Below are 72089 nucleotides of genomic sequence, written 5' to 3'. Positions count from 1 at the left end.
TTATAAGAGCAATACTTATAATAGCTAAAAGGTAGAAACAACCCAAATATTTACCAACTGATGAATGGATAAAGTAAACTTGGTATGCTTAAGTACAATATATATTCATGGTACAATACTTATGGTGGTATGTTGATGGTACAATTGGATATGAATGCAGGCATGGAATATTATTCTTAGCCTTAAAAAAGGAGGAAATCCTGACTTTTGGGACAGCATGAATGAAACTATAGGATATTATGATAAATGAAATAAGCTAGGCACAGAAAGACAAATATTGTATGATCTTTTTTATATGTGGAATCTAAAATAGTCAAACTCATAGGAGCAAGTAGTAGAATGATGGTTGCCAGGGGTAGGGGAAAGGGGAAATGGGAGATATTGATCAAAAAACACAAAGTTATCCTTTGTATCCATTAAAATAAATAAATTCTAAATATCTAACGTACAACAGTGTGAATAAACCTAACTATACTGTTATTGTACAGCTGAATTTGCTGAAAGGGTAAATCTTAAATGTTCTTACCACATACACAAAGAAAATGGTAATCATGTGAGGTAATGGATATGTTAATTAGATTGATTGTGGGGATTGCTTTACCACGTGTATATATATATCAAAACATGAAGTCATACCCCTTAAATATTTACAATTTTTGTCAATCATACCTCAATAAAGATGTAAAAACATATTATGTAAAATACTTAAATCTGATACTGGAACACAGTACGGGCTCAATAAGCATTTGTTTTCTGCTAAAGACCAATTTGTGCAATCAGAAGTTTGCTACAGTAAACTTTTTTTGCCCATTTGCAAATAACAATGCAGGACAGGGCCACAGGACCTGGCTCAGAATGTTTTTAACTATGTAAAGTCAGATCAAAAAGGCTACATATTGTATGATTCCATTCGTGTGAAATATCCAGAATAAACAGATCCCTAGGACAGAAAGCAGATCAGTAGTTCCCAGGGGTTATACATGAAGGGTATTGGAGTAGCTGTGTGGTGGGTTTTCATGTGGAGTGGTGAAGAGGTTCTGGAACTAGGTAGTGGTAATGGGTGCACAATACTGTGAATATATTTAATGCCTCTGAACTGCACACTGAAAAATGATTTACAAGGTACATCTTATGTGTATTTTTCCACAATAAAAAAACTAAATTATTGGATTCTCATGGAAATTGATTTTACTGCAAGTTATGAGATCACTAAAACTAAGCCAAATTTTTGATATAAAAAAAGGAATGAATACAGATGCATGCAACAACTTGCATGAATCTTGAAAACATTATGGTAAGTGAAAGAAGCCAATCACAAATAACCACATATTATATGATTCCATGTTTATGAAATGTTTAGAATAGGCAAATCTACAGAAACAGAAAGTCAATTAGTAGTTGCCTAGGGCTGGGGGAATGAGGGTGTAGGTGCTGAGGGCCAAGTGATATGTTTTTCTTTTTGGAGTAATGAAAATGTTCTAAAATTGAATGTGGTGAATTGTTGTACAATTCTGTGGATATACTAATAATTGAATTGCACACCATAAATGGGTTAATTGCATGATATTTGAGTTATAACTCAATAAAGTTATTTAAATACAGGTTATGATACTGAATAGGTGATTGATGAAAGGACAAGTTTAGACCAATTGTCAGGCAGGGAGGAAATGATCTCCATCATTTTGATGCATCTGAAAGAATTCTGTAACAAGACATGTTCATAAGTCTCCTGGGTAGGTGGTAGATGCTCTAGCATGAAAAAATTGCAAAATGAAACTTTGTTCATATTCCTGTTAGTAATTTGCTTTATATGGAACTGCAGTGCTTCCATTTTTATCCCTTTGTCATGTCCCTTGCTGCCTTCTGTATGCATTTTCTTTCAACTTTTTAAAAAATTTTTGTGACTCATGACACAATCTAAAGCAAAAATGAAAGCTAAATATGAAAGAAAGAGTTGAAACACATTCAGGACAATGACAAAGTACACAGTGACAGAGGATGTCATGGACCGGATATGAGAGTGTGATGCCCCTCTCAGGACCAGAACAGTGGAGATATACATGTTTCCATTGTTGGTATTCAATTTGATTTTTTTTTAAGATTTTATCTATTTATTTGACACAGAGAGAGAGATCACAAGGAGGCAGAGAGGCAGACAGAGAGAGACAGGGAAGCAGGCTCCCTGCTGAGCAGAGAGCCTGATGTGGGGTTCGATCCCAGGACCCTGGAATCATGACCTGAGCCAAAGGCAGGGGCCTAACCCACTGAGCCACCCAGGAGCCCCTCAATTTGATTTTTAAAATGTCTACACATGAGTCTGACATTCTGCTGTGTTTTGGAATGTAACTGGAAACTTACCACATATTATTTTTCTTTTGAGGGCATAAATACAAATTTTTCTCATGTGAACTTTGGGTAAGACCTTTTAACCAAAAGATATGTTTGTTCCTTGAATTTTAGATATAAAAATAAACAGAGGTGTTTTACTGGGAAATCATTACTGGAAAAAAGTTCTGCAGGAGACTATATATATATATAATTCCCCAACTATATCCTAGTTTTCTTTGCCCCTTTTTTTGGTGACTATCATTTCTTTCCCTGTGTTACCATATTTTTTTTAAAGACTTCATTTATTTATTTGACAGAGAGAGAGATCACAAGTAGGCAGAGAGGCAGGCAGAGAGAAGGGGGGAAGAGAGCACAGAGAACAGAGAGCCCGATGTGAGGCTCGATCCCAGGATTCTGAGATCATGACCTGAGCCGAAGGCAGAGGCTTACCCTACTGAGCCACCCAGGTGCCCCACCATATCTTTTATACCTGGAAAATGTATTTCCATTTTCAAAACATATTTTAACTTTTGTTCATACCTGAGACACGATTCATAAAAATCCTAAATGTCTGTATAATCTGGGTTAGGTGTATATCCTATGTTCTCCTCCTGTTACCTGTCTTAGCCATGACAACATATTATTTAGTTGTCTATTGTTTTTATTTTATATACCTGAGGGGAAAAATATCTAGCTTATTTCTGAATCCCTATGTTAAGCAGAGCGCCTAGAACTTGGTGTCACTCAAAAACACTCAATGAGTAAAGGAAGGAAGGAATCCAAACTGAGCAATTATCTATAACAAGCCTGTGGCTCAGGAGAGAAGCTAGAGTTGCTGATACATATTTATAAATCTTCTATTTAGAATAGGTAGTTGAAGCTTTACGAGTGGATGAGATCCAGGAGAATGTAAATAACACTGGTTCTCAAATTTGGCTACACTTTAAAATTACCTAGGGAACTTTTAAATCAATAAAAATGCCCAGGATATACTCCAGAGATTTTGAAACAACATCTCTGTGGGTGGGACCAAAAGATTCAGTTTTGTAAAATCTCCCCAGGTGATTGTAATGAGAAGTCAGAGTTAAGAAATACTGGGAGGGTAAAAAAAAAAAAAGAAAAAGAAAGAAAGAAAAAAAATACATCTGCTGAAAGCAAATCCTGTAAAATAAAAAATATATAAAGATCAGGATAAGAAAGAGTATAGACAAACAGCAAAGATAAATGAATAAATTAAAAAAAAAAAAACAGCTGAGAGCAAAGACTCAGAAAAGTAGGAGAATCTGAAGTGATAGGTGTCACAGAAGCCAGGAGATCCCTGAGAAGGAAGAGATATATAGTAAAGTATAAAATGCCAGATTCCCTAGACATTAAAAACTAAGCTAGGAGCAGAGAGAGAAACAGATTTTTAGAAGTTATTGGCCACTTTTTATTAAAAGCTGTTTAGGTGGTGGGATACTAAGGGTCCAAATTATAGTGAGTTAAGGAATAAGTTAAATGTACAAAATACTGATCTCCCTATAAATCATAATATTTCTTATAAAGTGTTTTAAAGGAATTGGGTCCATGTTTATTTTATTTCTTTCTTTAGGATATCATCATTCTTTATCATTTCATAATATTACTGTATAAATTTTCACAATAAAATGCAATATGACATAATCCTAGAAATATAATGTAATCCCCCAAATAAAATGAATCACCTTCCATGTAATCATAAAGTAATCTCCTTTATATTGTATGTAGGTAAACAGTTATAAAGCTGTGGAAACAAAGAGAAGGAAACTAATCTATTTCTTATTATTGTACTAGATGAGACAAAAGCTTATTTGCATGTGTTTTCTTCAGATAAGGAATGTCTGTTACCTCACTTTGCCAGTTACCCCAATAGTAAGCACCAGGATTTTCCTGATCAAGTTATCTTGTTGTCATTAATAACTCCAAAACCAAGATAATGTAGATGAGAAAGTGTAGTAAATTCTTAACATCTCCCGATGAAAGTGCTATGTAAGTCAAAATAGGCTCTAAATTAATTTGTCTCCTGCAGTTATCAGAACCCAATGAAACTCTATCCAAGTAACTCTATCCATAGTAAAAAGCCTATGTTAAGCCACAATATACAAATTATTAATTGTTTAGGATTAATATATCTTTTATTTATGTACATTGTTTTGTACGAAATAGAAACTCAAAGAGTGTGGTTAGATGAATTTATAAATTAATTGGATCCCCAGCCATGGGAAAGATACGCATATTTTATGCCCTTAAGTTGTGATTCCCAACCTTTCCAATTGGAGAATATCTTTAGGTATTTAGGTATTCTCCAATTGGAGAATATCTTTAGGTATTTAGGTATTACTTATATCATACATTAAAGGTGCAATGTCTTCAGTTTTGGGTCTGCAAACAGTGGAATGTTTATACTAGATTTTGAGGGACTCCTTCAAAAGACTCACAGATTGAGAAATTCTACACCAGAAGCCAGTGGAATTTATTTCACCCTGAAAGAACATTTTTGCTTGACAAATACAAGAATAAAACTTTGAAATCTTTAAGACTTGTATTTAAATTAAAAGTATTTAACCAGGGGAACCTGGTGGTTCAGTCAGTTAGTTAAGCATCCTACTTTTGATTTCTGCTCAGGTCATGATCTCAGGATCAGGAGACTGAGCCCCACATCCAGCTCTGTGCTGAACATGGAACCCATTGGGATTCCTCTTTCCTCCCTCTGCTTTCCCTGTCTCTCTCTTTCTCTCTCTCTCTAAAAACGTTTAACCAGATATTGTGCATTTCTTAGTTTTCTAAGAAAGTAGAACTGCTGTAGATTTCCTATGATTTCTCAACAATATTAATCTTTATTTTATTTCAGCTGTTTGAAATGAAAATAAAGTTATGTATATTCTATGAAAATCAAAGCAAAATTAAATAGTCTCAACTCTACAAACTAGTGAGGTGCTAGACATTTCTACATGCCTTTTGGATTCTTCCTCTAGGGGAAACAAAACAAAACAAAAACCCTGCTCTTGACCTTAAATCCCTCTACAGATATTGTTCTTTTTCTTAATCTCCTTTACAGCATAGCTTCTCTGCTACTTCTTACTCATCTCTTCCATTTCCTTTGATCACCCTCTGGTAGGATTGCAGTCTCTATTCATCTAAAACAAAGCTCATCAGGGTCACTGGTGACAACATTGTGACTAAACCCAGTATTCTGTTAGTTCTCACCCTTTAGTGCAACTTGATGGTTCCATTCTCTTGACTCACTTTCTACAGTTGGCTTCTAAGACACTGCCCTGTCTGACTTCTCCCATTTTATGTATCACTCCTTCCCAGTCTCCTTTCTGATTTTTCATCCTCTTCCCAAATCTCTAAACCTATATCAAACTGTCTAACTTTTTCTTGGATGTTTAGCACCTTAAAAACATAACAGATTTTAAAATCAATTTCTTGATTCTTACTGCTAGTGACAAAAAATCTTTCACTTTCTTCAGGATCTCAAGACAAATATTTTGATATCTTGACTTACGTCTTTCTCTCATACTTCCCATGCAATTCAAAAACAAACTGTATTAATTGTGCCATCACAATACAGCTAATATTTGATAAACAACCATTTTTTCTTTTCTCCTTTATTGTATTATCCTCTTTATATTTATCTGCATTCACCCTTATTCCCTAAAGTATTTTTTAAATGTTTTCCATTTACTCATATCCCTTTAAAATCTTCTCTTCATGTCTATTATGTTTATAATCACCTATAATATGCTACATGATTTGGTCCCCCACTCACTATCAGGATTTATATCTTTGTAAACTTTTCCTTGTCCACTCTGCTTGGACCACATACTCTTTCTTCTGCTGGCATTTTCCCAGCAAACACACTTCCCTTTAGACAAGGGCAAGTAGGTCGTCACCTGGTTCTGAATGTTCATCATTTCTTTTATATTCTTAGTATATTTCTATCTTTCCCTACTCAGCTACTGGCATCTAAGTAATATGTTTAAACTGCCATTCAGACAAGTGAACACATCAATTTCTCATCTCACCTCTTAACTCTTACCAGCCCATTTGTTTAATTCTGCCTTGAAATATGAACATATAGAAATATCAATAATGCTATTGGCAGCCATTTTTGAGAGCTGGAAACAAGTTATTCTTCCCATAAAATGGGCTGGAATCTCAGAAACTGGTAGAGATAATCAATTAAGCAACTAAACTTAGAGCAATATTTTCTAGTAACTGGGTCAATAAAATAACCTCTTCTTATTTGAAAATTACAGATGCCATAATTAAAATTCTGTAGTGGAAATTGACATGTATAGTGAAAAAATAAATCCCACTCTTTCTGTGGTGGCCAGTCTCCACACTAGTTCCCAGTGATCCCTGCCTCCTGGTATTTATACACTAGGTAACCCTCTCCCAGACTGTACCATGCATGGCTGACCTATGTGGTCCATAAAATATGACAGAAATGGTGGTGTGTGACTTATGAGGTTAAATCATGATGAAAATTGTAACATCTGCCTCTCTTTCTCTCTTTCAGATCATTCAGCCTGGAGAAAATCAGCTGCTGTGTCATGAGAACACACAATAGTCCTGTGAAGAGGACTCTATTACAGGGAATTGATGTTTCCTTCCAACAGCTATTTGAGTGAGCTATCTTAGAAGCAGATCCCCTAATTCTTGCCAAACCAATGGATTCTTCAGCCCCTATCAGGTCTTGCATGAGAAGACATGAGATAAACCACTCAGCTACATTGTTCATGAATACTTAACTCATAGAAACGGTGAGATACTAAATATGTATTCTTTTAGTTATTCATATTTGGAATTAATTTGTCATACAGTAATAGGTAACTAATACATTTTTCAAAATTAATCTGTTAAATCCCAGTTTCATGTATATACAGTCTAACGATAAACAGATGACTGTCCAGCAGAGGAATCTAGTTGCTTGTCTCCCAATATAAAGGAACAACAGGTCAGACACTCATTTTTCCAGCACTTTCCAGCACCTAGCCTTGCAGCTTGAATACCTAAATGTGACATAAGCTAATCCAATGCCACTCGGGACTTTGAATCAAGAGTTAATTGCACAGTAATGGAAAACAAGTTCTAGTGATAGCTATAGAAATAGCCGTGAATTTAATATCCTGGTGTGTCAGTGGTAGCACAATCAACAGCAACATCCAGCGTCCAATGCCATCGCCAATCAAAGTTACAATTTCCAGTGCTTAGGTGTGGAAACAGAAGGGTCTTTACCAAAATGATTCAGTAGTGAGATTAAGCTGTGATTTTCACTTTTATTTTTCCATTATTGCTGCCAGTTTTCCAAGCCTGATCATCTAGAATTCCAGAAAATCTATGTATATATCAGTTAAGGGAACTCTGGCTACTTTAATAAATCACTCAAAACTTTAGTGGCTTAAAACACTGGAGTTCATTTCTTATCAACTCAACCTTCAAAGATTTTTTTTTTAAGATTTTATTTATTTATTTGGCAGAGAGAGAGAGAGAGAGATCACAAGTAGGCAGAAAGGCAGGCAGAGAGAGAGGGGGAAGCAGGCTCCCCGAAGAGCAGTGAGCCAGACACAGGGCTCAATCTCAGGACCCTGAGACAATGACCTGAGCCCAAGGCAGAGGCTTACTTAACCCATTGAGCCACCCAGGTGCCCCAAAGATGTTTGGTCTGTAGATAGTTCAGGCTATTTCCATCCTGATGTTCTACAACCCCCACTAAGACTTAGTCAGTATCTCCAGTTAGAGAAAGAGGAGAAAGACTGGAAACGGCACTGCAATTTAAAAGCTTTTGTTTACATGGAAGTGACACAAACCACTTGCAGGCTCACATTCCTTGATAAGACCTACACACCAGACCTACGTAGATTCACAGGTGAAAGAAGATAAAATCCATAGTTTGCAACAATTTCTCAGCAACAATTCTATTCAATAGAATAGGAAGTACAAAATCTGTTTATAGCTATTTATCTTTGTCACACTGAGCTATGAGTATGATATAATAAGTTTGTGTACATTGCTTAAATCAGCCAGAGTTTGTTTATATCTGGGAATCTGCCTCGTATAGTTGTTTTGTCACTTACTGCATCAAAATCAACCTATAATTTGGTCAGTCAGTACAATTAAGTTGAATTAACTTCTTTGCATTATTAAATTTCTTATTTTTTGAACAATTAATAGACCATATATCAACAAGTAGTTCAAGAAATCCTCTCTTGATTTGCCAGCCTCTGCTTACTCTGTATGAATTTAGAAACAAGAGCTCAAAGTTATAAACCATTTGTCAATTATGGCAACATTATATTGTAATAAAACCTAGAAGCATCTTATTTCTTCTACCTTCATTAATCAACAACACCAACCGCCAACAATACCACTAAGCACATATTTTTTTCAGAAATTATTTCAAATAACGGAAAACAATTTTCCCAGAAACAGTTGGGGATTCTTTAAGATTATATTAGTTATTAAATTTCCTTAGTCATCAAGATAATTATACTCATATAATGTTTTAGTGCTACAGAGAATCTCTACAAATTATAAATAAGCTTAAAAATGTTATATTGTTAGTTTTCAAATTTATTTCTTGAAAAAAAATCATTGGTAAGAGAACAAAGAGATAAGACAGACGGGGAGAAAATATTTGCAGACACATAGTTGATAATACTGGTATCCAAAATATATAAAGATCTCCTAGAACTCAAAAATAAGAAGAAAAACAACTCAATTAAGAAGTGGTCAAAAGTTTTGAACAGACATCTCATCAAAGAAGACAAATAGATGGAAAATAAACATATGTTAAGATATTCAACATCATATGACATGATGGAATTGCAAATTAAAATGACAATGAGATAACACTACCGATCTATTAGAATGGCTAAAATCCAAAACAATGACAACACCAAATGCTGGCCAGACTGTAGAACAACAGAAACTCTCATTCATTGCTGGTGGGCATGCAAGATGGTATAGCCATTTGGAAAACAGTTTAGCAGTTTCTTTCAAAACTAAATATACTTTTACTGTTTGATCCAGCAATTACAGTCTTTGGTATTTATCCAAAGGAGTTCAAAACATATGTCAACACAAAAACCTTCACACTATGTTTATAATAACTTTATTCATAACTGAATAAACTTGGAAGGAACCAAAGATGTCCTTTCGTAGGTAAGTGGATAAATAAACTGTGGCACATCCAGACAATGTAATATAATTCAGCATCAGAAAAAAAACGAGTTTTCAAGCCATGAACAGACATGAAGGAAACTTAAATGTCATATTTCTAAGTGAAAGTAGCCAATCTGAGAAGACTGTTCTGTGTGGTTCCAACTATATGCCATTCTAAAAATGACAAAACTATAGAGAAAGCAAAAACATCAGTGGTTCCTAGGGTTTTAGAGAAGAGGTAGAGAGGGATGGATAGAGGGAGAACAAGAGATTTTTTAGGGTATGAAACTCTTCCATATGATAGAGTAATAGTGAATACATGTCATTATGCATGTCAAAAGTCATAGAAGGTACAGCACAAAAAGTGAACACCTGGCATAAATAGAGAGCTTTAGTTAATAATAATGTATTCGTTATACTGGTACATCAATTGTAATAAATGTACCACACTAATGCAAGATGTTAATAATAGGGGAAATTGTGCATGTATGGATGAGACATTATATGTGAACTCTATTCTTTCCTTTTTTTCTGTAAAACTAAAGCAGCTCTAAAAATTAAATCTGTTAATTAAAAAATAAATTATTAAATTTAAGTAACAGGATGACAAATTCTGGGAAAATCATTATGTTTTGTTTCTATGCAATTCATTTATCTAAAAAAAGAAAGCAAAGAAAGGTATTATGTTCACTCTAAATGCAACTAGATTAAATAGGCTTGAAAGCTTAATCCTTAAGCAGTTCCAATGTGATTTCTGTCCACCACCAATTCACGAATGATCTTTCTGACCTCCTATCCATGACGTCGTAATTCATGTGTTCTTATTTTTTACAACAGCTTTGCTCCCTGGATTATGTTTGGCTCATTTTCTCCCTACATCCTTCTGTAGTTTGGTTTTGCTAACATTGACCAACAACCAGCATGATATTGAGGTGGTCCTAAATTACATGTTACATTGTTACATGTATCTTAGCTCTTTGTTTTGTCAGGGGAGGAGAATGGATCTTGACCTAAGGAGGAGTTTTATATTGCCCAGTCTCCTAAAAGGTACTGTGATTTCGCTGATTTATTGACACTGGAAAAAGTCAAATACATTTCAGTAAATGCATATTGAAGCAATAAGAGAAACAAATTAGTTTTATTTTCTGGTACTTCTGGCATTTTGTTTTCTGTGGCTTCTTCTATTACCCTAACACATCTCAGAGTCAGTGTCTATCACAAATCTCCCCATCCTTGTTTCCCTTATTAACCCCTTAGGTATCAAGCTTTTCTATAATAAAAATAACTGGAGAAACTTCTCCAGTCACCCTTAAGAAGTAGAGTACTTAATAATGCCAGATAGTTTGGGCTTTTACAACAGTCTTGGATGAAGTCACAAAATCAGGTATAGTTCATTATTAGTTTAGAGGTGATGGGAGGATTCATTGTATTTACTGAAGACAACTCAATCAGAATAAATATCAATTAAAAGATAAGGGGTAGACACATGTCAAACATAACAGTCATGTGTAGAAAAAAATAAAAATAAAATATTCCTTCTAATAATTTTTGAGTTTTTCATTGATTCCTAACCCCCCCCCTTTTTAGTAAAAATGGCCATCTCAAAAGGAGAACACTTCAATTTAAAATATGTGTATCTAGGAATTTCAGAAGTCATTCATTCATATATTTATTAAATAAATATTTTTCAGTCCCTGAGTATGTAAGAGGCCCTCTACTAGTCACTAGAAAGTTAATATAAAGATAAGCATAGTGCCTGCTAATAAAAACCAACAGCTTCTCCTTTCAATTTACCTGTTTTTAGGTATTTGGAAAGAATCAAACTTCAAGTAACAAAGCCCAAATACAGTGGCACAAACATATAGGGCTTATTTAGGAGACATACAAACATTCCAGATGTAGGCAATTATTGTCCTTTCTTCAGTAGCTCAATAAAAGTGGGCTTATAAGCTTGTTATTGTCTTAGCTTTCCCTTGTGAGCTCCTCCCATGATCATCAGATGCCTACTGCAATAGCTCATTATAAAGGGGTAATAATTTCGATGGAAAAATGAAGGAAAGAAATACAATAACATCTATACAAAAAGAACAAGAACTCTAGAGGAAGCCCACAGTATACTTCAATTTATATTTAATTGATCTAAACTTGGATTTTATTGCCACCATTGGCTGAAAGATGACCAAGAGGATTATTTTAGTTAAACAAAAGACCCTTTAATATTAAGACTAGACAATTACTAATTATTGTTTCCAGTGTGACCGACCAATAGAGAACTCCAAACCAGCCTGTAAAGAACAAACAAGATAATTCTCAATTCTGTTAAAAACAAAGCATTAAATAATACAGAATATACATAGAGTACTCAGCAAGGGTTAATGCTCATTTTTGTCTGGAAGTTGTTTTAAAGGTATAGTAGAGATATTACCCAACCCAATATATGTATTTATTAAACACATATGGACAAACAAGAATATATCATCCGTAGTATCAGATACCAGGAACATAAAAATAAGAGATGAACAGTTTCCTTAAGTATTTTACAGTTTAGTAGGGGAATTAAATATGTAAATAGGTAATTATTAGACAATGTGATCTGTATAATGTTGAATATTCTAGCAAAGTGTGTCATGTCTCGATAGAAAATATTAGAAAATCTTTGATTACGATGCCATTGGTGGTAGACCTTAAACTGGAAACTGGGCAAGATTGAAAGAAATCCCGTCAAATTGGAAAGGACGCTATTGTCATCTAGTGGCCAGACTCCTATCCTTGAAATGGTTGAGTTATCTTAGATATTATCTAAGAAATAATATTGGGTGGGAAAAATAGCAATTGAGCACAATTTCACAAGTTTTTTTTTTGTTTTTGTTTCCAGATCTTAATACATAAGGGATACAAATGCTCTAAATATAGTAGTAACACCTGCCTTTCAGAAACTTTTTTTTTTTTCAGTCTTTCATCACAGATAAAAATGACTTCAATTTGGGAAGCTGTCTCAGATTAAAGGAGGCTAAGTAGACATGCTAACTAAATGCAGTTTGTGATCTTGGATTGGACACTGGGGCAATTAGTGATATTTAAATAAGACTGGTAGATTATTTAATAGTATTGGAAGAGTATTAATTTCCTGATTTAGATAATCATACTGTGGTTATGTAAGACTTAAATATTTTGGGACACAATCAGGTGTCCAAGAATCCTATAACTATTATTGCAACTTTGTATAAGTCTGAATTTCTTTCAAAATGAAGAATTAAAGAAGCTAATTGATAAAAATGTAGTACGAATTATAAAACTGGTTTAATCTTGTATCTTCAGTTTCCCTAAGTGAATAATATGTCTTATAATTATATAAGTATTATAATTTGCCTACTCACATATTTCTCTCTAAATTCTACATTTAGGGTCAGTGTGAAAGAAAATTCAAGACAATCATTATAGTTTTTGATCTGCAGTTTCTGAAGGAAAAATACTATACCTCTAAGTCCAGCCACCCTGGCAGTGTTTTTATAGGAAACCACAATTAACTTACCATTTTCTTTGTGCTATTAACTCCAGTTAATTATGTGAGGTTCTCAGTCCAGCACTAATAGCTTCTGATGGTGCATTCCATTTGCTGTGATTTTTATACTAAGATTATATCCTTACATTTCAAAACCTCACAGAGCTGTTAACATGAAATCACTTTAGTGGATTCCTTAGGAACTTAAGGAAACAAACAAACAAAAAAGATGTCATTTAAGTCCATTGGACTGGACACAAAAGCACAGGCAATGACCTGGAACCATTGTAGCTTTTAATGACATGTGCTGATGATTGACATGCTGTTTTCAACTACCATTTGAGATGCACAATCAGTAAATCTCTGATTTTTGTCTTCTTCAGTGGACAAATGAAGTTAGGCAAGAATTAAAGTATAGGGACAAATGTAGTTCTACTTGTTTTAAATAAATCTGATAAAGCATATTACATTTTGAAAGATTTCTCACTAAAAATAATGTCTTAGCCACCTGAGTGTAATGTAACATTGCAAGATAGGAACTCCAGTTTGACCACTTACATTAATCTTTAATAGTTGAAAAGTCTAACTTCAAAGTAACAGCTAACTAGCCATTTATTGAATGTTTAAGATTTTGTTGAAAATCAGAGATGAATTTTTTTTAAATTAAAGACTACAATAAATTCCTTGCCACTCTTTCTATTCATTTTTTTTTTTTTTATTTCTCCTTGGGTGACCTTATTACTTTAACTAACAGAAGCTGGTGGAAGTGATGCTATGTAACTTCTGAAGCTATGCATAAAGGAATTTTTGGTTCCCACTTTACATACTTGTAATACTCCAATATGGAATCCAACTGTCATTCTGTGGAAAACCCAAGCTATAATCAGAAGTCCCTTTTACTAATAGGGATTGAGACACTACTATCTCTGAAGCTATAGGGAGAGGCCCCACAAATGAGAACTGCAGCACCTTGATTAATAGCCTCAACTGAGTTTCCAGCCAACAGCCATTACTAAACTATCAGACATTCAAATTAGCCATCTTGGATTTCTCAGATGAATGCAGCTTCTAGGCAATTTCCACCCTAATCATTACAACATGGAACGAAAGATCCACCCAAATGTGGTCAGGCAAACCACAAAACAATGACAAACTATAAATGGTTCTTGTTGGTTTGAATTTTGAGTGTTATCAGCAATAGATAACCAAAATCAAGAGTGTGCTATGTATTAGCCTCTTCATCAGGGTAAGCAATTTCTGTCATCACACTGGCTGCCCCTAATTTAGTAACCTCTATTATACTACAATGTCAGTTTTATTCCATCTCAGTCAAAGTATTTTTCATAAAGCTTTTGATAATAGTTTTTCTAATAAAATGAATTTTTCAAGATTCATTTATTTCAGTTCAAAAAATATTTTGAATTGAACTGAAGTTTTGTGCTTACCACTTGGTTTGGTGAAATAAGAAACAATTAAAACTACAAGACATAGCCCTATCATTAAGAATCTTGTTACTATTGGGCGCCTGGGTGGCTCAGTTGGTTAAGCAACTGCCTTCGGCTCAGATCATGATCCTGGAGTCCCAGGATCGAGTCCCACATCGGGCTCCCTGCTTGGCAGGGAGTCTGCTTCTCCCTCTGACCTCTCCCCTCTCATGCTGTCTCTCCCTCTCAAATAAATAAATAAATAATCGTTTAAAAAAAAAAAAAAGAATCTTGTTACTATTATAGAGACTTAAGATATGTATTTATTTAAAATAATTAAGAGTCAGTAAAAAGGTGACTGTCAGTAGGTACAAAAAGGGACTCAGAAATTTAAGTGGAACCAAAATATTTCTGGAAGTCTATTAGGAAGAGGAAAATAAGTGTTCAATATTCAAAATATAGAGAACTTGAAATGTAAAGAGAAGTGAAGTGAAGGTACCCCAAATTGTGAGAAAATCACAGATTGAAGAATGATCATGACATAGGAAAGTCAGTAGGGAAACAAAATTCCCTAAACCAGAGTATAATTATCAGAAAATAGTAGGAGAAAATAACCAAAATGCAACTTATCTGTATAAAAAATTTTTTTGCAATCTTACCTGTTTAAATATTACCTTTTATGTTCATAATTAAAAGTGTTTTTTGAACATCATTGAAGAGAAACATGGCTGTGGGCCTCAACCACAAATTTCCTCATATGCAAATGAGCATGCCATATTTTGCACTTAAAATTCAGGAAGCAAAATTTCATCATTTCACACAAGTCTGAGTCTGTAATGCCATAGATTCATGATGGCAAATATAGAGATTGCTAGTTAGAAATACATAGAAAATGAAACACATAAATGATGATGAAATGCAAATTTGCTGAAATTGTATTAAAAAGTTTTCTCTTTCCTTTTAAACATCATTTTATATATCCTTGACTTAAAACTATTTATTTCCCATCTGGAAAACTCATCCTCTGGTATTGTGTGGTAAAGCAAAAGAAACACTCATGAACACTGAGCTGAGACATAGGCACTGATTAGCCAACCAGAGTACCATCCGACAATCAGAAATACCACAACAAAAGGTGTCTCAGTTAAATCCTGGCAAAAAATATTCTAGCTATTTCAGTAAAATACAATTAGTTTCAGAATAAGTGAATTATTGGGGTGCCTTGGTGGCTCAGTCATTAAGCATCTGCCTTTGGCTTAGGTCATGATCCCAGGGTTGTGGGATAGAGCCCTGCATTGGGCACCCTGCTTGGTACGGAGCCTGCTTCTCCCTCTTCCTCTGCCTGCTGCTCCCACTACTTGTGTTCACTCACTCTTTGTCAAATAAATAAATAAATAAGATCTTAAAAAAAAAAAAAAAAGAATAAGTGCCTTCTTTTTCTTTCATCATGTGTAACTGACTGTGCCAAGAGTGAGGGGAGAGCAGACTCATTTATCATATAATCAGACATTTGATTTAAAAAAGTCAATGGGATACATGCTCTATATTTGCTATTTAATACTATTTTTAAAAGATTTATTTATTTATTTTAGAGAGAGAGGGAGAGTGCACCCAATTGGGGTGAGGGGCGGAGGGAGAGGGAGAGAGAATCCTCAAGCAGACTCCTCACTGAACATGGACACCAATGCTAGCTAGGCTCAATTCCATGACCCTAAGATCATGACCTTAGTGGAAATTAAGAGTTGGCCACTTAACCAATTGAGCCACCCAGGCATCCTCTATCTAATACTCTTTTAGCAATTTCAAAATATATTGACTCCATATTATCTCAGTCAAAGCTGCAAGTGTTCTTATTTTCTCAGTAATAAATGAACACATTAATCATCTTTTTATCCATTATTCATTTACATTCATTGCCACTGTAGTAGGCACTGGGGCACAAAAATGAGATATGGTCCATATGTTTTATACTCATTTGTATTATGTATAATAGTCCAGCTCTATCTCTTAACTGTTAAGAAGTATTAACACACTTTCTTTTTCTTTTTCTTTTTCTTTAAGATTTTATTTATTTATTTGACAGAGAGAGAGATCACAAATAAGCAGAGAGGCAGGCAGAGAGAGAAGGGGGGAAGCAGGCTCCCTGTTGAACAGAGAGCCTGATGCAGGACTCAATCCCAGTACCCTGAGATCATGACCTGAGCCGAAGGTAGAGGCTTTAACCCACTGAGCCACCCAGGCACCATAACACACTTTATTTCTTGAGCAAAAATGCAAATACACATTTTTTTTAGGTTGTCTGAACTCTGAAAAAGCTACATTCATACATTCTTATATCTAAAGACTTTGCATTACATACATACATTTATTCCTTAATTTAATTTAATTCTTTAACACATTTTACTAAGTACTTATTTGCCAAACATAGTACTAAATACTGAAGATATAAATATGAATATGTTCTTATACTCAATAAGTTTTTATTGTCTAATGAAACAAAAAGGCATTCATGGAGAGCCTGGGGGGCTCATTCAGTTAAATGCCTGACTCTTAATTTCAGCTCAAGTCATGATCTCAGAGTTGCAAGATCCAGCTCCTCAATGGGCTCCACACCAAGCTTGGAGCCTGATTGAGATTCTTTCTTTCCCTCTCCTTCCTCCCCTCCCTGTCCACTCCTGCTCTCTGTCTCTGAATAAATAAATAAATAAATAAATAAATAAATAAATAAATAAAATGTAGTCATGCAAATAAATGTAGGCAATAGAACATCAAATGTGTAAAAATACAAAATTTTACATAGAAAGAAGTGGTCATAGCCACTCAGGGAGAGTCTGAAGATTCTTTAGAAAAAGGTGAAACTAGATCTGAGTTTTTAAAGCTAATCACATATTCAGTAGGTTAAAAAGCATGGTGCATGGTTCCAAGACCAAAACATAAAACAATCAGAGTGGTTTGTGATAGTTTTTATAAAACGTGGAGTTTTAAATTTGTTCTTATGTGTGTCTGAATGTATAAATATATACACATGCTTGTGCCTCATTGGGTGTTGGGTTATTCTTCCCATTTGAAAAGAAACTAAAGATGCTGGTGTTTTTGTGTATGTAACTAAACATATTGAGCTTAATAATTTTTAAAAAATTATAGTTTCACAAATATGACCATTTGAATCAGATGTGCCTAGTTGACTTATTATTTTTCTTTATAGTTCTTCAGTGATATTAGTCCTAGTTTGTTTTTTTTTTTAAATAGATTTATTTATTTATTTATTTGACAAACAGAGAGAACATAAGCAGGGGGAGTGGCAGAGGGAGAGGGAGAAGTAGACTCCTCCCAGCTGAGTAGGAGCCTGAAGCAGACTCAATCCCAGGACCTGGGATCATGACCTGAGCAGAAAGCAGACACTTAACCAACTAAGACACCTAGGCACACCTAGTCCTAGTTTTTGAGAGAGTAATTCCACTATTTGACATAAACTCATCTTCACATTTTTATATCTGTAAAATAATTCCAAGGATGCCCCTTCCCAAAGTCATTAAGAAAATTATTAGAAAGTATATAATTTTTTATTTGACTATGTGTAGATCTTATTTTATTTTTTTATTTTATTTTTTTAAAGATTTTTATTTATTTATTTATTTATTTATTTATTTATTTATTTATTTGACAGACAGGGATCACAAGTAGGCAGAGAGGCAGGCAGAGAGAGACAGAGAAGCAGGCTTCCTGCTGAGCAGAGAGCCCGATGTGGGACTCAATCCCAGGACTCTGGAATCATGACCTGAGCCAAAGGCAGAGGCTTTATCCACTGAGCCACCCAGGCACCCAGTGTAGATCTTATTTTAAAGGGAGAAATATATCCAACTATATGCATGAAAATTGTACTGAATAGAACTCCACTTAGACACGGCAGTGGGAAGAAGGGGCTATTGAAAAAAAAATCATAGAACCTATGATAACCAAGTCTCTTATTAATTCATTTAAAGCATAATTAAAGAAACAGAAACAACAATTATATCACCCAATGTCTATATACTAACCTACAGATTATGGATGTTAAATATGAAATACAAGATATTAAAATACATCATAGGTCCTTTGGCAGATTTCAAAACTAACCAAAAGTAATGAAGAGTAATAACTAATTCAAAATAAAGACATTCATCAGCAAGAAATAGTTCTAGTATTTTATAAAAATAAGGTATATGCAATGAAAATCATGAGCAAGATAATTGAAGTACAATGGGAATTAGATAAAGTGAAAGCAACCTAAGTAGGAATTCTATTTTGTAAAAGAAATATGCTATGCAATAAGATAAAAGAGATCATGCTTTCCTAACTCACAATATACAATAGTCAAAAAGACAAAATATAGTATTGACCAGAGATTCCAATAATAAAAATATTTGCTAGAGATCTCATTCAGTTAGAAACAAAACTTTTGATAAATGCTTGGCTTTATTTCATGACACTTTTACCTCTAAAAATGTAGTTGTGGGTGGGGTGGGAAGGCAGAATTTATAAATCTATTTAAAAATAGGGTGATCCCTCAGTTAACATCCCACTTTTGGTGGTGTGTTAAACTAGGAAATGTTTGTCATTGTGTACGTTTACTAGAGCTTCCATTTATACACACACACACACACACACACACACACACATACACACACACACATATATATGTGTGTGTATATATATACACATACATATACATACATACTTACATACTGGAGGCTAGAATTCTAAGACCAATGTGTCAGCAGGTTTGATTTCTTCTGAGGCCTAAGATTTCTTCTGAGGCCCTCTTTCTAGTCCTCATGTGGTCTTCCCTCAGTTTGTGCTGTCTGTTTTTAATCTCCTCTTCTTGTAAGGACACCAGTCATACTGGATTAGGACCATCCTAATGATCCAACTTACATTTTGTGCTTTAAAGTGTCTCTCCTCATATATAGTCACATTCTGAGGTACTGGAGGTAAGGGCTTCAGTATATAAATTTGAGAGGGACACAATTCAACCTGGAGCACTCATCTTAGGAAGAGGATTGAGGAAGTAGGAAAGGGCTTCAAAAGGCCAAGATGTTGGACCTAAGAATTTCCCCAGCTTTTTAAAATCCCTCCCAGTGCTCTGTTTTCAGCAATGTTTTAGAACAAAATTTGGGAAGGTACTAATTCAAAGATTCAATCATTGTGGGCAGGACAGAAAGCCAATGTTGTTTGCTGTCTTTCTAGCCATATTATTTAGTTTTATTATGTTAACTTGCTTTAGCACAAGCTTAAAAATTGATTCAACTAGATAGGGGTAATAGATTTTTGGTCATGTGCCAATGTTGGTAGGCAGTGGTTCTCTGAAGCACTATACTGTAAGTGTTGTAAGACCATCTCCAGACTCCACAGGGAAAGGGATCACAATGTATTATTTAAGCTTGTCATGGAAAAGGGAGGAGGAATAGTTCTATCATGTTCCATATATGTGACTTTCTTACAATAGAAAGTATCTTAGTTTCTATGGAAAGTGAAGTTTTCAACTATTTGACCGTCTACCTGGAACACTCAGTTTTGGCCACAGGTGGACATTCTTATCTAACTGTCTTAGCTAGAATAATGCCCACATTAAAAAGCTGACCAGTATCTAAATTTATTTCAGAGAGGCAGAGTCTGTCACTACTTTATTATGTGGAGTCACACTTCAGCAACACTTGATGCCTTTTCCACCCTTCCTCAGACACAAATCTGTCCTGTTGTTTCTTTGACTTCCTCCTGTCCTGTCTTTTCTCATGATGCTTTCTCTACCTCCCTGTTCTGAATCCATTCACTCTGCTTTCTTATGCCTTTCCTTTCTCTCTCCTGATTCTTCCTTTTCTGGAATGCCTTTTTCTCTTGATATAACAACTCACTATCTACTTATCAGCTTTGTTATTCGAACCACAATGGACCCAGCTTCTAAATTTCATTCCTTTCAAAGAATAAATCACTGCAATCTCTCCCCATGATTTCTTTCTTTAAAAAAAAAAGAGCAAATGTACATTATTTATAACTTGAGCATTCAGTTGCCTCTTTTTTCCTCCCAGCTTTATTGAGATATAATTTACAAACGACATTGTGTAAGTTTAAGGTTTACCATGTGATGATCTGATATACATATATATTGTAAAGTGATTACCACAATAAGGTTAGTTAACACATCTATCACCTTACACAATTACCATTTTGGTTTTTGTTTCATGGTGAAAACATTTAAGGTCTAATCTCTTAGCAGTTTTCAAGTATACAATATTATTAATGGTAATTACCATGCTGTTTGATAAATTACATTAAAGTATTCATCTTCTAACTGAGGTTAGTGCCCTTCATTAATACCTCTCATTTTCGATGGGTTCTTGAAGCTTAAACTTAACATTTCTATATCAAAGATACTCATTATCAATCATATGGAGGTACTTGCTGTCATTCTTTTTAAAACCAAAACTACTCAAAAACAACTATTTTTTTAATATATTACTAAAACTAAATGTAACCCATGTCTGTTTGCTATTTAATTCACACTAACTTGGAGGTTCAGATAAGTATTGAATGTGATTTTTCCAGGATACCTATTATTTTTTCATTGAAGTGATCAAACATATTTTTCAGAGAATGTTATTTGGGGATGGCAAAAATTAGGAAGAAGGTTTAAATACTTGCATTTTAAAAATTCTTAGGTGGGGTGCCCAGGTGGCTCAGTCAGTTGGATTCTGCCTTCAGCTCAGGTCATAATCCCAGGGTCCTGGGACCAAGCCCCAAGTCAGGCTCTCTGCTCAGTGGGGAGCATGTTTCTCCCTCTCCCTGCCACTGCCCCTGCTTGTATTCTCTCTCTCTTTCTGTGTCAAATAAATAAATAAAATAATTTAAAAATAATACTAATAAAAATAAAAAATAAAAATTCTTTGGCAATTTGTAGGGCACAGTCAGTTAAGTATCTGACTCTTGATTTTGACTCATGATCTCACAGGACTCTGTCCTCAACATGCAGTCTGCTTAAGACTCTCTACCCCAGCCAGCCTTCTGTGTTCTCTCTCTCTCTCTGTAAAGTAAATAAATGAATCTTTAAAAAAAATAAAGAAAAATTCTTAGGTGACTTGTGAAAGAAAACAATTTTTTGTTTCATTTTTGTTAAGTACTGTGTTGGAAAACAGAAGAAGCATTTATAAAACTATGAAGTAAATAGCTTTTGAAATTAAGGATATATCCTGAAGCTGGGTAATGGATTTAAGGAGAAATGAATTTCTTTCCAAGATATCATTCTAGTTTAATTTGTTATTTGCCCCCAAGAAATGTATATATGTGATACCAGAATAAATCTGACAAAGAAAATAATTTTAATTCAATCCAGGGGAAAGAAGATATAATTCTGAAAAGTTACTGTGCTACATTTTATATTCTATGGAAGATGTTGAGTATGGAATGTGAAAAGGCAAATAAAAGTAAGAAAATCAGTACCATTTCCATGAGAAGTGTTGATTAAATGAGGTTATAAAGAAAAGGACACCTGGGTGGCTCAGTCAGTTAAGAGTCTGCCTATGGCTCAGGTCATAATCCCGGGATCCTGGGATCTCCTGGGTCTCTTTACTGAGAGGGGAGCTTGCTTCACCCTCTGTCTGCTCCTCCCCCTGCTTGTGCTTTTTCTCTCTCTCTCTGACAAATAGCTAAAATCTTTAAAACAAAAATGAGATAATAAAGAAAGAAATATTCCTAAATCATCCTGAAATCTTACAGTGACTGTACTTTCAGGACTGTACTTTTTCCAGATATTTTTGTTCCTTAAAATCATTAAACTACCAGAAATTGTAATATTTTACTATCTGTAGTCTATTTTGTTTTCTGCATTTGTACTGAGAAACATCACAAAACAGTTTTATCAAGACCAAGTATCTAAGATTTTGATTTAGAAAATATGATTACTGCATGTGCTTTACTTCACATGCAAAAGCAGCTACTGACCATCACCAGAGGTCTTTAATTTGTGAGGTTTTTTGCCCAAAGATTATAATGGGTTCCTGTTAGGGATGTTTATATTCAAACTCAGATCCCTCACATCTAATACTGTACATTTACAAAATAGTTGGTAAGGGTTAACAATGTAGTCAGTAGAAAAGAGACAAAGCAAAGCAAACATTTCCACTTTGGATCCAAATCTCTTATTCAGGGTGCATAACAACTGATATAGTCCACACAGGCAAATTAATTACTTTATACTGGAATATTTAATCAGATTAACATGATCACTTACAACTGGACATAGCACAAATGTGCCAAACTCAATATATCCTAAGATAATTTATTACTTTTTTCTCTCAAAACCAACTCTACTTCTGTAATCTTACTATCTAGGAATAATCTGATGACCAAAAGAAGACACACTTCAGAGTGAAAGGGGTTACTAAATTATACTTATGGTGGGGCAATGCATGTAAACGTGATGTCTCAGGCAAATTGGAATGGATGATCATAATCTAAATGATGCAATCATTTAGTCATCTGGTCAAGGAAAGTCAGGTGTCCTATTTGACTTACCATTTTCCTTCTAATAAAATAAGCTTGAGGGATTTGATTTTGCTTTCTCTTCCCTTTTCTATTAACCCTACTTGAGGCTCTCTCATCATTCCTCACCCAAACAGGACTTTCTGCCCCTGACCCATCCAATAACCTCTGCCAAAGTGATTGCTTTGCAAAGTGCAGAGTGCAATCTGATAATGTTGCTGTCCTAGTTAAGACAAAAATAAATATATTAAAAGATCTTGCCAACTCCAGGATAAAGTTCAAACTTCTAAACATTTCATTTAAGATTCTTTATGAACTTAGGTCCTCTGAAACACTCCATATTCCTGATCACACAGGCTCCTTTTCACACATTATGCTTTCTTGTGTCTTCTTGACTTTAAGGCTCTAATTTCATTTGCACAGAATATTCCCTAACGTGCATGCATGCATGCATGCGCATGTGTGAACGTGCACACACACACACACACACACACACACATACACACACACACACACACACACGGATTCTTACTTACCTTTTAAGTTATTGCCTAAGACTAGAGACTCTGGTTTTTATTCTGAGTACTCAATCTCTAAGACCAAGTTCCACTTTTGGGGGAAATATTTCTCCCACATTTCTACCATATGATTCTAGTGAGGGATCCTAATTATAGATTTACATCTTTCGATTATATGTTAATTTGTTCAGGGATAGGCATGTAGTCCAACCATGCCAACCAGTCCATCTTCATGACTTTGTCAATTTGGCTGAGTAAAGAGATTCAGTCCCTATTTGATGAGTAAGCTATGTTACATGAGGCATGGGAATGCCAGAAGCCAAGTTCACAAAATAAAGCAATTTGGAAATTGCATCCAACAACACAGAGAGAGACTGCGATGTTAGAGCAGGAGTCCTGCAAGTGTTCAAGGGGATTCCCAGTTCTATTTGTCCCTGAGGTCCATGCTTCCCAAGGAAACATGAAATTTTAAATAAAATCCACTTAATTTTTTTCTTTTATTTACATCACTGGATTTTTCTCAACTGCAACCAATAGTCATGATGAGATACCAAGATGAGAAAAGCTTTCTCTAATCTGTGATTTCATATGATGGTGTTGTATCATACAAACTTTACTTAGACAAAATCATCCACATATGCTAATCAAGAGACTATAGAGAATTAAGATTTAAAATAACGTGGACAGTTACACTCAATGAACACAGGTTTTAATGTATGTGTAAAGTCCAAGTCTCTCTCATTTTCAGTTCCCATATTCCCCCCAGAATGGAAGTATTTTGTTGTTGTTGTTGTTATTGAGTGTGAGCCTTACTTTTTGATATATAATATGATTTTAAAATTAAAAATAACACTCAAATGCATAACAATATCTTGGTTTCTAAATATTATTTGCCAATAAATAGAAGTGGGGCTTACTGGGAAAATGGTTAATTCCAGGACTAGACAGAGAAAGTCCACGAACCCAGTTCCAGAAAATAAGTAAGTGATCAAAGAAAGATGAAGGCTTGACAAAAGAGCCAACCTAATGACCCAAACTGGAACACTTTGAGCATCAAAATAAATAAGGATAATATTGGGATTAGCCTGCAGAAAAAAAGAAGTATCTAAAGTACACACTCAATTAAGTGATACGGGACAGCTCTTCCTTATAATAGAATTCCAATTAATAAATGTGTAAAGAAAGTGGGAAATAGAAAATCAGCTTTAAGCAAATATCATAGTAATAATTTCTGCTAGTGAGATCTGTTAGTGGGTATTAAAGCTAACTGGTTAATATCTGAGGAAAAATGGGATTTGCATCATATTGAAGTGCTCCCTCCAAAATATTTATGAAGTAAAAGTGATACAAATGTTATGTATAGTAACATATATGTGGTTTTATATATATATACACACACACACATATATATATAACATATATGTATATATATAATATATACATAACATATATATACACATAACATATATGTCATGTATAGTAAGTCCACCTTAGAAGACACCTTAATCAAGTAATCAAAGACAACATCATCAGTAAAAGCATATCATCATCATGAACCACATGTTATGATGCATTCAGAAAAATACAACAACCTTCCTGTGGTATAATGGCCAAAAACCATAACCACAGCCCTATTATGAAAAAATCTCCAGCAAGCCAAAGTTGAGAATTTGAAAAATAACTTACCTGTACTTCAAAAGTGTCAAGATCCTGAAAGATAAGGAAAGGCTGAGGAAATATTTAAAGATAGAGGGAACTAAGGAGAAATAACACTTAAATTCAACATCGGATCTAGGATGAGAGGATGAGATCCTAGCACAGAGAAGTACACTTATGAAGCCATGGTAATCTAGCTAGTGATCTATTGACAGAAATAGACTAATGGGACAGAACAGAGTGCCCAACAAACAGTGCATGTATGGAACTCAAAATATGCCAGAATTGGCTGGTCAAATGAATGATAATAAGTTAGAAAAAAATAATTGGCTATGTGAAAAAAAGATGAGAATCTTTCTCTTGTTCATTTAAGTAAAGCAACACTATTCACAATAGCAAAAGCCTGGAATAAACACAAATGGGTAATGATAGAAAGAGGATGATTACATTTACATACATATGACTATTATAAAGTAGTCAACACAAATTAATTAGAACCATGTATTATCATATGAATAGATGTTAGCAATAACATAAGGGACAAGTCTTGAAAATAAAGCATGATTTTTATATAAAATTTTAAAAACTTAAAAATTAAATTCAAAATTATATATACCCTATAGTAATATCTATAAGAAAATAAAACTACACTATTAAGAAAAAAGGAGATTGTAAATATAAGATTCAGAACGCTGGTTATTCCAGATGAATTAGAAATCATTTGCTTCTAATTATATGGCATTCATACCATCCTATTGCTCTGTCTCATTTGTGGATATATTGTATTATAGACCACTAATCCTTTCTGAGTCCCTCCATTAATTTATCTAATATGCTACCTGTTAGGCAATATGAAAATATTTTTACTTAATTAGTGAGTTAAGCACATTTGTACTTATTGATTTTATTGATACATTTGCTCTGTGCTGAAGATTTCATATAGTATTTCATTATGTGGTTTATTTACTTGATCTTTATTTTTTATTTAGGAAAGTTTTTATTTTAATATTTACTTTTGCATAAATAACTCTAAGTTAATTATCTTTTTCTGATTTTCTCTCATTATGTATTGATTGGTACCCACTACAAGCAAGAAGAAAATTAGCGACTAATCAGTTCTTTCCCCTCCCCTTCTTTTCCACAACATCTGATGTATAATAAATTTTACTCTCAATAATCTCAAGCAACCAAAAAGTTTATTCTACTAGTCATGTGATCCCCTCACTTTATTCTTATATTTTTATGGTTATATTCTTCTACATTATCAGAGCATAGAGCTATGACATACTTTACTCTCCTTTATAACTATTATTATAACCACTTATCTTATTTTTACAACCATTATTTAGTCTTGGTTCTGATGGAAATATATTTTTTATATTCCTCACCAGTACTTATGTTCATGTCTATTCTGCCATTTGGTAATCTAAGCTAATTCTCTAATAGATTCCTAGGAAGTATGTATGGAAATATTTCCTGAGGAAGTGATCATATAAATAATACTATATACTTATATATTTATAACAGTGCACAGTTGGTTAGATATAAAATCACTGGCTCACATTTTCTTTCCTGGAGTGTTAAATGTATCATTTCATTGTCCTCTGGCATAAGATCATTATTATTATTACTGAGATATTCAATAATAATTTGGCTTTACACACTTGTGACTTTTTCTAGAGACCTAAAGAATATTTTCCTTTTATATAATCTGCCAGTTTTATCAGAATGACTGTGTTTACTGTTTCATGTACATTTTCCCCAGTATATGATATGTGATCTCGATATTTCATTCTGGAATCATTTTATGGGAAAATTTTTAAATTTGAAAAATTTCAAGAATTTGTTTTCAATGTAAATTTTAATTTTAAATTTCAGTAATTTTTATGTGCTAATGATTTTATTTACTTTTTTGAGGATACCTAACATAGCTAATTTTTGCACAATGTAAGTTGATACAACAAATAATGAGAAGTACAGCATAAATCAAAATAATAAGGCTATAAATTTCTACCAAATCTGACTTCTCTTCCCATCTTTCTACTGAAACTTTTTCTAAAACTCCCTCATGACTTTCTCTCCCCAATATCTAATGGGTTCATTTGAATTATCATTTTACATTGTTTCATCTCTGATGAATTTGCTTCTGTTGACTATTTTTTCCCCTTCAGTCTTTGTTTTAATTTGGATTTTTTGATTGCTCTTCCTTAATTCTTTTTTTTAAATATATTTATTTATTTATTTGACAGACAGAGATCACAAGCAGGCAGAAAGGCAGGCAGAGAGGGAGGAGGAAGCAGGCTCCCCGCCGAGCAGAGAGCCCGATATGGGGCTTGATCCCAGGACCCTGGGATCATGATCTGAGCCGAAGGCAGAGGCTTTAACCCACTGAGCCACCCAGGTTCCCCAGCTCTTCCTTGATTCCTTTTGCCTATTTCTCTATTATCTTTTTTTACTATCTTTCTCTAGCTCTTAAATAATTGATTCTCTAGAGTCCAGTCTTGATTCAATTTTTTCTTGTTATATATCTCACTGGGATGTCATCTACCCCTAAGTCTTTAACTGGAGTCTCTCTGTTGAGATTTTCTAACTTCTATTTCATGCTCCAATATGTATTTTCAACTGCTTATTGAGTTCTGTTCTCATAATACCTCAAACCATGCGTGTTCATAATGAATCTCATTATCTTCCTCAAATTCCAAACCTGTTCTCTTTATTCCATTTGCATTAAGTTTTCCAATTGTTTTATGAATCCTCATTTGGCTCCACTTTCTCCCTTTTATTCACATTGGTTGCTTTATGAATTACCTTAAAAATACTTCCTAAATGAATTTATTGAAATTTATGCTACTACTGCCTTTAATTGAGGTTTTTTTCAAATTGTCAGTATCAGTCTAACTGCTATCCCTGCTTTATTTGTCTATGTTCCCCAAACTGCATATTTTCCACCAGACCTACAGAACAACACTTTAAAAAACATAATTTCATATAATTCTCCTTTTTTAAAACAACTTGATAGCTCCTCATTGGGCATAGCAGTGATTGTCAACTGATTTTTACCATTATTTTAGCAACGATTCTTTATCATTTTCTCCACAATGAAGTGTATGGATAAAAAGAGAGTTTCTCTGACAAAAGCAGGGATAGGAGTGCTACAGGGTAGAGGTCCTAGAGTTTGCCCACTAATCTTCTTACTCTCTAACTCCTGAGACAACTCTGATGAATCCTAACAATTCAAGATAAAGGGTTTGAAAAAAGCATCAAACATATAACACACTATTAAAGACCATACATAAGCTAGTTTAACTATTTCTTTGCTACTCTCACATCATTTACCTAAACTTTTGCCATTCCAACCTACTCAAAATTCACTGTATATACTATGCATTTTCACAACTATTTTATTGTTCACTTTCCACTCCCTTTTTCCCTTTCTACACTCAATAAGTTAAACTCATCCTACAAAGGCCAGTGCATAAAATGCCTCTTCTCTTTGACTCCATCCCTCAAAGCAAAACTAATTTTCCTTCTATGCACTAATTCCTGAGAGCACTTTGTATAAATATTTCCTACACTACTAATGATACTGTACAATCATGCATGTATGTGAATGTTCCTCTAACAGGCCGGACATTCCTCAAGTGTGGGATCTGTGTCTTAGTCTTATCTATAAGCTCCCAATGCCCCATGAGGCTCCTAGAATTAAGCTGCTTAATAAACATGGACATAAGAACTGACAACTAGAGTATAGAAAAAAATATAAAACTATTATTAAGAATTCATTTTTTATGGAATAGGAGCAAGATGGAGGAGGAGTAGGAGGTCTAAATTAAATCAGGTCTCAGGAATACAGCTAGATAGTTATCAAACCATTCCAAACACCTACAAACTCAATAGGACATCAAAGAGAAGAAGAACAGAAATTCTAGGAACAGAAAAGCAACCACTTTCTGGAAAGTAGGATGTGTGGAGAAGTGAATCTGAGGTGATATATGGAAAGATATACCACGGGGGGAGGGAGCAGCTCCCTGCAAGCTGTAGAGCAGCGGAGCACAAAATAAGAACATTTAGAAGTCTGCTCCACTGAGGGACATTGCTCTAGAGGCTAAGCAGAGATGTAGCCCTCACAGGGACAGTGTGATCTGAGCTCCCTCAGGGTTACAAAGGACTGAGGGTGTCTGAGTGTGGCAGAGTTCCCAGGTGTCACAGCAGGGAAACCGGCTACAGAGACGGAGCCGAGGACTGGGATGTCAGCTCAGGATTGTCATAAATCATGATCCCCAGGACAGTTGGGTCACTATTCTTTGAGCAGAGACCCCAGAAGTGGCAGATCCAGGGAGACTCACCTTCCTTCCCCAGGGGAGTGGTGTGGGAGCATGCTGAAGGAATCTGCTGGGTTTGGAGACTCCAAATGGGGCTGTGTGTCAGAGATAAAAAAGGTCAGTCACACAACTCCAGATTTAAAGTGAGGGAGTGGAAAACAATTTACCATGCTAATGGACATCAGAAAAAAGCAGGAGTGGCAATCCTTATATCAGATCAATTAGATTTTAAGCCAAAGACTATAATAAAAGATGAGGAAGGACACTATATCATACTCAAAGGATCTGTCCAACAAGAAGATCTAACGATTTTAAATATCTATGACCCTAACGTGGGAGCAGCCAAATATATAAACCAATTAATAACAAAATCAAAGAAACATGTCAACAATAATAAAAATAATAGTAGGGGACTTTAACACTCCCCTCACTGAAATGGACTGATCATCCAAGCAAAAGATCAACAAGGAAATAAAGGCCTTAAATGACACACTGGACCAGATGGACATCACAGATATATTCAGAACATTTCATTCCAAAGCAACAGAATACACATTCTTCTCTAGTGCACATGGAACATTTTCCAGAATAGATCACATCCTCTGTCCGAAATCAGGTCTCAACTGGTGTCAAAAGATTGGGATCATTCCCTGCATATTTTCAGACCACAATGCTCTGAAGCTAGAACTCAATCACAAGAGGAAATTTGGAAAGAACCCAAATACATGGAGACTAAACAGCATCCTTCTAAAGAATGAATGGGTCAACCAGGAAATTAAAGAAGAATTGAAAAAATTCATGGAAACAAATGATAATGAAAACACAGCTGTTCAAAATCTGTGGGACACAACAAAGGCAGTCCTGAGAGGAAAATATATAGCGGTACAAGCCTTTCTCAAGAAACAAGAAAGGTCTCAGGTACACAACCTAACCCTACACCTAAAAGAGCTGGAGAAAGAACAAGAAAGAAACCCTAAACCCAGCAGGAGAAGAGAAATCATAAAGATCAGAGGAGAAATCAATGAAATAGAAACCAAAAAAAACAATAGAGAAAATCAACAAAAGTAGGAGCTGGTTCTTTGAAAGAATTAATAAGATTGATAAGCCCCTGACCACACTTATCAAAAAGAAAAGAGAAAGGACCCAAATAAATAAAATAATGAATGAAAGAGGAGAGATCACAACTAACACCAAAGAAATACAGACAATTATAAGAACATACTATGAGCAACTCTACGCCAACAAATTTGACAATCTGGAAGAAATGGATGCATTCCTAGAGACATATAAACCACCACAACTGAACCAGGAAGAAACAGAAAGCCTGAACAGACCCATAACCAGTAAGGAGATTGAAACAGTCATCAAAAATCTCCAAACAAGCAAAAGCCCAGGGCCAGACGGCTTCCTGGGGGAATTCTACCAAACGTTTAAAGAAGAAATAATTCCTATTCTCCTAAAACTGTTCCAAAAAATAGAAATGGAAGGAAAACTCCCAAACTCATTTTATGAGGCCAGCATCACCTTGATCCCAAAACCAGACAAGGATCCCATCAAAAAAGAGAACTACAGACCAATATCCTTGATGAACGCAGATGCGAATATTCTCACTAAAATACTAGCCAATAGGATTCAACAGTCCATTAAAAGGATTATTCACCACGACAAAGTGGGATTTATTCCAGGGCTGCAAGTTTGGTTCAACATCCGCAAATCAATCAATGTGATTTCAACATCTGCAAATCAATCAATACATTAATAAAAGAAAGAACAAGAAACATATGATACTCTCCATAGATGCTGAAAAAGCATTTGACAAAGTACAGCATCCCTTCCTGATCAAAACTCTTCAAAGTGTAGGGATAGAGGGCACATACCTCAATATTATCAAAGCCATCTATGAAAAACCCACCACAAATATCATTCTCAATGGAGAAAAACTGAAAGCTTTTCCGCTAAGGTCAGGAACATGGCAGGGATGTCCGTTATCACCATTGCTATTCAACATAGTATAGAAGTCTTAGCCTCAGCAATCAGATAACAAAAGGAAATTAAAGGCATCCAAATTGGCAAAGAAGAAGTCAAACTATCACTCTTCGCAGATGATATGATACTATATGTGGAAAACCCAAAAGACTCCACTCCAAAACTGCTAGAACTTGTACAGGAATTCAGTAAAGTGTCAGGATATAAAATCAATGCCCAGAAATCAGTTGCATTTCTCTACACCAACAACAAGACAGAAGAAAGAGAAATTAAGGAGTCAATCCCATTTACAATTGCACCCAAAACTATAAGATACCTAGGAATAAACCTAACCAAAGAGGCTAAGAATCTATACACAGAAAACTATAAAGTACTCATGAAAGAAATTGAGGAAGACACAAAGAAATGGAAAAATGTTCCATGCTCCTGGATTGGAAGAACAAATATTGTGAAAATGTCTATGCTACCTAAAGCAATCTACACATTTAATGCAATCCTAACAAAATCCTACCCATTTTTCTCAAAGAAATGGAACAAATAATCCTAAAATTTATATGGAGCCAGAAAAGACCTCGAATAGCCAGAGGAATATTGAAAAAGAAAGCCAAAGTTGGTGGCATTACAATTCCGGACTTTAAGCTCTATTACAAAGCTGTCATCATCAAGACAGCATGGTACTGGCACAAAAACAGACACATAGATCAATGGAACAGAATAGAGAGCCCAGAAATAGACCCTCAACTCTATGGTCAACTAATCTTCAACAAAGCAGGAAAGAATGTCCAATGGAAAAAATAAAGCCTCTTCAATAAATGGTGTTGGGAAAATTGGACAGCCACATGCAGAAAAATGAAATTGGATCATTTCCTTAGACCACACATGAAAATAGACTCAAAATGGATGAAGGACCTCAATGTGAGAAAGGAATCCATCAAAATCCTTGAGGAGAACACAGGCAGCAACCTCTTCGACCTCAGCCGCAGCAACATCTTCCTAGGAACATCGCCAAAGGCAAGGGAAGCAAGGGCAAAAATGAACTATTGGGATTTTATCAAGATCAAAAGCTTTTGCACAGCAAAGGAAACAGTTAACAAAACCAAAAGACAACTGACAGAATGGGAGAAGATATTTGCAAATGACATATCGGATAAAGGGCTAGTGTCCAAAATCTAGAAAGAACTTAGCAAACTCAACACCCAAAAACAAAGAATCCAATCAAGAAATGGGCAGAGGACATGAACAGACATTTCTGCAAAGAAGACATCCAGATGGCCAACAGACACATGAAAAAGTGCTCCATATCACTCAGCATCAGGGAAATACAAATCAAAACCACAATGAGATACCACCTCACACCAGTCAGAATGGCTAAAATTAACAAGTCAGGAAGTGACAGATGCTGGAGAGGATGTGGAGAAAGGGGAACCCTCCTACACTGTTGGTGGGAATGCAAGGTGGTGCAACCACTCTGGAAAACAGCATGGAGGTTCCTCAAAAAGTTGAAAATAGAACTACCCTATGACCCAGCAATTGCACTACTGGGTATTTACTCTAAAGATACAAACGTAGTGATCCGAAGGGGCACGTGCACCAGAATGTTTATAGCAGCAATGTCTACAATAGCCAAACTATGGAAAGAACCTACATGTCCATCCACAGATGAATGGATAAAGAAGAAGTGGTGTATATACACAATGGAATACTATGGAGCCATCAAAATAAATGAAATCTTGCCATTTGTGATGAAGTGGATGGAACCAGAGGGTATCATGCTTACTGAAATAAGTCAGTCAGAGAAAGACAATTATCATATGATCTCCCTGATATGAGGAAGTGGAGATGCAACATGGGGGGTTAAGGGGGTAGGAGAAGAATAAATGAAACAAGATGGGATTGGGAGGGAAACAAACCATAAGTGACTCTTAACCTCACAAAAAACTGAGGGTTGCTGGGGGGAGGGGGTTGGGAGAAGGGGGTTAGGTTATGGACATTGGGGAGGGTATGTGCTATGGTGAGTGCTGTGAAGTGTGTAAACCTGGCGATTCATAGACCTGTACCCCTGGGGATAAAAATATATTATATGTTTATAAAAAATAAAAAATAAAAAAGGTCAGTCACAGGCCGGGTGAGCATGGAGTGTGGCCAGAGACCAGGGAGATGGGAGGGATTGACTGCTTTACTCTGAGGGTGCGCTGAGGAGTGGGACCCTGAGCTCTTTGCTCCTATGGGGCCAGAGATTGAGAGGCTGCCATTTTTATTCCCATCCTCCAAATCTGTACAGAAAATGTTCATGGAACAAAAGCTCCCTAGAGCGAACTGGAGCAGATTACTTAGCCTGGCTCCAGGCAAGGGTAGCTCAATTTTACCTCCAACAAAGACATTGAAAATCATGGCAACAGGCCTCACCCCCAGAAGATCAACAAGAACACCCAGCTGAGACCAAGTCTACTCTTCAATAAGAACTGCAGAACTTCAGAGCTAGGGAAATATAGCACATAGAATGCATGGCTTTTCCCCCCATGATTCCTCAGTCTTTCAAAGTTAAATTTTTTAAATATTATTTTTTCTTATTCTATTTTTAAAATTTTTCCTTTTTCCCATTTTAACCTTTTAAAAACTATTTTATCTTATCAACACTTTTTAAAAAATTTTTAAATTTTCATTTTCATAGTCATATTCTATCCTTTCATTGTATTTAACCTTATTTATTGTATAGATATAAGATTTTCTTTCTTTAAATTTTGGGATACAGTTTCTTCTAACAGATCAAAATATACCCTAAATCTAGTTTATGGCTTTGTTCAGTAAGGGCTTACTTAGCCAGAGCAACTCCATCTCGGTTAAACAGCCATTTTGTTGTTTGTGCAGTAAACTTAAATTGACCCTTCCCCCCACCCCTGAGGAACTTACTTAAAAGCAAGTCCAGGAAACCAGTAAAATGTGTTCAGCCAGTTCCTGATAACAGAGCCCAAAATACAAGGATGAGTCAGGCCAGGTGGAGACATCTAATCAGTAGAAAGCACATATGCAACCTCCCTAACCTCCAAAGAATGTAAACCCCACCTTTTGGCCACCAAACTTGGGTACCAATTCTGACCAGAGTGATAGGCTAGTTCAAACAGCTGCTATAGGGTAAATTGTAATTCAATTGGCCACCTGTGTGTGGCCTAACATGACTATGCAACTTTCTGTGTGTGTTACAATCTCGTTGGCCACCTGTGTGTGGCCAGGCTTAACCACATGGCCTTTGCCCTATAAAAGTTAGTCTGTGAGGCTGGGAGGGGTCGCTCTCTCCATAAGAGACCACCCCGACCTGTTGGTTTGATTCGCGATGCTTGGTGTGAAATAAAGCTTTGCTTGACCTTCACTTTGTATCAGTCTCACTCCTTTGATCACGGATCCCTTCTGTTCTAGTCTCCAGCCTGATCACATTCTCTTTTTCTTTTCTTTTTTCAACCAATTCTTATCTTATAAATTCCTTTTTTAAAATCTTTTTAAATTTTCATCTTTACAGTCATATTCCATTCCTCCATCATGTTTATCCTTACTTTTGTATAAATATAAGTTTTTCTTTCTTTAAAATTTTGGGAGGCAGCTTCTTCTATCAGACCAAAATACACCTAAAATCAAGTGTGTGGCTATGTTCTATTCACCAGTCATTATATATATATATATTTTTTCACCAGTCATTATATATATATACATTTACATATATATTTTTCCCCCTTCTTTCTTCACCCCTGGTTTTGGTTCTCTTCTGATTTGGTTAGTGTATATTTTTCTGGGGTCGCTTCTACCCTTTTACTATTTTGTTCTCTCATTTATCTATTCTTATGTGGATAAAATGACAAGACAGAAAAACTCACCTCAGAAATAAAAGGAACAAGAGGCTGTACCTACTGCTAGGGACCTAATCGACATGGACATTAGTAAGATGTCAGAACTAGAATTCAGAATTACAATTATAAAGATGCTAGCTAAGTTTGAAAAAAATCATAGAAAATAATAGATAATATCTTTCTGGAGAAATAAAAGAACTAAAATCTAACCAAGTTGAAATCAAAGAAGCTATTAATGAGGTGCAATAAAAAATGGAGGCTCTTAGGGCACCTGGATGGCTCAGTCACTAAGCATCTGGCTTCAGCTTAGGTCATGATCTCAGGGTCCTGGGATTGAGCCCTGGTCAGGCTCCCTGCTCTGCGGGGAGCCTGCTTCTCCCTCTCCCTCTCCCTCTGCTATGTTCCCTCTCTTGCTGTGTCTCTCTCTGTCAAATAAATAAATAAAATCTTTTTTTTAAAAAATGGAGGCCCTTACTGCTAGGATAAATGAGGCAGAAGAGAGAATTAGTGATATAAAAGACCAAATGATGGAGGACAAAGAAGCTGAGAAAAAGAAAGATAAACAACTACTGGACCACAAGAAGAGAGTTTGAGAGATAAGTGATACCATGAGAGGAAACAATATTAGAATAATTGGGATCCAATAAGAAGAAGAAAGAGAGAGAAGGCAGAAGGTATACTGGAGCAAATTAGAGCAGAGGACTTCCCTAATTCAGGGAAGGGAACAAGCATCAAAATCCAGGAAGCACAGAGAACTCCCCTCAAAATCAATAAATATAGGTCAACATTCTGTCATCTAATAGTAAAACTTACAAGTCTCAGTGACAAAGAGAAAATCCTGAAAGCATCTTGGGACAAGAGGTTGTAACATACAATAGTATAAATATTAGATTCGCAGCAGACCTATCCACAGAGACCTGGCAGGTCAGAAAGGACTGCCATGATATATTCAGAGCACTAAATGAAATAATATGTAGCCAAGAATACTATATCCAGCTAGGCTGTCATGGAAAATAGGAGGAGGGGTGCCTGGGTGGTTCAGTCATTGAGTGTCTGCCTTTGGCTTAGGTCATGATCCAGGGTCCTGGGATTGAGCCCTGCAACAGGCTCCCTGCTCAATGGGAAGCCTACTTCTCCCTCTCTCACTCCCCCTGCTTGTGTTCTCTTGTTTGCTGTCTCACTTTTTCTCTGTCAGGTAAATAAATAAAATCTTAAAAAAAAAAAGAAGAAGAAGAAGGAGAGATAAAAAGCTTCTAGGACAAACAAAAACTGAAAGGATTTGCAAATACCAAACAAGCCCTACAGGAAATATTGAAAGGGGTCCTCTAAGCAAAGAGAGAGCCTAAAAGTAACAGACCAGAAAGGAGTAGAGACAACATACAATAACAGTCACTTTACAGACAATACAATGGTACTAAATTCATATCTTTCAATAGTTTCCCTGAATATAAATGGGCTAAATGCCCCAATCAAAAACACAGGGTATCAGAATGATTAAAAAAAAAAAAAAAGACTCATTTATATGGTGTCTGCAAGAAACTCTTTTTAGACCCAAAGACACCTCCAGATTTAAAGTGAGGGGGTAGAAAACAATTTACCATGCTAATGGACATCAAAAGAAAGCTGGGGTGGCAATCCTTATATCAGATAACATAGATTTTAAGCCAAAGACTATAATAATATGTGATGAGGAAGACACTGTATTATACTTAAAGGGTCTGTCCAACAAGAAGATCTAACAATTTTAAATATCTATGTCCCTAACATGGGAGCAGACAATTATATAAACCAATTAATAACAAAATCAAAGAAACACATAGAAAATAATACAATATTAGTAGGGTATTTTAACACCCCCGCTCACTGAAATAGACAGATCATCTAAGCAAAATATCAACAAGGAAATAAAAGCTTTAAATGACACACTGGATCAGATGGACATCACAGATACATCCAGAACATTCCATCCCAAAGCAACAAAATACACATTCTTCTCTAGTGCACATGAAAACCTAAACAGACCCATAACCAGTAAGGAGATTGAAGCAGTAATTAAAAGTCTCCCAAAAAACAAGAGCCCAGGACCAGACAGCTTCCCAGGGAAATTCTACAAAACATTTATAGAATTAATACCTATACCCCTGAATATGTTCCAAATAATAGAAATGGAAGGAAAACTTCCAAAGTCTTTTTATGAGGCCAGCATCACCTTGATCCCAAAACTAGACAAAGACCCCACCAAAAAGGAGAATTACAGACCAATACCCCTGATGAACATGGATGGAAAAATTCTCAACAAAACACTAGCCAATAGGATCCAACAGTACATTAGGAGGATTATTCACCACGAACAAGTGGGATTTGTTCCTGGGCTGCAAGGTTGGTTCAACATCTGCAAATCAATCAATGTGATACAATACATTAATAAAAGAAAGAACAAGAACCATATGATACTCTCAATAGAGGCTGAAAAAGCATCTCACAAAGTATAGCATCCTTTCTTGATCAAAATTCTTCACAGTATAGGGATAGAAGGTATATACCTCAATATCATGAAAGCCATCTATAAAAAAAACCCAGAGAGAATATCATTCTCAATGGGGGAAAAACTGAGAGCTTTTCCCCTAAAGTCAGGAACACAGCAGGGCCATCCACTATCACCACTGTTATTCAACATGGTACTAGAAGTCCTAGCCTCAGCAACCAGACAACAAAAAGAAATAAAAGGCATCCGAATCAGCAAAGAAGAAGTCAAACTCTTACTCTTTGCAGATGATATGATACTTTATGTGAAAAACCCAAAAGACTAGACTCTGAAACTACTAGAACTTGTACAGGAATTCAGTTAAGTGTCAGGATATAAAATCAATGCACAGAAATCAGTTGCATATCTATACACCAACAACAAGACAGAAGAAAGAGAAATTAAGGAGTCAATCCCATTTACAACTGCACCCAAAACCATAAGATACCTAGGAATAAACCAAACCAAAGAGACAACGAATCTGTACTCAGAAAACTATAAAGTACTCATGAAAGAAATTGAGCAAGACACAAAGAAATGGAGAAACATTCCATGCTCATGGATTGGAATAACAAATACTCTGAAAATGTCTATGCTACCTAAAGCAATCTACACATTTAATGCAATCCCTATCAAAATACCATCCATTTTTTTCAAAGAAATGGAACAAATATTCCTAAAATTCATATGGAACCAGAAAAGAGCCTGAATAGCCAGAGGAATGTTGAAAAATAAAACCAAAGATGGTGGTATCACAATTCCAGACTTCAAGCTCTATTACAGAGTGGTAATCACCAAGACGGTAAGGTAGTGGCACAAGAACAGACACATAGATCAATGGAACAGAATAGAGAGTCCAGAAATAGACCCTCAACTCTGTGGTCTACTAATCTTCAACAAAGCAGGAAAGAATGTCCAATAGAAAAAAAGACAGTCCCTTCAACAAATGGTGTTGGGAAAATTGAACAACCACATGCAGAAGAATGAAACTGGACCATTTCCTTACACCACACACAAATGTAGACTCAAAATGGATGAAAGACCTCAATGTGAGAAAGGAATCTATCAAAATCCTTGAGGGGAAACAGGCAGCAATCTTTTCAACCTCAGCTGCAGCAACTTCTTCCTAAATAACAAAAGCAAAGGAAGGAAGGGCAAAAATGAACCATTGTGACTTCATCAAGATCAAAAGCTTCTGCACAACAAAGGAAACAGTCAACAAAACCAAAAGACAACTGACAGAATGGGAGAAAATATTTGCAAATGACATATCAGATAAAGGGCGAGTATCTAAAATCTATAAAGAACTTATCAAACTCAACACTCAAAGAGCAAATAATCCAATCAAGAAATGGGCAGAAGACATAAACAGACATTTCTGCAAAGACCTCCGAATAGCCAACAGATACATGAAAAAGTGCTCAACCTCACTTGGCATCAGGAAGATACAAGTCAAAACCACACCTCCCACCAGTCAGAATGGCTAAAATTAACTAATCAGGAAACAACAGGTGTTGGCAAAGACATGGAGAAAGGGGAACCCTCCTACACTGTTTGTGGGAATGAGTGCTGGTTCAGCCACTCTGGAAAACAGTATGGAGGTTCCTCAAAAAGTTGAAAATAGAGCTCCCCTATGACCCAGTAATTGCACTACTGGGTATCTACCTTAAAGATATAAATGTATTTATCTAAAGGGGCATATGCAACCGAATGTTTATAGCTGCAATGCCCGCAATAGCCAAACTATGGAAAGAACCTAGATGTGCAACAGATGAATGGATAAAGAGGAAGTTATATAAATATATATGTATACATATATATGATTTGCATATATATATGTATTGCAATACATATATATATGTATTGAATATGCATATATATGTATGTGTGTATATACACACACACACACACATACATATACAATGGAATACTATGCAACCATCAAAACCACAAAATTTTTGCCATTTGCAATGACGTGGATGGAACTAGAGGGTATTATGGTAAACGAAATAAGTCAATCAGAGAAAGAGAACTATCATATGATCTCTCTGATATGAGGAATTTAAGAGGCAGAGTGGGGGGTCATGGGGGAAGGGAGGGAAAAATGAAACAAGATGAGACCAGAGAGGGAGAAAAACCATAAGAGACTCTTAATCTCAGGAAAGAAACTGAGGGCTGCTATAGGGGAGTGGGGTATGGAGAGGTTGGGTTATGGTCATTGGGGAGGGTATGTGATATGGTGAGAGTTGTGAATTCTGTAAGACTGATGATTCACAGACCTGTACCCCTGAAACAAATGATACGTTATATATTAATAAAAAAATTCATAGTTTACGGTATTTTGTACCAGTCAAAGTCTCTACTCTCTTCGTATTTTCTGATATCCAGCCTCAGTGCTCATTTTGTCATATACCTGAGGGTCACTTTCATCTTTATTTTGGGAGCATGTTGGTAGTGTTTGAAGATAGCTGCAACAACAATATCCTTCATCCATATTTATTTATTTATTTATTTATTTTTTATCCCACGTATTCTTTTAGACCAAAGTTGGCAAACTATAGATAACAATCTAAATCAGACCAGATTTATATGCCATCTTGGTTTTTTCATTTGTTTCTTTTTCCATAGCCTATGAATTCAGATTGTTTTTTACACTTTTAATTATAAAATAATAAAGAATATTGTATGTGGCCTGCCAAGTTTTAAATATTTGCTGTTTGGTCTTTTGCAGAAAGTTTGACATGCTCTATTCTTGAAACTTGACATCTCCTTCGAGGATGGAATTTAATTTCTTTCCCCAGTCTGGATGGGATTATGGCTTACTTGTAACCAGTAGAATGAGATGGATGGGATGCTGCATGATCCCCAAGGCTAAGAAAGAAAAAACTATGCATTCCTCACCTTATGCACTGAAACGGTCTTGCCACAGTCCTGAGGCTGCCACATTAAGAGACTGCCTCACCTGGAGGATCCTTGTGACTATGTGAACAGAGAGAAATGCCCAACCAGATCCCAGCCACTCCAAGTTAGCGGCAGCCACTGTCTGCCTACAATTGCATGAGAGACTCAAATGAGAACATTTCATTCAGGCTTTCCCCAAATTTCTATTTCAGAGAATTTATGTGGTAATTAAATTTGGGGGTGGTTTGTTATGCAGGTATACTGGCTGAAATAGATTTTGACCCTGGGATCTAGGGTGCAACCCTAAAAATCCTCAAATGTGTGACATTAGCTTTGGGGCTGAATAGCAGGCAGAGGTGGGAAGGACCTTGAAGGGACTGTTAGTAAAATAAAGGCCTTCAAGGAGGTTCTTGGTGAGGACTTACTGTAAAAAAGATGATATTGAAAATCGAAGGGAAAGAGATCTGTGTTACAGTAAGGTAGTAGTTTTGGCAATTCTGTCACCTGAAGAGAGTAGAAAATAGCAAACTTGTTTAATTATTATGATGATAGAACTAAGCACATTTCCAGGCAAAATACTGAAAGTGGTGGCAATAGGAGGAGAGAACCAACAATAAGAGTCATAGAAAACCCATAATACCTTAAGAGATGTATGTTGGTAGAGATACTTCCAACTTGTACTATCAAGGACAGACACAATACAAAGTGAATAAACGTTTTGAACCTCCATCATTTTATGGACATGAAACAGGATGATAAGGTGATTCAGTTTCAATCTCAGTTTTTACTGATTATTATTGGTTTATTTTTATGGAGAAGAAAAGGCAAAATAAGATCTCAGATAGTAGAGCCAAGAGTCCAGAGAACAGCTCTCAGAATAGTAATCAGCCGTAATCAAGAAAATGGTGAGAAGTGCCCTGTTGGTCTTTAGGATTGATAAGGACCAATGACTGCTGGGAACCTCCTATTTTCCTTTGTTTTGAGCAGGAGTCCCTGTATTGGTTTGTGCCTATCCTACCATTATATGCTGAGTGTATGGAGAGGTCATAATTCGTCTCCTTAAATCATTGATTTTTTTTTAATTAAAAAAAGATATTCATGGTACTATAGCCAAGGAAATACACCTGAAAATCCTTATCCACACATCAAACTAACATACCTCAAATCTAATTATGAGCTTTACCCATAATATGATGAGGACATGGGGAATTTAGGGGTAAAAGGTGAGTATATCTTGTAAATAAAATAATATTTACTGTGGCCAGAGGACAGACAGTAGCATCAGGGGCATATTACATTTCTCAAAGATGAACGCACAAATATTTCCTATCTTATGTGATTTTTATTTCTTCTTTTTTTCAGCTTTATTGAGAAACAATTGACAAATGAAATTGTAATATATTTAATGTTCACAATATGATCATTTGATATGTGCATCCATTTCGAAAGAATTCTCACAATTGAGTTAATTCCATATCTATACACCACATTTTATTATGTTTTGTTTTGCTTTTTTTTAATTTATAAGGATGCTCATGGTCTACTCTCTTAACCAATTTCAATTATACAAGACAGTATTATTAATTGTAGCTACCATGAGATCCATTAGGTTGGCACACTTTATTCATCTTATAACTAAAAGTTTTAATAACTTCTTACCAACCCCTATTTCTCCCACCCCTCAAACCCATAGTAGCCATCATTCTACATTCTGTCACATGTTTTTTAGAAATTTGAAAGTCACCCATTATGAAGTCAAGTCTCTGTACTGTCTCCTTGAAATCATATGGGCTTTTGTGACTGCCTCAACCATTAGATCCTGGTGGAGATGATTTTCCAAGGCTAGACCATAAAAATTCCTTACACATTTTCCTTGTATTCTTGCAATCTTCATTCTTGGATCATTGCCACCAAAAGGAGATGCCTTTGGCCTACAGCCCCAACCGAGCTTCCAGAAGACCATAAGAACCTACACTCCAGCCATAGATTAAGCCATACCAAAGTGAGTTTACTGTCATTAAAACCTCATGGAGCAAAAGCAAACCACCCAAGGTAAGCCCTGCCATGATTACAAATACATAAATAAAATAAGTTGTTATTGCAGTTTTAAGCTACTAAATTTTGGAGTGCCTTTTTTTAATTTTAATTTTAATTTTTGTTTTTGTTTTGTTTTTCTTTTTTGGAAGGAACAATCAAGTCTTTATTCACTCAATAAGATAACATAAGCAGGAGACAAAAATAAGTGCAAGCTCCCGTGTTCCATTTTTTCCTCATGGAATAATGTCAGGGGAAGGTCAGGTAATATAAAAATATAAAATAAAAAATATTTCTTAATTTCATATATGTAAATATAATATATTATATATAAACATGTATGTACATACACACATATATATGAAATAAAAGGATTTATTTTAAGGAATTGGCTCTTTCAATCACAGGGGCTCGCAAGTCTGAAAAGCATATGGAAGGCCTGCAGGCTAGAAATTCTTAGAAGCTGATATTGTACTTCACAGGTAGAATTTCTTCTTCTCTGGAGTGTTTTGTAATGAAGTAACAGATAACTGACAAAATTTATTTGCTTAGGTTCTCCCCTTTGACTGGACTATTTAACCCCATGTTTTTGCCCACCTCTGCTCCCCACGTTTTTCAATCTACAGTTTTGAGTGCCAGTCGTCGATATCTAGAGTTCTCTGAATCTTTCCATTAGTTTGAAACTATTTCTCTGTACTCCCCAGCAGATTATCACATCTCTTTTTTATATTTTTATTAATTCCTCACCTTTTACCAAAACATGTAATTCTATTAACATTTCATGTATTCTGCTGAAAAAAAAAAAGAATTTGATTTAAAATATTTTGTAAACTGGAGTGCCTGGATGGCTCAGTTAGTTCAGCATCTGATCCTTGGTTTTGACTTAGGTCATGATCTCAGGGTCCTGGGATTGAGCCCTCTGATGGGCTTCATGTTCAGCAGGGAGTCTTCTTGTCCCTCTCCCTCCACTCCTCCCCTCACCAGCTCTCTTTCTCTCAAATACATAAATCAATAAAATCTTCAAAAATAAAATAAAATACTTTGAAACTCCCCTTAAAAGTAGAAGCCATATGTTCTTTACCTTGCTTTTCATTCTTTCCTGCTAATAGTATACATTCTACATAGCAAAACCTCAACAAGTATTTAGTGAGTTGTGTTATATTTAATTTTAAGTAGTTTTAGAAGGCATTTTAAAATAATAAGCCTGTGACATTTGCTTATAGAAATTGGGAAAATAGAAACAATGTAGAGTTTCCTTAAAAAATTAAAAATAGAACTACCCTATGATCCAGTAATCCCACTACTGGGTGTTCACCCAAAAAATACAAAAACACTAATTTAAAGGGAAATGTGGACCCCCATGTTTATTTCAGCATTACTTAAAATAGCCAAACTATGGAAGCAGCCCAAGTGTCCATGGAAAAATGAATGGATAAGGAAGATATTATATAGAGAGAATATTATTCAGCCATAAAAAGAATTAAATCTTGCCATTTGCAACAACATGGATGGCTCCATAGGTATAATACTTACTGAAATAAGTCTGTCAGAGAAAGATAAATACCATATGACTTCATTCATATGTGGAATTCAAGAAACAAAACAAATGAGCAAAGGAAAAACAAAGAGAGAGAGAGAAGAGAGACAAACCAAGAAGCAGACTCTTAATTATAGAGAACAAACTGATGGTAATGGGTGGGGGAAGGATAAAATAAGTGATGGACATTCATGAGTACACTTATGATGGAAAATAAGGCCAAACTTGTCATTATAGCACATGAATTTTTAAAGTAATTTAAATATGATCTATTAATGTCAGCCTTTATCACAATTAATAATTTGCATGTGATTGTTTTTTTTCACAAGAGTAAATATGAATATGTGTATAGGGTAGCAAGACTAATATTTACTTGAGTTGTAAATGTCATGTTTCTTGAAGTTTCATATGGAATGAATACTAAGCATACCCACTAAAGGCTTCCTTTTTCATTAAAAAATAATCATTTTTGTTTTTTCTAAAAAAAAAAAAGGAAATAAATTGGGAGAATGGACTAAGTTATTTGGTCCACCTATTAGTTTAGCTTAATTTTTGTTTTTTTACTTGAGGTTAATTCCTACAAATGTGGGAAGATAACTACCACAGGATGATAATTTTTAGATTATATGTATAACAGTGCAGGTAAGCATTCTCTATCCATCTGTGACATCACAACTAAAATATTATCTATTTGTTGTTTTAAATGTCCTTGTTGAAATCTGACAGCTATAATATTGAGTGAAGGAAGCCAGACAGAAAAAAAGACATACTGTATGATTCCATGCTTATAAAGTTCAAGAATAGGCAAAAATATTTTCTGCTGCTGTGACAAAGGATAGTTGTTGCCCCTGGGGAAGGCTAGTGACTGAAAGGAGACAAGAGGATCCATCTGAGTTGCTGGTAATCTGCTTCTTGATCTGACTGATGGTTATACGGTTGAGCACTTGTGAAAATTCACTGAGTTGCATTCATATGATTTGTAAGCTCTGTTTAACATTATACTTCAATTTCGAAAGTACCTATTTTGGGGCCTCAGTTATCTCTAGATATATATTAACATTGAGTGAAATATGTCTCTGTATCAAGATGTGAAGAAATTGAAGAATATAAAAAGGTTAGAAAGATAAGGAACATAAAAGATCGTGTAATGCTATCATAATTTTATATAAATGAAGCATTTGAAATCTCAAGATGGTAAGCATCACAGCCAAAGTCATGGTGCAATTTAGGAGCTGCATTAAGTGCTTTTATGACTCTTGCCTTAACATTCTTTTCACAGTGCCTACTATATATGGTCATCAATAAAAACATGTTGCCTGTTCTTGAATATATTGCATTACAAAAATAATCTATGAAGATTAACGTCTATTTCTCTTCACAATCTTTAGGTTCAGAGCATTCTTATAATTTATATTTATGCTTCTAGTTCTTATAAAAACACCCTGCTTCTCTTTTATTCATCACTGATCCACCAAGTTTCTAGTAGCTTTCACCTCAGAAGACCCTTCTGATCTTGTAAGTATCTATACCTAAGAGATCCTCTAACTCTGCTGAAAAGTCATTCTCTGGGTTGTTTCCCATTAAATAGGTGTAAAAGCTTAAATTTCAGCCTGTTCCCTCTCTGTAGGCATCAGATCTTTATTAGGCATTTTCCTAGCATATCAGCCAGGACTTCACCAAATTGCATCCCACTGGGTACAAAGAATATTCTTAAGTTTCCAGACAGAAGTGTCTTTTGCAGTGAGTCCTCTGTCCTTTTTCTCATTTCTAGGTCACTTTAAACTTATTCTTTACAATTCATGGAGATTAATCACTCAGTTCTTCTAATGACCATGTACTGCTAATCAAAACAGCTCCAGCATGCTTCTGCTCCGGAGCTGTCTGCTAGCTGCTCGCTATTCCTTTTTACTAGGTGTCATTCTTTTTCATTTTATGAAATGAAATTTCATAATTTGGCCATTTTATGATATTTTTATATCAGAAATTGACAGTTTAAATTTTCTATCTTTATGATGTTGATTTTTTTTACTGATGAAAAGTAACATATACCCAGTATAAAATAACTGGGAAATTATAATAATAATATCAAAATAGCAGTCATAATAATAGCTAACATTTGAAGTACTAAGAGCTACTAATAGCTAACATCTGAAGTACTGTGCTAATTTACCCACACATAATAATACCTACACAATCATATCTTACCTAATCCCACAATATCCCAGTGAGGTAGACACAGATATAATTAAAAGAAGACAAGTTAAATTGTTTACTTCAAAATCACACAGCTAAAGAATGTCTGCACAAGAAATTGAATCTAGATCTTCTAAGTACAGATCCTCAAATCTTTTAAACTACTATTTAAAAATAATCATTATTTACATTTCAGTGTTCATCTTAGTTTTTCCCTTCATGTAATAAATATATATAACTCTAAAAATACTTTTGCAATATAATTAGGATCATTCTCTAGATATAAATTTGTACCCTGTGTTTATTACTTAATCTTATAACAGCTTTCTCATCTTATTAAAGCTTAAAATATTTGAAATCTGTATTTTCTGGGTTATATAGTATTAAGAACCATTTTTTAAAAAATCTCAGTGTTTAATAACTATCCATTTCTTATACACATTACGCGAGGTTTGCTGCTCTGTTGTGGTTCTGCCAGGCTTGGTTTTGGATGAGTTGGACTTGGCTTCATATGTCCTCTCCATCCAGAATCCAAACTGAGGGAGGAGATTTGATCTGGGATAAATGCTTGTGGAGAGCCCTAAAGGAAGAGAACCCCAGTCAAGTCATCCAGTTGTAGTTAATCTTGTGTCCAGATGTGTCAAAATTCACAAATATCCATATCAAATTGGCACAAGTGTGCCACATGGCCAAGCCCAAAGTGAATGGTACTAGAAAGCATGGCCAGTGTGGGGAGGCAACAAATGATAATAAACCAATAATACAATATATCATAATATTTATTTCCATACAGCAGGCAAAATATATTCATTTCTTCAAAGCACTCAAATGTCTTTTTTAGAAGTTAAAATAGGCTCAAAGCCCAAGACCTTGTGATCCAACTTAGATGCTGTGAAAACTTCTCTTGAATTGAGGAACTCTCAGTTAAAAAGACAAGTGGTGCCTGGGTGTCTCAGTCAGTTAAGTGCCTGCCTTTGGCTCAGGTCATGATCCCAGGGTCCTGTGGTAGAGTCCCTGAACCCCACATGGTCATACTCCCAGCTCAGCGAGGAGCCTGCTTCTCCTTCTCCCTCTGCCTCTCTCTACCCTCCCATCCCCATGTACTCTCTCTTTCTAATAAAAAATAAAATCTTTAAAAAAACAAAACAAAAAAAGACAAGTAATCTGCCCCCTTACATACCCAAAGTAGGGAGGAAACAAGGACAGGGTAATCACAATGAATATTTACATAAAAACTGGCAAAAAATATTTGCAGTAATCATTGGTTCTTAGAAATTCTGAAATCTCACTGGGTAAATGTGAGGTTGTCCCTAACCAAGAAAATGCTTTCTGATTAGACCCCAGTTCTGTCCCATAGAGTTGACCACTCTGTCCATTGTGCTTTGGGGCATTTGACTGGGGCTTTGGGCCTATTCTCTTTGGCCATAGCTTAAGAAGGCATTGTTATGTGCTATTCTTGTCATTGAACAAATTTTCCTACCTGTAGAGATTTAAAGGACTAAGGGAAACTTTTTGTTTAGAATATTTACAGTGTTTTAAATTAAGATACATGGCATGTTGGCAATACATCTCTCTCAAAAAGTTTGCTAGTTTCTATCTCTCTGATTCTAGTCAACTCTTTGAGTCAAACTCATAATTCTTCCTGAGATACACCTCTCTCAATCTCTCTTTCCATTTGATTTAGGCTCTTTGAGTTTATCAGGCTTCCATAAGATGAAAACATGCACTCTCATGTTTAGGACATTTTGTCCAAATGAAAGGATTTACTGAGGGCCACTTAATAAAATCAGACTTAATGAAAGTTTTCAACATTTTTGCCTTTGACTTAGTCTTCGTCCTAAGGTTGTGTTTCTATGACCACACCCTTGGTTTGATTTTTATCTTTAGGTTTGAACTTAATTTGAGAATTACTTACCAGCTGGAGACCAAACAACAACAACAACAAACAAAACAAACAAACAAACAAAAAAACAGGGGCGCCTGGGTGGTTCAGTGGGTTAAAGCCTCTGTCTTCGGTTCAGGTCATGATCCCAGGGTACTGGGTTCGAGCCCTGAATTGGGCTCTCTGCTCCTCAGGGAGCCTGCTTCCTCCCCTCTCTCTCTGCCTGACTCTCTGCCTACTTGTGACCTCTGTCAAATAAATAGATAAAATCTTCAAAAAAATCCCAAAACAACAACAATAAAAAACCATTTTCAATGCTGAAGGTGTCTAAGTTTCTGTATTCTCCTTTGGAAACTTTTTTTTTTTCCCCTGAGCTCATTTCTTACTTGAAGTTACCTTTCTAAACGGAGCAAATAATGATGAACTCAGACTGCCATTATTTTGCTCCAAACCTTTCTACCTAAAGCTCAAAGGCACACATTCTACTTTCCAAGTGGTCATTTTATCAATTATTTCAGAACACAATGCTCTTGTCTCCCCTTTATTCAGCCTCTTATAATAGCACTCTCACTACATTTCCCCTACTGTTAGAACCAGGGTCACAGATTCAGGTGTTCTGTTATGGCAATGCCTCGCTGATATCACATTCTCTATTAAGTTTTTTCTAAGTAAACTTGGTGGGGGTTCTCTCAAAATACTAAAAGCTTAAGATGACAATAATCTTCTTTATCCATTCATCTGTTGATGGGCATCTGGGCATTTTCCACAGTTTGTGGACATTGCTGCTATGAACATTGGGGTGCATATGGTCCTTCTTTTCACTACATCTGTATCTTTTGGGTAAATATTCAGTAGTGCAATTGCCAGATCATAGAGTATTTCTATTTTTAATTTTTTGAGGAATCTTCACACTGTTTTCCCAAGTGGCTGCACCAACTTGCATTCCCACCAGCAGTGTAAGAGGGTTCCCCTTTCTCCACATCCTCTCCAACACTTGTTGTTTCTTTCCTTGTTAATTTTTGCCATTCTAACTGGTGTAAGGTGGTATCTCAACCCCTAGACCTTTAATACAGCAAACCCTGTTTGCTTCAGGTTGGGTTACATTTTCTATGCCTTATTCCAAAGAGAAATCAATGGATCTGCTTTAGTAAGGAGTTGGATCTTTATCCTAACAGCATGACAGACATTAAAAGATTTCCTGTAGAGATAACATATAAATTACATTTTGAAAAAAAAAATTAAAAAAGGCTGTGCCTGCAATAGGGAGAATGAATAGGGAAGAGTCCAAAAAGGATGGGGACAGATCAGTTTGTAGGCCAATGGAAGAATCTAGGTGATAGAAGGTTGTAGCTTGGAATAGAACAGTGCTAAAGGAGACATGCTCACATTTAGAATATTTAACAGAAGACTCATGAATTGATAGTGAATTAGATACATGGGTGGGGAAAGGGAAATGTCATAGCTGATGCAAAGAAACAGGATTTTTGGTTTTTTGCAGTCAGATGCATGGCAAGATCAGTTAGTGTGATAGAAGATATTGAAACAGAGCTGTTTTCATTAGAAGATAACTAATTCTTTCTTAACTATATTGAATATTATATGCCTTTGAAACATCTAAATGGAGACGTTGAGTACACAGTTGGGTATTTGAAACTGAGAAAATAAACTTTGGTTGGACATCTAAATTTGTGGGCCATTAAGTTAAATTGGACATAAATTCTTCAAGGCATGTAACCTGTTTTGTGAGCATTTTAGAATCTCTTCTTTTGATTAAAAACAAAAACAAAAACAAAAACGTAGTTGTCACCTGTTTCGCATGTAGAGAACTTTTCTTTCCCCTAGAAATTTGTTAGCTTTTGGGGGATGGGAAATTTACTTCTAGTACCCAGGAGAGCAGCTTGTACTTGCTATGAGTTTAATAAAATTCGCTTAGTAAATAAGGAATGCAAATGCTATTGTCTCTCTCTAGGATTTTAACTTGATTTTTTCTTCTTTTATTATAATTTCAAATATGATTTTAAAGTTTCTTTGTTCCAACTCTCATCCATGCATGTGTCCACCTGTCTTGCTTTGCTTTTTCTTTGTCCAGGTACTCACATACAAAGGACCATTTACAAACAGCTCTGCCCTGATTTCTGTCTACACGTAAAGACCAAGAGTGTATAAGTATTTTCCGCACAATTTTTGTTTTCTGTGTTCACACTGAAGCCAGAGAGTAGTGGAAAGGGAGAGATGGAGGAGATTCTATGTGATGAATTTTGATACAGAGGGTTTTGCTTTCATTTTTACTGTTTTATCCTTTAGCTTACAGTGCAGAAAGGAAAGCATTAAGGATGAATGATATATGTGCAAAACTTGAGCAGTTCCATGGGGGGCTGTATTTCAATTTTCTTGAATCCTTCAAAAGAACTAGAGGAATTCATGAAGGTGTGTCATCGCTGACCCACTTTAAGATTTATCACAAATAATGTTTCATTTATGTAGCAGAAGTGTCTGTTAGATGACTAACATAAAAGTGGATTTAACTCTGGGGCACCTGCGTGGCTCAGTGACCTGGTGACCTCTGCCTTCAGCTCAGATCATGGTCTCAGGGTCCTGGGATCGAGCCCTGTGTTGGGCTTTCTGCTCAGCAGGGAGCCTGCTTCCCCTCTCTCTCTGCCTGCCTCTCTGCCTACTTGTGCTCTCTCTCTCTGTGTCAACTAAATAAATAAAATCTTAAAAAAAAAAAAAAGTGGATTTAACTCAAAGAGTAACAGGAACTTCTTAGCTTATTGCCACAGCTGCAATATGAACCAACACATTCTGGGTCTCTACTGCCACAGATACAGACAAGTCCAAAAACAGCTAGCCAAGTGGATAAGAGTAATGTTAAACTGGCCTCAGCTGCAGGTCCCTCTCTGCATATCTTCCCATGGCAGAATGGCCCTTCATTGCCAAGACAAGTACAATCATTTGTCACGCAAATTATACGTTTCTGAATGCCAGAGACTGAAAGACAATGACACCTGGAACCAGCGTATACTCACCAAACGCCCATTATAAAATGAGATCATGTTGGAAAATGTGCAGGTGTTGATCTCCAACAGCTTTATTCAAGGAAATAAAATGTTTGGGCATAGAGCCACGGTACTTGTTTTAGCCTTTTTCTTAAAAACAAACAAACAAACAAAAACTATCTAGTGGCATATTACGCTGGGATAGCTTGTATTTTCAATCAAGGTTTGATTGCCTTATAAATCCTCTTTTGTGGAACAAGAAATTTTAATAGAATGGAATTTTGACCATGCAAATATTGTAGGAAAATGGCACTTACAAAATGACTAATTTATTCACTTTTGTGCTGTTAACATAAATTTTCATACGGTCAACTCAATTGCAGTGACCTCTATGCTTCTTTGAGAGATCTGAATAAAAATCAGACTAACTCTAAGTGAATTAGCTTACTCTCTGTAAACAGCCTTTTTTATTCCTCACCAGTCTATGCGGTATGTATAAGCTCACTTTAAACTAGGCATCCACATGAACCCAGTTCTTGCTCCAAACTGCTGTCTTCAGTCCTTTGCCAAGTCCCCAGAAGTCCTTCAAGCCATGCCCATACCTGACATTCTGCCTCTCAGATGGAACGTTCAGGTGATTACAAACATTCTGTTAGCACTAAGGAAATTCCCGTTTTGTCCCAAATGCAGTTTCTAGGAGCGTGGGCGCTGATCCACTAGAGCTATCATCAGTCCAGTTACTCTGCCGAGTATCTCTCCTTGGGGGTCTCTTGGAGCCTTTAGAGTTCTAAAGCTTCATGTTGGTCCATCTCATCTCAGAGCAAGGACAGGAGAGAGGAGAGAATGGTATTGAGAAGATGAATAACGATTTTCTTTGGTATTGAACTTTTTCAGAGGGTCCTCGGTGCATTTCAGAGCCAGGTAAAACTTCTTTTTAAGTTTTTATTTACTGTCCCTTTTCTCCCTGGGATCCAGATATAGGTCCAAGATGACTTGCATAACTTCTAAAAGCAGCCAACATTCTTCTCAATATTTTTGTCTGAGGACTTTGATTTTCTTATAAAGTTAAGATCTTCATCCCTGGCTCCTTCATCCCCTAGGACAGATTTCATTGTGAGATGCTCCTTAATCCCCTGAAAATATGCTTTCTTGGGCCATCCAACCATTTGCCAATTCTATCTAAATTCCATCATTGATTCATAAATCAACAAATATTTATTGAATCCCTATCATTGACTAGACATTTCAAATACATTTTTGGCTACTCACCAATATTTATCACTAATTTTTATTTGCTGAAGAATATTGTCCTGCATGGCCATTAGAAGCAAATACAAAAAGAAGAATTCGTTTAATTACTTTTTGGCAAAAAACAAAAACAAAAACAAAACAACAACAACAACAACAAAAACAGATGTAACAATGAAATAACAAAATAACATTTACTCCAAAAGTTGTGCCTTAGCTCATATGCAATTTTGTGTGTGCGTACCATTACATGTTGTTGACATTTTCTGAGGGTTAGCTGATATCAAAGATTCTCTTTACTTCCCTACTCCACCAACTTGCCCTTCTTCAAGGAATGGGAGACTACACAATACACTTACTGTGCTCTAAACACATTCTCTCAACAGCTTTACCCAACCTCCAATGCATTCCACACCATCTCCTTTACTGCAGAGGGTGAGTGATAAATCTTGACTGGCAGAACTTGGTTTCAAAATTTCTTCAAACATCCTTCATAGATAACCTTAAATTTCACTTCAGTCTGTGAGGGTACTTCACACCTCCTGAACTGGCTTTTGGAGGATCTGCTAAAAACCTGAGACAAAAGGGAGAATTGTATGTTACATGCTATTAGAGTCAGTTTTTTGAGCCTCTTCTTTATTAGGATAGTGTGGTCTAGGCAGTGGTGTGCAAGGGCTAATGTGGGGTAAAGGTGAGCCTTCTCTTCATAGCACATGCACTTAAAATCCACTGAGGAAACAAGACAGATTAAACTTTTCAGACTTCTTTCTCACCCCTCTCTCTGTTGTAACACTTTCACAGAATAATATTTATGATGACACTCTCATCAATCAGATTAAATTTCCACTTCTTAGGACTCCCTTCCCTTTTTTTTGGTCAATGATGAGAAACTATTAGATACCATTCGGTACACAGGATAAAGGAGAGGACAAGGAGAAGAGAAAAGCCAGAGATCCATGGCATTAAAATATAATGACCTAAAAGTAAACTTGTGAACTAATCGAGCAGCTGTTTAATGTTTGTTCTTCACCATTTTTTTCCTATTTTATCTTCTTTTGCATTCTTTTCACGTCAACTTCCCTTTTGCAATTCATCACCTCACTATGAAAGGATCACTGTAGATAAAAGCCTTCAAAATTATCTCATTGAGATATAGCGTGGATTTTCTGTGTCAAGAGCCCTCAAATTTTTATTTAAAATCTTTAAAACATTATCAACTCCACATCTTTCAAATTAGTAACTGGCCGAAAAAGAAAACTATGACACGAGAGAAAACAGCATTTCACAGAGATCAGCAGGTATACAACAGATCAAAAATCGAGTGTCTTCTTAAAACAAAATGATTGCTCTGTGAAGACCTCTATTAAACTTGGCATAAAGAAGAAACTTGTGAAAATTATTCTCTTTGCTAAAATATTTTCCAAAAGTAGATCACAATGAAAATCATATCCCAGTACTCCCTAATTAGATTACACACTGAGCTGGAAGCCTAGGTACCTTTAAAAGTATTGTTCATAGCATGAAATCTTCTGTAAAGAAAAAGATAATCTCTAAAGCTTTAATTCACGTATTTAGGTTGAATAAACTTCCAAAAGAGCAAATAGTTATTCTTGGATTATTATGGAGTTAAAAATAAAGTTAAATACAGATGCATTTGTTAGATTTTTCCACCTGGAGAGGTATCATTCTCACAGCAATTTAGTTGATGGTACATTTGTGGATTAAAAAAAAGGAAGTGATGTACATCCTTCTACAGAGAAAACGTGGTAGTAAGTATCATAAAAACAGCAATTCACTTTTAGATAGCACTTTACAATTTAGAGAGCATTTTCACATTTTTAATCTTCTATTCTTAAAGTAAGTTCTCAGAGTTCATTTTTATCACCCTTACTTTACAGACAAAAGGAATAAAACTCAAAGAAAGTAAGATTTGCCCAGTATCACATAACTACTTAATGACAGAGCTGGGACTTGAAACCCAGATTTCCACTGCTTTTTGCACCAGTTCTAAGGCTCTTTTTGCTACCCTATAACTGCCTTAGGTAGAATTCTCATTACCTGATTAGGAAAGAGGCTAAACAAGAGTAACACGTTTATTCAGCAATGAAATTACCAATTGGCTACCACACAAGGAGATATATGCATCACTGTAAAAACTTTGAAACCTTTGAAAGATGGAAAAAGATTAAGTGGAAAGCAGAGCATTTTCTAGCAGACCCTTCTAGGGTTATCCAATTCCACAGGAGTCTGAGCCTTCTCTTGCATGGCGTCTTACAACTCTGCAAACTGTAAAAAACAAAAACAAAAACAAAACAGATGGTAATAGAAGTAATTTTTGTCCATAAAGACAAGATTTGGCCCATGGAGATTAAATTCCACCCCAAAGATGGTGACCAGTTTTCCATCCATCGGCAAATTCACTGGCCTATATGTATGTCTGTTTTTTCCAATCTCCTTTAAGCCAGTTTTAACTTTTACTGGTCTCCTCCTTAACTATTGAGTTAAATAAAAACATTTGATATGTTTATTTTTTATTAGTATGAGAGTCATAATTTTACTTTTTGAAAAATATCCTTATCAAATGAAATGAAATATGTACTCTACAAGAAATCACCATCTGGTAAGGACAGATATATAAATAAACAGAATGAGAAATGTCAAATAATACAGATTTGTGAACAAAGTGATTTACAGAGAAAAATGAACTGTACAGTGGAATTGGAGAGGAATGGCTTAGCTGAGTCTTGAAAAATGGAGAAAAAGAGAAACCACAAAAGGTAAATGTACTATGGTCACCCATGTTTAAGAACATAAATTCAACCACAGACAGAGATAAAACAATCTGGCATTAATGCAACATCATTCTTTAGCATTGCCACAAATCAAAACAAATAATCTCCAATATGAAATATCCTACCTAGGCTACAGTATGAGAATCAAATGAAGTGGGAAATTGTGCTACCATTTATCACATCCAATCTTTTTTTGCCAAGCTGGATATACAGTCCCTAAAAGATTCATTCCTTAATTATAACTATTTCAGCCGAATAATTTTGTATTTGTAAAGACTAGATACTCATTAAGAGCAAGTTCTTTTTCTTTCTTTTCTTTTTTTAAGAGCAAGTTTTTTTTCTAACTCATCTCATTAGCTAACTTGACAGTAAGAAAAGATTATTGCCCATAAAATTCATTTCATAGATATTTGATGAATTTAATGAACAGTTGAGCTCATGCTGGTACCTCCTCTTGAAGTGTTCTGACCTCTAAAAATTCCATTCATTCTTCAAAGATTCTCAAAGTTTCCTCCTACTTGAAATCTCTGCCTGAATCAGACAACAACTTTTGGTTCACTTAGAGTACCTCGTCTCTCTGGATAGTATTGATTTCATTATGTCTTGTAGCATATAGCTGTTGATAGTTTAGATCATCATATTTTCCCCTCTTAGAATCTAATCTCCTTGAGGTCAAGGTCCCTATTTATGTATCTCTGTAACTCTCAAATGTTTGTCATGGTCCTTTTACAAATATCTGTTGCATGAATTTTTTTTTTTTTAATGTTCACTTTGTGCTAAAAATGCTTGACAAACTAAAAAAAAAAAAAAAAGAAAAACAAAAAAAAAAACTTTTAACATAGGAAAATAGAAATTGTTTTCCCTAAATAGTTTATTTTCTTGAGACAGTAATCTCAATTATTCTAGAATTAGTTTTGAAATTTGTCTTAGTACAAACAAAAATTATCTGAGCTTCTGCTCAGCAGTCTGTACTGAAGTTATATAAATATGGAAAATTTATAGAAGCTACAAACATATATATATATATATATATTCCACAACATATAAAAATAGTGCATAAGGAAATGATATCAAAGAATGAAGGAGAGCAGGAAATTTTATAGATAGAGAAACTGCTTTGTAGCAACATTGTGATTTACTGAGCTTTATTTTTACCAATAATATCCCCTACAGTTTGCATGTGAGTGTGTAATATATTCCAAACCTAATAAATATGACTATGTTGGAGCATTTTATATATTTCAGAAAATTAGTCAATTTTTACATCATCTGAGCTTCTGTAAATTACTATTTTCATGAGGAATAAAAATCTGTCCATAAATAATCTATTCTGAGACACTGGCAAATCACACAACACTATGACTGCATTAGTAATTCATCCCACCAAGTGAATAATTTGGACAAAAATATCCTAGCACAAACCAAACAAAGGGATCAGCCAGAGAATGTGTGATGTAAGGTAGCTATCACAAGATTATGTGGTCTGAGGGAAGCCCCTAGCCATAAAGGTAAGAAACGAGGGAGCCTAAAGTGAGGGAGAACAGGGACTGAATTCATGTTAGGTTGATTCAAAGATTGGTATGTCAAAGGAGAATGCTAGATTCATGAAAATAGAGTTCTTAATTTGACAATTTTAAAAATCACTTCTTTCTTTAAGTATTATTATAGATTGAATGATGTTCACCCAAGAGAAATGATGAAGTCCTAACCCCTGGTATCTGTCCCTGTGACTTGCTATGGAAATAGGGTCATTGCAGATGTAATTAGCTAATATGATGTCATACTAGAGTTGGGTGGGCTCTTTCTCTAATGTGATTAATGCCTTTATAAGAAGAGGGAAATTTGGGGACACCTGGGTGGCTCAGTGGGTTAAGCCTCTGCCTTCGGCTCAGGTCATGATTCCAGAGTCCTGGGATCACGCCTCTCATCCTGCTCTCTGCTCATCAGGGGGCCTTCTTCCCCCTCCTCCTCTGCCTGTTTCTCTCTCTTCTTGTGATCTCTCTCTCTCTCTGTCAAATAAACAACAAAATCTTAAAAAAAAAAAAAAAAAAAGAGGAAAATTTGGGGCACCCGGGTAGCTCAGTTGGCTGAGCCTCCAATTCTTGATTTCAGCTCAGATCATGACCCCAGGGTTGTGGGATCGAGCACAGGGCTCCACGTTCAGCTTGGAGTCTGCTTGTCCCTTTCCCTCTCCTCTGCCTCTCTCTGTCAAACAAATAAGTAAGTAAATAAAATCTTTAAAAAAAATAGGAAGAGGGAAATTTGGATGTAGGTATAGAAGATGATAGTCACGTGATGTTGGAGGCAGAGATTGGAGGGATGCATCTGCAAGCAAGGAATGCCCGGAGCCACCAGAAGCTGGAAATGGCAAAGAAGGATGCTCCTCGAGAGCTTCTGGAGAGAGCATAATTCTGCCAACCCCTTGATTTCAGATTTATGGCCTCCAGAACAATGAGAGAATAAAATTCTGTTGTCCTAAGACACCCAGTTTGGCAACATTAGGAAAATAAGATAAATACCTTCCTAGTTACCAAAGGAACAAGGTCTATTTTAAGTAGCAGCTTTCGTCTACTTAACCTTGGTGATCACAGTGACTGGATAACGTGTGGCATAATATCGCTAGCATAGAAAAATAGAACACTGAACACTTGTAGTATGGTTATCATAAAATCAATATCAAAATATGGCTAATGATGGTAGCAATGATTATCATGTGGCTGATGCATGATCTTTAATCTCCATAACCATAGGTGGCAGGCAATATTATCTTCATTTTACAGAAAAGGAAAAGGAAGCGTAAGTAGGTTAGGAATTATGGCAAGGTAAAATGTCACAGTTTAAATTCAGGCCTTTCTGATTCCATGCAATATTCTTCTGCACACTGCCATTCACCTTTCTTATAAATCTACACAATAACAATTTGATTAATTTCTGTTAATTGAATTGACTATACATGTGAGCCTTTAAAGTTTCATCCTGTAATAAACCAATGGAAAGGAGTTGCTCAAACATTATAAGCACTTATCTGAATTCTTTTAGTCCTGTCAATCAGTATAAGATAATTACCAGAAAACATATTTCTCCTCCTACTCACAAATTCTCCATATGTCTACAGCATGTCTTACAATTTCCCTCAAATCAAATGATTCTGACTTGCCCCTTCAGGGGAACAGCATCACATATTGATTACAATAAGAATGGGTTTTGATGTCTTCCAGCCAGTGATTCAGTTTCAGTTCCTCAGAAGCTGTGTGGATGTGGCTGTTTCCTGCTTCCACGGAGGCCCAGTTCCTTCACTGTAAAATGAGGGTCAAGCTAGCTGCTTGGCATAATGGCAGGCACACACGAAGTTATTATTACAATTATGCCTTCAATAGTATACCTTACTTAGAACTAGGAAAATGTGTTGATTATATGAAATTGATCACAAATGTATTGTGAGTTATGTAATTTAAACCATCAGCTTTCTAGTTTCTATCATCAAAAAGAATTTTTTAAAAAGACACAGAAATCAAAGAAGGCCTTTTCTTTCCTGTGTTATTTAAAGAATTTCCTACAAATCAAAACATGAAATCCTTCTGAAAAGCTAATCTTCACAATAAGAAGGAATCTGTAAAGGTTCAAATTCTACATGGGAAAAAAAATGACATATCTAGCTGTTTCTGCATTTCTTCTGATAAAGCATAATAGTCCTATATTTCTCATCCAAATCATTTTTGCATCACAGTAGGAAGCAAATGGTAAAAATAAAAGGTATTTACTGGGATTTTTTTTCTCACAAACTCAGTCTACCCAAATGATTGAATACTCCCCAAAAAAGAGTTCAAAGAAAAATGATGGTATCGAGGGAGACAAGACATATTTTTTAAAGTGTTATCTACTTTCAAATTAGTTCTTAAATTTTGTTTTTGTCATCATTGGGATTAGTGACAGGGAGGCAGCAAAGTGTGGTGGTTGAGAGTGTGGACTCTCTAATCAGAGTTTTGGGTTCTTAGCCCGTCTTCATCACTCACAGCTGGTGTGAGTTGGGCAAGCCATATACCCACCCGTTCCTCAGTTTCATCATATGCAAAATATAAATATACATAATACTAATCTCTCAAAGTAGCTGAAAGAATTCCACAAATGCATGTAAAATGCTTTACAACAGTGCCTGGCACATAAACAAGCATCACTTGAAGTTTGCAACTATTATTAATATTCAGTCTTAGAGTGTGTCTATGAGGAAATAGTAGCCAAATAGCTATTTAAAAATCAATAATACAAATAGCTGGCAGGTATTAAACACATATTCTCAGCCAGCCCCTATCGTATGTACACTGTGCCATATGCATGATTGCTTTCCCCATTTTACAGATGGTGGGACTAAAGAGTATACAGAGGAGCTATCACTTCCACACTCTAGCAGCCAGGTTTGTTTTTATTGCCCCTCAACTTTTTGTTTGTACCAGACCCTGAGGGGGACACCAAGGATACCAAAGCCTTTCATCAGACCTCTTCCCCTGACACCAGGTAGGATTTTTCACCTTGAACATGGTTCTAAAGCCGTCTTCTCTAAAAGAAGAGCCTGGAATAGTGACTTTTGATGTCACTTGAGAAAGTGATTTAACAGGGGAGTGCTTTTAGGAGAAGGAAAGAAAGAGAGGAAAACAAGATAGGGCAGGGAAGGAAGGTTAAGCAAAAATATGATCTTGACTGGAGATGAGCTGAATATTGGACTAACAGTTGCACCATACACTTGAGGCAAGGTAGCCCGCCCTTTGTATGCTGGCTTAGTCGGTCAGGAGCTTCTGACAACCCCAGGAGCTAGGGAGCAGAGGAAGCATGATCTCCTGAGCAAGGTAGCTCCTATTCCTCCAGAGTCAATGCTCTGACCAAGGGGCAGCTGTGAGCCCTTGGAAACCACCCATCCAACATCTAGGAAAAAGAAACACTGGCCCAGTGAATGGGCACCAGTAACATACACTGCTGTCCATCTTTTGTTGTTCACCGTCTCCTTTAGTCAATGAGCTCTCCGTCTCAACACAGGCTCAACTCTAGAAATTAGGCAAAGAGCTTTGACTCTTCTTGGATAGCTCAACATTTTGCTTGTTTATTTTAAGTACGTATTTATAAATATAATATCAATAAGAATATAATATAAAATATAAATATACTTTTCTTCAGTACTTTTGTTGGCTACCTATCTGTTTTGACCTGGGAACATCATATTCTACTAACATTTCCATAGATCATGGTGAGCCAGATGCCTGGCCCTGGTTGGTATTCTGACGTTGCTGCCCATTTGGGTAATTATATTCACATTATTTCTGGCACAGAAGTGCTGCACCTGGCTTTTGTTATGCTGGGATCCTATCATCCCACCAATAGAAGGGGGGACATGCTGTCTGTCATGGCATGTCTTCCCATCAGCCCTGTGTAGAGGAAGAGATACCACAGTTGAGTTTCTCAGGGATACTGACATCCTCCTTCCAAGCATGTATCTTTTCCATCTTGGGAAACAGTCATTTTGTGGGTTTCCAATATTTTATGGTGGATTCGGTCTGATAGGTCCAATTCTCCGTGCTTTTTAATCCATGACTCCAGTCTGTCGCAGATTTCTAGCTTGTCTGCTTTATTTACTGTGGGCCATTGAATTTTCCAAGATTACGAGAGCCAACCAAATAGTATATCAGGAAGACTTTCCAAGCCCCTTGCCAGGGTGTTAAGTCCTGTGTTTGAGAGAATGGGTTCGCATGTCAAAAGACTGCATTTTTCAGTTTATAGTCTTTGATCCAGCACTCTCAGAATACGCTGCTGGGCATATTTTCCTTTTTCCTGCTAATAAAATGTTAGCCAGGTCTTGGAGCTCCTTTGGCATAGAATCCGTCTTCTCTCTTAGTAGGTCAGGCTCCTTCATATTCAGGTTTTGCTTAATGCTGGCCTGATTAACATGGTTCCTACTGAATGTAATAAATAATGGTCAGCTTCCCCACAGAGATTTTTGCATTTTAAACATAAATACTGTTTACTCAAATGCTTATTTTTACTCAAACATTTTGTTTGTTATTACCTAAACATTTCTCTAACTAGGAAAATGGAATATTTTAACCATTCTTCCTCTCATTATGCATGGCTGATGGGGTGGGAGGTTAGCAGATCCTGAGGAGGACAAGCGTTGTTTTGTAAGGCTTCTGCCTTATTGGAGGCCTCTGCATAGTGAGGAAGTAGAGTGGGCTACTATTAAGGCTAAGAGATGAGGGGGAGGGGCACCTGGGTGGCTCATTCTGTTGAGCATCTGGATATTGGTTTCGGCTCAAGTCATGATCTCAGAGTCCTGGGATCGAACCCGCCCTATGCCAGGGTCTGCACTCTGCAGGAAGTCTACTTGAGGATTATCTCTCTCCCTCTCCCCTTGTCCCTACCCTACTCATGTTCTCTCCTCCCTCTCTCTCCCTAAAATAAAATAACTCTTGGAAGGGGAAGCTATAGACGTGAATCTGAGGGTTCCAGATTCTCAAGTGCATCGATCTAGATATCCCAATATGAAGTTTCAGGACCCCACTCTTTTCTCACTAAGGATCTGTTTTTGTCAGAGGATACTTGCCTACACTAAAATTCCATCCTCTTTACAGATTTCCCAGGCTTACCATTAGATCCTGTGTCTCATCTTCATCTCTTGTGAGCAATAAGTCTCTAAGGGAGCTGCCCAAAGGCTTTCCAAACTTCCTACAAGGCTGATTGATCATAGATGTGTGTTTCTCATTTTCTCCTTCAATATATCCATGGCATGTAGCAACACCCATCAAATTCCACAGTCCTTATAATTATTATTTACATTATACCTTTGAGACATTAGAAACATTACAGCAGCTAGAGAATTTCTTTTTATGAACAGTCCCTTCTAGTTAGTTGGTGACAGTCTGAGGGGTCATGGTTACAGTATTCCAGGCCCTATAGACTTTTTAACCTACCTTATTGGGAATTTTATTGACATCTTGCCAGCATGTGACCCACCTTCACAACTCCATTCTTTTTTTTTAAGAGTATTTATTTATTTATTTACTTACTTAACAGAGAGAGAGAGATCACAAGTAGGCAGAGAGGCAGACAGAGAGAAGGGGGGAAGCAGGCTCCCCGCTGAGCAGAGAACCTGATGCAGGGCTCGTCCCAGGACCCTAAGACCACGACCTGAGCCGAAGGCAGAGGCTTAACCCACTGAGCCACCCAGGCACCCCCACAACTCTATTCTTATAAACAGCTTCCAAGAATCATTTCTGGGATGATCCTAGGTCAGGATTTAAAAATCAGAGCCTTAGATGGTCATTCTTTTTAAAGTGTCATATTAAAAAAATCCTACATGAGGAGGACTAGGTTTCCACCAGAAGGCACTAAGGGTAAAGGAGCTGTCTTTGTATCCCAGGGTCTGTGTGTCATTAGGATCATGCTGTGATGTAAAGCCCTGCAAGAGACAGTTCCAGTTCAGCTGAGGGCAATGCTGCTGCAGAGGGGAGAGCATGAGCCAATAGTCAATAGCTGGGGAAGTTGCACTGGTCCAATAAAGAAGATCTTGGGAGCCCATCGACAGCATCCACTATGCCGTGCTTCTGAGACATAATTTAAAGCAGCACTTCCAAATCATAATGCATATGTAGCAATTTAGGGTTTTTTTGCTTGCTTGTTACTTACTTTGCTCCTTTTATCACATTCCTCCCACCCCAACCTATATGCTTCTACTATATTTTATGCTTTTTTTCTGTATATTTAACTCAATTATAAGTTCCTACAGTGCAAGATATTATGTCTAATTTATTTTTATATTTAAGAAATTAAGTTTTCTGGTTGAGGAAATCTACAGCTTCAAGCATGGATGTTGACACCATCAAAATTCTCTGTTTGGCTGTCAGGAGCACGACTGAGGACAACGTTTCTCCTCTCGGCCTACACCACCAAAAAGGAAGCCTCTCATAGGTTCTTCTCTGGTTATGTATATAGAATTCTCAATCAATACTTTCATTCTAAGGACATAAAAATAAAAAAAAATGCCAGAAGTCTCCCTTGCTAGATTATCAATATTAATTAATTTAAGTTTTCATTCATAAATGCAAATTTTCCATTCATATTTTTAGGAGAACCAAGAGCACAATAGAAGAGCTTCTGAAGGAGCAAAGATCCATTGCATGAATAGTGGAAGCAATGTAAGCCAGAGAATCTGCCCAGACACATCACTCAAGACTTGCAGACTTTTGGAAGACAGTATTCTAAAGTGAGCAATAGAAAGGGGAATCTCTTTAGAGATTTATGCTCCAATAGTGATCCCAGACCTCCAAACCTTGAATATGCAACAATAACAAAGAACTTGTTATGGAGGACAACACATCCATATTTGTAGTCCACAAACACCAAGGTAATATATTTGAATACTGATCCCCACACCCTCTCCCTCAGAAACATGGACATCCAAGGGGAGAGTCTGGGAGTTGAAGAAAGAAGACAAATTTACCTGTTAATCATAGCAGTCGAGTGCCTTAAAATTATATTTGAGAAACCATATCATTTTCCCCCCAAGTTGGAAACAACTCAGTTACATATATATTATGGTTGAAAATAGACTAGTCATTTGTTAGATTAGTAAATTGAAGAGGGAATGTAAACGACTGTGTGAATTTGTTCTGTGAAATTCTAGTAACAAAATGCATTAGATCAAATGTGCACAGGTTAATGCAAAGAAATCCTACAAGATTTCAGAAGATTATAGTCTGAAACTACCCTACAATTGCTTTCAATGACAAGTTAGAAATATGATTCTCTTTTCCTTATGTGTTTGGACTTTTAATAGTTGCACATAAAGAAAATTCTTCTCTCAGGAATCACACGGAAAACATCAGTAAAGGTTTCCACATTACATAATTATATTTTTGTTTGTTTAATATTTCTAAGCTCTGGGTAAAGAAAGTGAAAATGTTTCAATAGACCTCATACTCAATTTAGGGAATACTGATTTCAAATTTGGCTGCATATCAACCCCCTCTATAGAAACTTACATCAAAAAGACATGTTACCTTTTTTTTTTAATTAAATTTTATTTTTTATAAAAATATAATATATTTTTATCCCCAGGGGTACAGGTCTGTGAATCGCCAGGTTTACACACTTCACAGCACTCACCATAGCACATACCCTCCCCAATGTCCATCACCCCACACCCCCTCTCCAAACCCCCCTCCCCCCATCAACCCTCAGTTTGTTTTGTGAGATTAAGAGTCACTTATGGTTTGTCTCCCTCCCAATCCCATCTTGTTTCATTTACTCTTCTCCTACCCCCTTAACCCACCATGTTGCATCTCCTCTCCCTCATATCAGGGAGATCATATGATAGTTGTCTGTCTCCGATTGACTTATTTCGCTAAGCATGATACCCTCTAGTTCCATCCACGTCATCGCAAATGGCAAGATTTCATTTCTTTTGATGTCTGCATAGTATTCCATTGTGTATATATACCACTTCTTCTTTATCCATTCGTCTGTTGATGGACATCTAGGTTCTTTCCATAGTTTGGCTATTGTAGACATTGCTGCTATAAACATTCTGGTGCACATGCCCCTTCGGACCACTACGTTTGTATCTTTACGGTAAATACCCAGTAGTGCAATTGCTGGGTCATAGGGTAGTTCTATTTTCAACTTTTTGAGGAACCTCCATGCTGTTTTCCAGAGTGGTTGCACCACCTTGCATTCCCACCAACAGTGTAGGAGGGTTCCTCTTTCTCCGCATCCTCGCCAGCATCTGTCATTTCCTGACTTGTTAATTTTAGCCATTCTGATGGGTGTGAGGTGATATCTCATTGTGGTTTTAATTTGTGTTTCCCTGATGCCGAGTGATATGGAGCACTTTTTCATGTGTCTGTTGGCCATCTGGATGTCTTCTTTGCAGAAATGTCTGTTCATGTCCTCTGCCCATTTCTTGAGTGGATTCTTTGTTCTTTGGGTGTTGAGTTTGCTAAGTTCTTTCTAGATTTTGGACACTAGCCCTTTATCTGATATGTCATTTGCAAATATCTTCTCCCATTCTGTCAGTTGTCTTTTGGTTTTGTTAACTGTTTCCTTTGCTGTGCAAAAGCTTTTGATCTTGATAAAATCCCAATAGTTCATTTTTGCCCTTGTTTCCCTTGCCTTTGGCGATGTTCCTAGGAAGATGTTGCTGCGGCTGAGGTCGAAGAGGTTGCTGCCTGTGTTCTCCTCAAGGATTTTGATGGATTCCTTTCTCACATTGAGGTCCTTCATCCATTTTGAGTCTATTTTCGTGTGTGGTCTAAGGAAATGATCCAATTTCATTTTTCTGCATGTGGCTGTCCAATTTCCCAACACCATTTGTTGAAGAGGCTTTATTTTTTCCATTGGACATTCTTTCCTGCTTTGTCAAAGATTAGTTGGCCATAGAGTTGAGGGTCTATTTCTGGGCTCTCTATTCTGTTCCATTGATCTATGTGTCTGTTTTTGTGCCAGTACCATGCTGTCTTGATGATGACAGCTTTGTAATAGAGCTTGAAGTCTGGAATTGTGATGCCACCAACTTTGGCTTTCTTTTTCAATATTGCTTTGGCTATTCGAGGTCTTTTCTGGTTCCATATAAATTTTAGGATTATTTGTTCCATTTCTTTGAAAAAAATGGGTGGTACTTTGATAGGAATTGCATTAAATGTGTAGACTGCTTTAGGTAGCATAGACATTTTCACAATATTTATTCTTCCAATCCAGGAGCATGGAACATTTTTCCATTTCTTTGTGTCTTCCTCAATTTCTTTCATGAGTACTTTATAGTTTTCTGTGTATAGATTCTTAGCCTCTTTGGTTAGGTTTATTCCTAGGTATCTTATAGTTTTGAGTGCAATTGTAAATGGGATTGACTCCTTAATTTCTCTTTCTTCTGTCTTGTTGTTGGTGTAGAGAAATGCAACTGATTTCTGGGCATTGATTTTATATCCTGACACTTTACTGAATTCCTGTACAAGTTCTAGCAGTTTTGGAGTGGAGTGTTTTGGGTTTTCCACATATAGTATCATATCATCTGCGAAGAGTGATAGTTTGACTTCTTCTTTGCCGATTTTGATGCCTTTAATTTCGTTTTGTTGTCCGATTGCTGAGGCTAGGACTTCTAGTACTATGTTGAATAGCAGTGGTGATAACGGACATCCCTGCCGTGTTCCTGACCTTAGCGGGAAAGCTTTCATTTTTTCTCCATTGAGAATGATATTTGCGGTGGGTTTCTCATAGATGGCTTTGATAATATTGAGGTATGTGCCCTCTATCCCTACACTTTGAAGAGTTTTGATCAGGAAGGGATGCTGTACTTTGTCAAATGCTTTTTCAGCATCTATGGAGAGTATCATATGGTTCTTATTCTTTCTTTTATTAATGTGTTGTATCACATTGATTGATTTGCGGATGTTGAACCAAACTTGCAACCCTGGAATAAATCCCACTCGGTCGTGGTGAATAATCCTTTTAATGGACTGTTGAATCCTATTGGCTAGTATTTTGGCAAGAATTTTTGCATCTGTGTTCATCAAGGATATTGGTCTGTAGTTCTCTTTTTTGATGGGATCCTTGTCTGCTTTTGGGATCAAGGTGATGCTGGCCTCATAAAATGAGTTTGGGAGTTTTCCTTCCATTTCTATTTTTTGGAACAGTTTCAGGAGAATAGGAATTATTTCTTCTTTAAACGTTTGGTAGAATTCCCCCAGGAAGCCGTCTGGCCCTGGGCTTTTGTTTGTTTGGAGATTTTTGATGACTGTTTCAATCTCCTTACTGGTTATGGGTCTGTTCAGGCTTTCTATTTCTTCCTGGTTCAGTTGTGGTAGTTTATATGTCTCTAGGAATGCATCCATTTCTTCCACATTGTCAAATTTGTTGGCGTAGAGTTGCTCATAGTATGTTCTTATAATTGTCTGTATTTCTTTGGTGTTAGTTGTGATCTCTCCTCTTTCATTCATGCTTTTATTTATTTGGGTCCTTTCTCTTTTCTTTGTGATAAGTCTGGCCAGGGGTTTATCGATCTTGTTAATTCTTTCAAAGAACCAGCTCCTACTTTTGTTGATTTGCTCTATTGTTTTTTTGGTTTCTATTTCATTGATTTCTGCTCTGATCTTTATGATTTCTCTTCTCCTGCTGGGTTTAGGGTTTCTTTCTTATTCTTTCTCCAGCTCTTTTAGGTGTAGGGTTAGGTTGTGTACCTGAGACCTTTCTTGTTTCTTGAGAAAGGCTTGTACCGCTATATATTTTCCTCTCAGGACTGCCTTTGTTGTGTCCCACAGATTTTGAACCATTGTGTTTTCATTATCATTTGTTTCCATGAATTTTTTCAATTCTTCTTTAATTTCCTGGTTGACCCATTCATTCTTTAGAAGGATGCTGTTTAGTCTCCATGTATTTGGGTTCTTTCCAAATTTCCTCTTGTGATTGAGTTCTAGCTTCAGAGCATTGTGGTCTGAAAATATGCAGGGAATGATTCCAATCTTTTGATAACGGTTGAGACCTGATTTAGGACCAAGAATGTGATCTATTCTGGAGAATGTTCCATGTGCACTAGAGAAGAATGTGTGTTCTGTTGCTTTGGGATGAAATGTTCTGAATATATCTGTGATCTCCATCTGGTCCAGTGTGTCATTTAAGGCCTTTATTTCCTTGTTGATCTTTTGCTTGGATGATCTGTCCATTTCAGTGAGGGGAGTGTTAAAGTCCCCTACTATTATTGTATTATTGTCGATGTGTTTCTTTGATTTTGTTATTAATTGGTTTATATAGTTGGCTGCTCCCACGTTAGGGGCATAGATATTTGAAATTGTTAGATCTTCTTGTTGGACAGTTCCTTTGAGTATGATATAGTGTCCTTCCTCATCTCTTATTATAGTCTTTGGCTTAAAATCTAATTGATCTGATATAAGGATTGCCACTCCTGCTTTCTTCTGATGTCCATTAGCATGGTAAATTCTTTTCCACCCTCTCACTTTAAATCTGGAGGTGTCTTCGGGTTTAAGATGAGTTTCTTGTAGGCAACATATAGATGGGTTTTGTTTTTTTATCCATTCTGATACCCTGTGTCTTTTGATTGGGGCATTTAGCCCATTAACATTCAGGGTAAGTATTGAGAGATATGAATTTAGTGCCATTGTATTGCCTGTAAGGTGACTGTTATTGTATATTGTCTCTGTTTCTTTCTGATCTACTACTTTTAGGGTCTCTCTTTGCTTAGAGGACCCCTTTCAATATTTCCTGTAGAGCTGGTTTGGTGTTTGCAAATTCTTTCAGTTTTTGTTTGTCCTGGAAGCTTTTAATCTCTCCTTCTATTTTCCATGATAGCCTAGCTGGATATAGTATTCTTGGCTGCATGTTTTTCTCGTTTAGTACTCTGAATATATCATGCCAGCTTCTTCTGGCCTGCCAGGTCTCTGTGGATAAGTCTGCTGCCAATCTAATATTTTTACCATTGTACGTTACAGACTTCTTTTCCCGGGCTGCTTTCAGGATCTTCTCTTTGTCACTAAGACTTGTAAATTTTACTATTAGGTGAGGGGTGTGGACCTATTCTTATTGATTTTGAGGGGGGGTTCTCTGAACCTCCTGGATTTTGATGCTTGTTCCCTTTGCCATATTGAGGAAATTCTCTCCAATAATTCTCTCCAATATACCTTCTGCTCCCCTCCCTGTTTCCTCTTCTTCTGGAATCCCAATTATTCTAATGTTGTTTCGTCTTGTGGTGTCACTTATCTCTTGAATTCTCCCCTCATGGTCCAGTAGCTGTTTGTCCCTCTTTTGCTCAGCTTCTTTATTCTCTGTCATTTGGTCTTCTATATCCCTAATTCTTTCTTCTGCCTCATTTATGCTAGCAGTGAGAGCCTCCATTTTTGATTGCACCTCATTAATAGCTTTTTTGATTTCAACTTGGTTAGATTTTAGTTCTCTTATTTCTCCAGGAAGGGCTTTTATATCTCCCAAGAGGGTTTCTCTAATATCTTCCATGCCTTTTTCGAGCCCGGCTAGAAACTTGAGACTCGTCATTCTGAACTCTAGATCTGACATATTACCAATGTCTGTATTGATTAGGTCCCTAGCCTTTGGTACTGTGTCTTGTTTTTTTTTTGTGTGGTGAATTTTTCCGCCTTGTCATTTTGTCCAGATAAGAGTAGATGAAGGAGCAAGTAAAATACTAAAAGGGTGGCAACAACCCCAGGAAAATATGCTTTAGCCAAATCAGAAGAGATCCCAAATCGTGAGGGGGAGAAAGGGGATAAAAAAAAGGTTAAGAAAAAAAAAAAAAAAAAGAAAAGAAAAGAAAAAAGAAACAATTAAAAAAAGAAAACCAATAAAGAAAAAATATACAAAGGAAAAAATATATATATATTAGATAAACTAGTTAAAAAACGTTAAAAAAGAAAAGGGTAAAAGTTAAAAAAAATTTAGCAGAAGAAGAAAAAAAATTGAAAAAGAAAAAAATATTAAAAATTAATTTAACTGCAAGGCTAAAGGATCATGGGGAGAAAGCCATGAGTTCCGTGCTTTGCTTTCTCCTCCTCTGGAATTCCGCTGCTCTCCTTGGTATTGAAACTGCACTCCTTGGTAGGTGAACTTGGTCCTGGCTGGGCTTCTTGTTGATCTTCTGGGGGAGGGGCCTGTTGTAGTGATTCTCAAGTGTCTTTGCCCCATGCGGAGTTGTATCGCTCTTACCAGGGGCGGTCTGAGTAATCCGCTCGGGTTTGCTTTCGGGAGCTTTTGTTCCCTGAGCGCTTTCCGTAGAGTTCCGGAGGGCGGGAATGAAGATGGCGGCCTCCCGGTCTCCAGCCCGGAGGAGCCGAGAGCCCGGGGCCCCACTCCTCAGTGGGCCCTCAGAGAACAGCGCCCAATTACTCCCGTCACCCTGGCCTCCGGCCGCGCTCCGAGCTGACCAAGCCTGCGACCGGTTCAAGGTAACCCCGAGCTTAGAGCTTACTCCTCAGCTCTGTCTCTGTAGCCGGCTTCCCCGTTCTACTACCTGTAAGCTCTGCGACACTCAGACGCCCCCAATCCTTCTGTGACCCTGCGGGACCTGAGGCCACGCTCATCCCGTGTGGGCTTCACCCCGATTAAGCCTCTGGAGTGATGTCCCTCAGCGGAGCTGACTTTTAAAAGTCCTGATTTTGTGCTCCGCTGCTCCGCCGCTTGCCGGGAGCCGGCCCCTCCCCCCGCGGTCTATCTTCCTGTCGCTTTGGATTCACTTCTCCGCCAGTCCTACCTTTCAGAAAGTGGTTGATTTTCTGTTTCTAGAGTTGCTGTTCTTCTCTTCGATCTCCTGTTGGATCTGTAGGTGTCTGCAATCTTTAGATAAGCTATCTAGCTGATCTCCCGTACCTGAAGTAGTCTCAGCCTGCTACTTCTCCACCATCTTGAGACATGTTACCTTTTTAACTTTCATTTTTATTGTTGGTCAAGAAGGTATCTGTGTGCATTTCCTCACTCTTGAATTTCCTTCTCTTTATATTACATCTTGCAAAATCTTTTTTTTCTTCATAATTTCATTCAAACATCATCTTCTCTGTGAAACTTAGTGCTCCCACCAACTCACTTTCGAATAGGATTGATCAGATTTTCTTTATTTATTTATTCTACTTGCATTATCTTTATTACAGTATACAACAATATCATGTTGTAAATATCATTTGCTAATTTGGAATCTATATGAGTTGGTAATCTCTTTGAGGGTGGGTATCTTTTCTAATTGTTTTATCAGCAATTTGCACAGTGCCAAGAACTTACTACTCTACTACTGCTACTTCTACTTTTTTTAAAGATTTATTTATTTATTTATTTGAGAGAGAGAGAGAGAAAGAGAATATGAGTCAGGGGGTGGAGCAGAAGAGGAAGAGACTCCTCAAACAGACTGCCCCTGAACATCGAGCCAGAATCCAGAGTCAGTGGCTTAACCAACTGAGCCTCCCAGGTGTCCCATTTTTTTTTAATGAATAAGTATAGGTTTTGTCATAAAATAATAGAGAAATATATAACATGTTCTCTACTGCTTTATTTCCAGAGTTTAGGTGTGGGCATACTCAAAAAGACAAAGTTTTGATACTGTGGGAATACACGTGTGCCATATTATGCCGTTCTTTTTTGTTATCTTGATTTGGGAAGACCTAAATTTCCTTTAGCATCTTTTCATATTGCTCCTTTGAACAAAATTTAATTACAGGCCAACTGAAAAAATCACCATGACTCCTGATTACTACTGGGAGAAATAAAGGGAATGAGGAAATATGTTGTCTTCCATAGGATTTAAACTGTTTCATTAAGCCCTTAGTTAAAATTCAGAAGGATGGTTCTCCCTGAAGTGGACTCCCCCCATGGCAACTTCATCTCCCTTTAGTTTATAACCAAAAAGATGTTGTAAGAAAAATGACTTTGAGTCAATTAGAATATCCAAATGGTAAGCTTTGTCTCTTGATATAATTGTCAACATTTATGTTTCAAAATTTCACTGATTTCAACTTTCACAGATCTTGCATTTAACTTTCTCATTAGCCCAAACGATTGCAGTAGCTCAAAATAATTGCCCAAAAAGATGATATAGACCTGTCTTATGAGGTGTCATCTGTACTATATATGAGCTTTTTCAACTACGAAAGAACTCTTTGGCAACCAGGGAAGAAAATCTAGATTTTTCAAAGGGTTGATCTCTACAAAAGCACAGTCTGTT

Source organism: Enhydra lutris, unplaced genomic scaffold, assembly GCF_002288905.1.
Source record: "Enhydra lutris kenyoni isolate GAN:26980312 unplaced genomic scaffold, ASM228890v2 scaffoldscaffold9, whole genome shotgun sequence".
In the NCBI taxonomy this organism is placed as follows: Eukaryota; Metazoa; Chordata; class Mammalia; order Carnivora; family Mustelidae; genus Enhydra; species Enhydra lutris.
This window is presented reverse-complemented; position numbering follows the sequence as displayed.